The sequence below is a fragment of the Pituophis catenifer genome, unplaced genomic scaffold (assembly GCF_029215685.1).
Source record: "Pituophis catenifer annectens isolate HBS135680 unplaced genomic scaffold, rPitCat1.0.hap2 SCAF_3, whole genome shotgun sequence".
NCBI classification, from domain to species: Eukaryota; Metazoa; Chordata; class Lepidosauria; order Squamata; family Colubridae; genus Pituophis; species Pituophis catenifer.
Genome location: NW_027256883.1, coordinates 156,796,863 through 156,857,899, shown reverse-complemented (window position 1 = coordinate 156,857,899; position 61,037 = coordinate 156,796,863). Strand labels below are relative to the sequence as shown.

Here is a 61,037-nt window from a genome sequence, read left to right as displayed (position 1 = left end):
GGTGGGTGTGGCTTGGTGGGCGTGGCAGGGGAAGGATACTGCAAAATCCCCATTCCCCACTCTGGGACCAGCCAGAGGTGGTATTTGCCAGTTCTCCAAACTACTCAAAATTTCCCCTACCTGTTCTCCATAATCTGTCAGAACCTGCTAGATTTCACCCCTGAATTCTGGGAGTTGAATTCCATACATTTTCAAGTTGCCATGGTTGAGAAACAAGATAAGTAACCAGGACTATGAGTTGTTGTACTTATTGTACCAATTAGGAGTCTATTTGAGGTTTGATAGTTTTATTATTGTAAGAGACTGTAACTCTTCTCTGTGAGTATCTACTTGGTGTTGATCTTAACTCTATAGTGGTCAATCTATGGATCTTAGATCGCTGATGGCTCATGGAGGATGAGGAAAGGAAAGGAAAAATATCCCTTCAGTCTAGTTTTCATGAACTAAGGAAGAAAGTTTCATGGAAACTTGTCTGAAGGGATATTTTTCCTTGTATATCCTTATGCACCATCAGCGATCTAATATCCATAGATTGATCACTATAGATTTAGAATTAAGATGAACACTAAGTAGACACCCACAGAAAAAATGACTGTCAGAACTTAAAAGATTTTAACATGGAAATGCATGTACAATCTAAGTAGCAAATATTGCCAAATAATTTTTTAAATAAAACAGAAATAAACTGATATAAATATTAAAATTGATAAATATCAAAAAGTCAGCAGTTAAAATTAAACATATTAAAGGCAAAATACTACAAGAAAGTTTAGCATATGAAATATATGCTAAACTTTCTTGTAGTATAGTGGCCAGATAGATTTATCTCAAGAGGACATTTCACAGATGTGGGAACCAGAAGAGGGTTCTTAAAGTCATCATGCCAAGTGTATTAGCAGAATACACTCGAGAAGAATTTCCTAAAATAATAACCAGATTATGAGAAAAGGCACTCCTAAAGGCTGATAACAGGCATATGTTTCAGGGCTAGCACAAATAGTCAAAATATCAGGAGCACTATAAAAGTTTCGTATCTCTAAGCTGACCTCTCTGCAAAAAATGTTTTTCACTGCATTTCAATTCATAATATTGAGAGTAAAATAAATACAAAATAAAATTCTGCCTAAATTGGAGCCCTATCTGAGAAATCATTTTCAGAAAAAAGAATAGTACAAAAATAACATTGCTATCAGATGTCAGAAATATGTTTTCATTATAGTCATGTTTTGGATAGAATATTAATATTCATTAAGCAGGATTCTCTCTCTCTCGCCTTCCATTCCCCCCCCCCCATCTTCTGCATGTGACATATGGATTGTTTGAATTGTTTCTTTCTGCCTTCGAATCACTGCTGTGATTATTCAGAGTGGTGCGGTACATCTCAGCAATATGCTAATTCTAGATAGTGGTAAACATTTAATCAAAATTTGCATTGCATATATATTCATTCTTGCATTCAAATGCTTCATTGAATGTATACATTATTTTATATGTATTTCTGGGAAATTTATTTCAGACATGATATTGTGTCAAGTGAAATTTATTCTCTAGACGTTTATTTATGCTTGCAGGTTATACTTCTAAAATATAGGATGCCTGAGGATGTTTGCGAGCTCAGATAGGCCTTGGGCTTAAATTTGGAGGGTTTCAGTTTTGGAGGTTACAGTATATGCATGTTAACATTCTTAAAGTGGGAATCTCACTCGAGCAGTGAGGCAGATTTATTTACAGAAAATATATTAGAAGGAACACATAGTCTACCTCTTAGATAACTTTATCCTATCATGGGGAAAGTCAACACATGGGTTCTGTGTATTTGTCTCTGGGAAGGAAGGCAGAAGGAAATAACCTCAGTTAGCTATCTTTCAGACAAAGAGCAGACAGAGTAATAGACAATGAGATCAGTATTTCATGAGCTGCTGAAGAGTCAATGCCATTGGATTCATGCTCCAACACTAGGAGGACTAAGGATGGTTAATTATAAATATAACTCCATGGGAGCATAAAAATACAAAGATTGGCATATTCAGTAGTCATGGAAAGCTAACTAGTGGAAGGAGAGAAAAAGATAGGAAACCCTAATAGCAATCATCTGAACCTTTCAGCAAAGGATACTATAGCACAACACATTTGTAGATACTCCAAGAAAGATACTTTTCTGGTACCAAACAAAAATATGCATGGGATATACAAAGCCTAAAACTGCCCAATAAAGACTCGACATATTTAGTAACCACAAATACAAAGCTGACAAAGGGAGAAAAATTAATTAACTTGAAAGAAGGTATTGCTGCAGTGTATAGCAAGAACATTAAGGCAAAACATTTCATGCTATAATGTTGCTCTTGCTTTTGAACTTACTCCCATTTGCAAACTTGGATACCACCACTGCTCACTCCTGTTAAAAACAAGTGACCAGTACTAATAATAATCCTTAGGACTAGACACAGGGGTGTCAAACTGGCAGCCCACGGGCCAAATGCATCATGTACAGGCCATGTCCATCCCGGCTCTGCAAAGGCAAAAAACATTGTGATACGTAACAATATGTCATGACACAATCGAGTTTGACACCTATGTACTAGAGGCTTCAATTCATCTTGTTAGAGGATACATTGCTGAGCTTAAAACAGTGTAATTGAGTAGAATGTTCTGCTGAAAACAGTGAGATTTGCATAAAGTTGTTGCCTTGGATGCAGAATATCAGCTATCAATGCATATTAACAACATTGATTATAATTGAATAAAAGGTACGTGTATTAAGATACAGACGAGGACTGAAGAGTCTTGCTTCTATCTAAAGTATATTTTGAAGATAAGGAAGTAAGATTGAGAAAGAGAACAGTATCTTGCTTGAGCCTGAATGTGCTTCTCCTTTCCTCACTGTGAACTAAGGAAGAGCTTGTTTGAAGCATTTACTCAAATTAGTTCCTTTGGCCTAGCTAGGCTGAAACCCTGCTTATCTGACCATTGGCTTAGTAGCCGCTCTTCCTCCAGTCCTTCAATGTCATTCCCTTTTTCCCCTGGAAACACTGTGGGACACAATCCTTCTGTTATGAATTTGCAAGGAAAAAAACGTGTTTTGGCTTATTTTAGGAAATTAACAATATGGCTGTTTGTGCTTTGGGGAGAAAGAAGATTCAAGGGCAGCATCTTAAAGCAGCTTGATCTTGTCTGAGACTTACACAGCTGCTCCTTGTACCATCTGCAATGACCATAGACGGGTGTCTGTCGAAGTGTAAATCAGCCTCGTTTTCCCCCTGGTGCACCTAATTAGAGATGGATGGATCTTGTTTTCCATGCTGTATATTTTAAAGAAAGAAAAACCGAAATATATATATTCTAATAAGGATTTTATTATAAAAATAGAAAAACTAGCTAACTACATCTTTACCGGCAGCTTATCATGCAGACGAACAAAAAAAGTATAAATCAGGAAATTAGAAAAGAAAAAAAAATGTAGACATGCGCAGTAGCTCAAAGTGTCACAAGACTAGTCTTATCTCTGTTGCTATAGATACGGGATAAAGTTCTCTGACAGGCTACCGTAACGTTCAGAATGGACGCTCGGCTGACAAACACATAACGCAGTGACAACCCCTTCTTTGTCAGCTGAGCAGACATCAGGTATAGCCATCAGGTAAGGCACATCTTCTTACGCAGATATTCGTGCTGAGCTGTTGGAAGTGGTTTGTTGAGCATATCAGCAATCTGATCATGTGTAGGCACATATTGCAATTTTACAAAACCTTGTTTCACTAATTATTTGATATTTTTATAACGGATGTCAATGTGTCTGGACCTAGAACCCATAAAACGTAATTCAGAAATATAAACCACAGATTCATTGTCTTCCATCACGGTGATCGGTCGGATCAGGTATGTCCAGATATCTGTGACCAAAGCATCAAACCACATTAGAGAATTACATGCATCTCATACACAAGCATATTCAGCCTCAGTAGATGAACAAGAAACAAAATTCTGTTTTCGCACATGCCAGTAAACAGGACATCCATTTAAGAACATCATATAACCTGAGGTACTTTTACATGATTTCTTATCACTCGCCCATGTTCCCATGCCAGCAACACTATTAGCAGCCATTCAGAAACATTAGTCTGAATTTTTGAATTATAGATTTTAAAGTGGGGCTAACCTACTATCATTTTCACAAAAATAATTGCCAAGTTCTTTTTACTAAAAAGAAAACCAGAATCTTCTTTGTACTTTATTTCACATCTCCTTCAAAGCACACATTAATTTGTAGAGTGGGAACACTGCTTTTAGAAAATAATTATACCAATTTTCTAGCAAAAGAGCAACTCACCCAAAATTTCAGTGTGCTAGCACTGCATTACCTACTTATGTCATAAACTAATTTTCTACATGGTTTTTGCTAATATATTATTTCTAATTAACAACTTTGAAAAGAAGTTTCAAGTTTCTTCACTAACATAGGTATTAAAGGTGTATCACAGAAATAGTCTGGTTAACAATGTAGCTCAGTAAAAGCTGTTACTTTTCTTTGCATAAATGGAAAACAGGAAATGTCACTATCTGTAATGAAATCCTACAACCTTCTGCTTTTCTCGTTCTTGTAATATATCTAATTTTACAATTACTGAAATTCGGAACAAAAGAAGCTAAGTAGAAGTAGCTAAACTGATTTGGTACTTCCTTCCCTCTCTTTGTTCAGAGACGAACAGCCAGTGATAGTCTGTGGAATCTGTTACAATATTTTGTCAGATTTTTTCCTCTAATTAGTATCAGTGAAAGAAAATTATTTTGTAAAGGGTATGAGCATGAAATAAAATGCCCCTCTTATCCTAGTGTGACATGTTGATTTAGAAAATGCTAAAAGCAAGGCAATATGGTACCATCTTTTTGGGCAGGGGTCCCCAACCCTCGGGCCACGGACCTGTTAGGAACGGGACCTCACACCTGGAGGTTAGCAGTGGGCAAAGGAGTGGAACCAAAACCATCAACCCTCCACCGGATACAAAAATTGTCTTCCATGAAACTGTTCCTTGGTGCCAAAAAGGTTGGGGACAACTGTTTTAGGGCTATTCACAACCAAGGGAACTTCAGGATACAACTAAATTTCTATTCCAAATGTGCTTTTTCAAGAGGCAACTGGACATTCTTGTTTTCCTTTGGAGACGTTTCACTTCTCATCCCAGAAGCTTCTTCAGTTCTGTCAGAGCTGAAGAAGCTTCCTGGATGAGAAGCGAATCGTCTTCAAAGAAAAACAAGAAAGTCCAGTTGCTTCTTGAAAAAGCACCTTTGAGACAACCATGACCTGGATGACTGAGAATCTCCATAGACATTCAACTAACTCTCTAAAATAATAATCTGAAAGCTGAAGGACACTTTGCACAATTCTTATGTTATTCATTCAGGCACTTCATCCGTCTAGAAATGAAACTTCTTGGCAGAGATTCTGTTCTGTGTTCATAGCCTTAGGGCTATGTAGAACAATAAAGCTCCAATTTATATAGTGGATGAGTGAGAGAAAGATATCTAATTTGGATTCATGACTGGATTCAAGTTAAAGTTGGTACAAAGAGAGTATAAGTACACTGCACTTATTTCTAAGATATAAGATCTTTTTTTTATCAAAATCCATTGACCTAACACAGGAGTTAGTAAATGGATGGGCTAACCTAGGTCCCTCACACATTCAGTTTTCAATAGGATTTGCGCTTCTGTGAGAATCTAATACGTAATGATCAATGAAAATATGCTCAAAAAGGAAGCTGTGTAGAACTCTTGCATTTTCTGAAACAGTTTGTGCAATCTCTCTGTATGGATCAATACTGTGTCACACTGAGATGTTAGAAAACTGTTGCAATGGATGGAAAGCTCTGTGTTTCAAATCTTGCCTGCCAGAAAAACCCCAAGAGGGCATGAAAATTGATCATGCAGAAGCCTCTCCCATATTACACACTACAGGTTGAATGAAGTTCTATAATTAAAATTATGAAAAGGAATCTCAGAAACGTGTTAATCAAATAAAGTAAACACGTGGATTGCCTTCAGTTTTATAATGCTATATATTGACTAGTAAGATATCATTGATTGATTGATTGATTGATTTAATTCAATTTCTATAGCCACCCAAAGTTTAAAAAGCTAATATTTGGATATAATTTGCTCACCATGAGAACTGTGTAATACCGCTATTTTTTTAGATTTTTATAACTATATCCACAATTACTAGTTCATTTGAAAGGCTTTTTTTTTTTTTTTTTTGGTATTGAAACACAGGTAGTCTTGCTCACTGGTCATTCTAGTAATCAAAATCAAACATGCAGTCAAAAACGGGACTAAGATTAAATATTCAAAAAGGTGAATAGCTTCCAACTTTTAGGATGAACTGTCAACAGTAAATGAATTGACAGGACTTGGTAGAGCAGTTCTGAAGGTCTTGGAAAAGATAATCAGATGCTGGGATTAGAATCATGTAGGCAATGGTCTCTACCTTTGACATTCTGTGAAAGTGAAACTTGGAACTTGAACAAGCAGCACAGAAAACATCTTCACATTTGAACTTTAGTGTTAGAGAAAACTCCATAGATGTTATAAGCTGGATCTAGCCCAATAACTCAAAGACAGACTCCAATTCTTTTCTGTAGCTTTATTATTGATCTGTTGGTACTGGAGGTCACTGACCTTGTACCTTTCTCTTTCAGGTATACATCTGGAATCATCTGTGGACCATGTGGTCGGACCTTTTGTACCCAGGAGGAGGGGCTAAGAGGTAAGGAGTGGTTACAAGGATTATGGGATATGTGGTTAGTTAACCCTTGGAGGTCCGGGTGATCAGGGAGATATAGTAGTTAGGCATTTATCATGACAAAACCCCCTCTAAATGCCTAACTGGGTACCTGGGGCGGTGTTTGCATACATACAGAGAATACATAGGTACAGGCATGAATTACAAGCAAACACGCATTTTTGACATGAGGTAAGCATGTTGTTTATGTGGTAGGGGTTTAGTGAGAATATCTGCTGTTTGCTCCTCTGTGTCACAGTGTACTGCCCTAATGAAACCTATCTCTGAAAACTGCCTGACGTGTTTGTATTTAATGTCAATGTGCCTAGAACGCTGACCTATGGCATCGGCCCTAGAGATCTCTATCGCTGCCTTGTTGTCTTCGTGGATAACTATGGGATATGAGGGTTCAGCCCAGATGTCGCAGAGCAGGTCATCGAACCATACTAAATTGTTTGCGGCCTTTGATAGGCAAACAAATTCTGCTTCCGTAGTTGATGTGGCCACCAGTTTTTGCTTTCCAGTGTACCAATGGATGGGGCAATTGTTGAGTAGTAGCACGTAGCCTGAGGTGCTTTTTCTGCACTCTATGTCCCCAGCCCAGTCAGCGTCAGCATAGCAGGTCAGCTTTGGTTCCTCGGATGTTTCTGGTTCTAAGCAGAGTAGGGCATCCGCACTGAATTTTAAGTATCTAAGTAGTCTTTTGATGGCGTTCCAGTGTGTTACCGTGGGTTTGCTTACATGCCTGGACAGCAGATTGACGGCTAAGGCGATGTCGGGCCTGGTCCAGTTGGATATGTACAGCAGTGACCCTATCGTTGATCTATACAATTTGTTGTCTGTGAAGGGTTCAGATTCCTCATACATGGTCTTCAGGAACTCAGGTTGCATGGGGGTCTCACTGGGTTTTGCTTCGGACATGTTGCATTTGGACAGCAGCTCGATGATCTTTTCTCTCTGGGAGAGTCGGAAGCCCTTGTTGGTTTTTATCACTTGGACCCCTAGGTATCTGTCAATCTTTCCAAGTGACTTTAAGGAGAAGTGGCTACCCAGGTCAGTGGCGAACTTGTCACATCTGTCCTTGTGTTTGCTGATGTACAAGATGTCGTCCACGTAAACGAGCACACCTTCGAATGTGTTGTTTTCTCTCCTCGTAAAGAAGCATTTGTCGGCTGAGGTGGCTTCGAAGCCCATGGATCTGAGGGCCTTGGCCAGGCAGTCGTACCACCTTTTGCCTGACTGCTTGAGCCCGTACAGGCTTTTGTTCAGCAGCCAGGTTTGGTTCTCGCCTTTGTTGTACCCCGGTGGCGCTTTGACGTATATTTCTTTATCCAGCTCGGCGTGCAAGTACGCTGTTTGTACGTCGAATTGGAAGACCTCCAAGCCCAGGATGGTGGCCACCACCAGGGCGCTTTTGACGCTCTCCGCCCTGACGGTTGGCGAGTAGGTGTCTGTATAGTCTTCGGGGTATCTTTGGGCGAAACCCTGCGCGACTAGTCTTGCCTTGTATAGGACCTTGTTGTCCTCTAATGTCTTAACCCTGAACACCCATTTGGTTCCTATTGGTTTTTTGTCCTCTGGAACTTGGGCAGGTGAGTATACCTGGAGGTTCCTTAGGCTTTCCATCTCCTTCTCCATGGCAAGCATCCATTTTTCTTTCTCTTCCTGGGGGAGCCCGAGGATGTCTTCATATGAGCTGGGCGTGAAATGGGTGTTGTGGATGGTCATAACGTAGTCCTCTAACTTTTTTGGTAGCTTGTTTCTGGTTTCTCTGATTGGCCTGCTGGGGGTTGGCTCGGTTTCCTGCATGTTGTCTGCCTCTTTGTCCGTCAGGTCATCTATCTTCAGTGAAGGGTGCCCTTCTTTCCAACCTTTGACGCTCGCCTTGCGATGGTTGGCTTTGTGCCCTGTGACCTCTCTGACCTCCCTTTCCCCTTGGCCATGCTCGAACGTGACCCTATTGGCTGGGATGTCATTGGAGTGTACCCTCGACCAGTTTGCGTTTTCGTGGAAACTGGCTGATCTGGAAACCACAAAACGGTTATTGTTGTCGACAAATCTGTAGCCCTTTGTGCCCGGTTCGTAACCCACGAACCTCAACCTTTTTGATAATTTCTCCCCTTTTCTTCTTAGCTGTCTGGGAATGTGGACATCAGCTGGGGCGCCGAATATGTGTAAGTGTGCAATGTTGGGCTTTCTGTTGTATAGCATCTCGTATGGTGTCTTATTGATAGAGCTTGACCACAGTCTATTCAGGGTGTAATTAGCGTAGTGTAATGCCTCTGACCAGAAATGCTGCCCCATCCCAGCATCCTCCAGGGCGCATCTCATCATGGTTTGCAACATCCTGTTTTTTCTCTCTGAGACTCCATTTTGAAAGGGGGAGAAAGGTGAAGAGGTGTAATGCGCTATGCCCTGCTCCCTCAGCCACCTTGTGAATTCTTTGGCCATGAATTCTGAGCCCCTATCAGTCATTATCTGCCTTATTCTCATGTTATGTTGCATATCTACTCTTCTGTGGAATTCCTTAAACCTTTGGAACACTTCGTTTTTGTGTCTGAGGGAGTAGACATACCCATATCTGGTGTAGTCATCCACAATCGTGAGGAAGAATCGCTTCCTATGTCCTACAGAGGGTTTCATTGGCCCTACCAAGTCCATATGCACCAATTGGAAGGGGTATTCCGTGGTTCGTTTGGATCCCCTGGGGATGGCCTTAACCTTGATCTTAGAACGCTTACAAACTGAACACTCCAAGTAGTTTTCGCAGTTCTTTACTTTGAGACCCTCGGTACATTCCGTCATTTTCTTTACAATGGGGAAGCTTATGTGTCCCAGTCTCCTGTGGAGGAGGTGGGCGCAGTTATCATGCAATGGCTTGCCGATAGATACAGACTTGTTTGTCTTCTCATGGCTACATCCTGCCTCCTGCTGCACCCCCTCTGTTTCTGGATACTTATCTACCTTGTGGTTTGTGCTGGTATCAATGCCTTCTTCCTCCCTTGCGTTGGGTGTGAAGTAGGGAAGACCCTCGTGTATGGTTACCTTTCCTATCTCTTTCCCTTGCTTGATCAAGTGTGCCTTTCCATCTTTAAATTTTATCTCTATATTTGTGTCTCGTGTCAGCTTTGTGATGGCTAGCACATTGTGGGGAATCTCTGGTACGTACAGTACTCCTTTTAAGTCCCCTACCTGTGTGATGTGTACGTTTCCTTTCCCCACTACTTTGACCTTGCTTTGGTTTGCCACCTTTATTTCTGAGTCTATTTCTGTGAGTGAGTCTAGCAGCTCTGGGTTACAGGTAGTGTGACTTGTGGCCCCTGAATCCAGAAGCCATGAGTTTCTCTCTATCTTGTGTTTGTCATTTGGGTCATCGTGCCTGATCCCGTACATGGAGCCAGAGTTACTGTCCCTGGAGTGGTCTCTGCGCTCGTGGTGTTTCCTGGGGTTGGGTGACCACCCTCGCCCTCTTTCCTTTGGGTGCCTGCGTTCAGGTGACCTTCCCCCTCTACTGTCGTGCTGTCCCCTATCCCTATGGTTCCTGGGGCAATCCTTCTTTAAGTGGTTCCTTGATCCACAAGAATAACATTCTGAGGTATCCCTGGCCCTATCCTGGAAATCCACCCTCTTTGTGGGTCTAGGGTCCCCCTTGGCTAGTTGGCGTTCCCTCCTCAGAGTGTCCTCTGCAACGAGCTGACTGGTCAGTGCGCCTAGTGTGAGGTATTGCAAGCTGAGGCTATTTAGTTGGGTCATGAAGCTGTCCCAGCTGCTATCAAGAGAGTTTATGATTATGCTTATCATGCTCTCTTCAGTGATGATTTCCCCCCTCTGCATGAGTTCTGCCCTTGCAGCATTCATCTTTAAGATGTGCTCACTCATGGGGACCCCTGCCTTATGCTTGGTGGAGTGGAACTCCCTAGATAGTCTAGTGGTAGTGGCTCTGCTTTGGCTATAAAACAGGTTACATAGTTTTTGCATAATATCATAAACAGTTAGATTGTCCTCAATAGATGGATACATAGCAGATGGAATGGAGGTTAACAAGATGCAAAATGCCCTGTGATGAATGCAGTCAATTTCCAGTGACCAGGGCTTTTGGGGAGGTCTGTTAGCTAGGAACAGTGCATTCTCTCTCATGAGAGCAACTCTTAATTGTTGGCTCCATTCTATAATATTACCCCCATCTAACTGCAATTTTGGCAAATTGGTATAATTTGCCCCAGAAATATTAGTAAGGTTACTTACTGGGGGGAGCTGTCCATGGTCCAGAATGTGATTAAACTCACAATAAGGCTTTGGGATGTCTGTGGCCATTCTGTACTTGCTTGGATCTATGTAACTTGCTTCTCTTGTTACAGGCAGGTACTGGGCATGCGCGAAGCTCATTCCGCGCTGGAGTCCATCGGGTGAGGTTCCTGTTGCTGGAGCTCCCAGGCCTAGGCCTAGGCCTGTCGGTGGGAGGCTGGACCCGCCCCCGGTGGGTCCGAAGATTCCTCCTGAAGGTGGACACCACTGCTGGATGGCCGGATCCCCGGCGAAGAAGGGCAGAAGGCGAGGAGGCGACGCGGTCGCAAGTCGAGGACTTTCGCGGGTCGGCGGCGCGGCAGCAGCGGAGGTCGTAGGTTGAGGATTTCCTGCACCCAGCGGCTCGGCGGTAATGGCGGCGGCGGCGGCAGATCCTCCCTCGTGGTCGCTGGTCCTGGTCGCATGGACTGGCCTGATGGATGTCGTGGTGTTGGTGAGTAGCCGGTTCTTCTCTTCTCCCTCGGGCCTCGCGTTGTCGGTGTAGCGGGTGGTGAGTTCGAGTCCTGCGGTTGATTCTTCCTGCAGGTGGGCGGTCTTTTGTGCCGGTTGTTGGTGTGTGCGGTGTTTTTAGTTGGCTGTGACTCGGTTGCCTGGTCTTTGTTGGTTGTCCTGGCCTTCTTGTGCTTTCCAGCATTTTTCTTTGATTTATTGAGTGCCGCAGGAGGCTCGAAAGCGGAGCCTAGGGCAGCGGTGATGGTCTCGATTGCCTTTTGCAATTCGAGATCGGTAGGCGTTTTTCTTTTTATTATTGTGATCTTCTCGGCTTGTCGTTCGTTCAGAACTGCGATAGGAAATAATCACCAGTAACACAGAGAGAATCAGGGTTTACTTTGGCAATGATAAGCTTGCAGTCAAAAGTAAAGTACAAGTCGGTGTTTTGGTTCAAAGTCAGCGCTGGGTATAATCACACCACAGCGCTATTTAACAAAAACTCAGCCCCTTAAACATACATCCGGTGATTATCAATCAAGCACCCCCCACTCCCTTAACAGTAACAGCTGCGAGCAGCGAGGACAGCAGAATCGGAGAGGCCCAGCAACGTCATCAATCATTGCCCTGAATGCTGCTATCCAGGAACTGTTTGTGTGTTCGCTGCGGCTGCTTATCTCCACTCCTTCGTCTCCCACACCCCCCATCGATGGCGAGCTCCGGCAGGACTCGACAGGCGGCCCCCCCTACCAGGAGCTCACCTATAAATAGAAAGCATACAGATGTTAGTCACTGTTACGATCCTGCATTAGGTTTGTCTGGGTATTTCCGATGGAACCATTGTATCAATCGGGCAGCGTGAACATCGGGTGCTGCCACCCACGAGGCCTGTGTTACAGGGTATCCTTTCCACCGCACAAGATATTGTAACATCCCCCTTCGAACCCTGGAGTCCAATATTCGGTCTATCTCATATTGGTTGGTATGCACGGGACCCGGTGGAGTAGTTGAGGTACCTGGCCTTTCTATCGTCACCGGTTTCACCAAACTGCTATGGAATACGGGATGTATCCTACTGAACAGAGGGGGAAGTTTAAGAGCTACGGTTACAGGATTGATGACTTGTGTTATGGGAAATGGTCCTATATATTTAGGTCCTAATTTTTTACTGGGCAGTCAGAGTTTAAGGTATTTCGTAGATAAGTATACTTTGTCTCCTATCCGGAATGGTTTTGGATCAGCTCTTTTCTTGTCTGCATATTTTTTGTACTCGTCTGCTGCCTTTTGTAATGCTGTTTTTACACTTGGCCATACATTACTAATTTTATCGGCCCAACTGCGTGGCGTGTCACCGTCTGTCATAGGGGGATCTAACTCTGGAATGGCTGAAAACTCTCGGCCATATATTACTTGGAAAGGGGAGAACCCAGTACTGCGGTGGGGTATGTTGTTATATGCCACTTCGGCGAAAGGCAGGAGTCCTGACCAATTTGTCTGCTGGTATGAAACGTAGCATCTGATATATCTTTCGACCATGGCATTGGCCCGTTCAGCCGCCCCGTTAGTGCTCGGGTGGAATGCTGAACTTAACCCTTGAGAGGACCCAATTAAACGGACAAATCGTCTCCAAAACTTAGAGGTGAATTGAACACCGCGGTCGGATATAATCCTCTTAGGTGCTCCATGGAGACGATAGATATGTTGCAAAAAGAGTTCGGTTAATTGTCGCGCGGATGGTATGCTTTTACATGGCACAAAGTGGGCCTGTTTCGAAAACAGATCTACCACCGTCCAAATTACAGTGTGGCCATGGCTAGGGGGGAGATCGACTATGAAATCCATAGCGATCTCTTCCCAAGGCCTGCTAGGATTCGCGACTGTCTGTAATAGTCCTAACGGTCGTCCAGACCAGGGTTTGGCGGTTGCACAGGTTGTGCAACCTTTTACGTATGTTTCTATGTCCTTACGCATTCGTGGCCACCAGAATTGCCTCCTCACAAGGTGTAGAGTTTTTAAATACCCAAAATGGCCTGCTGATTTGGCATCATGGCACCTGCATAACACTACGTTCCGTAAACGTTCTGGAACATATATTCTATTCTCCCTCCACGCTATTCCATCATTATAGCTAACCATAGAGGGGTTTTGGATTACCCATTGATCCTGTTGTAAAGCTGTTTTAAACTCGGTACGTAAGTGACCATCTACTTCTGTAAGTCTTAATAGGGTTTGGGAAGGTGCAATTAGAGGTTCTATCACTTCCTCTCGCTTGCTATTATACTGTGGCATCCGGGACAGCGCATCAGCCAGGAAGTTTTTCCCAGCAGGAACATACCGCAACCGGAAAGAGAAACGCTGAAAATATTGTGCCCACCTTATCTGTTTGGGAGATAGTCGCCTGGGCGTTTGTAAGGCTTCTAAGTTTTTATGGTCCGTCCATACCTCAAAAGGATGAGACGCCCCCTCCAAGAGATGTCGCCATGTCATCAACGCCCAACGGACCGCGAATGCCTCTTTTTCCCAGATCGCCCATGCCCGCTCTGTCGTGGTTAACTTTTTAGACGTATAGGCACAAGGTTGTAACCCTCCCTGCTGTGTTCTTTGTAGGAGTACTGCTCCTACAGCCACGTCGCTAGCATCTGCTTGGACTACGAATGCCTGCGTTGGGTCTGGATGCTTGAGTACTGCTTCTTGAGCAAAGAGTGTTTTTAACTGCTCGAAAGCCATTTGACACGCTAACGACCACGTCAACGCTTGTCCCGGCTTTGGTTTAGCCGTGGCCGGTTTGGTCCGTAACAGATCCGTTAATGGTAGGGCTATTTCAGCAAATCTGGGAATGAACTGCCGATAGAAGTTTGCAAAGCCTAGAAAGCTCTGTAATTGCTTTCTGGTTCTAGGGGCCTGCCATTCAAGCACTGCCTGGACTTTTCTGGGATCCATCTCTACCCCGCTCTCTGATATTCTATAGCCTAGATAATCTATCCTCTTTTTGTGAAACTCACATTTGGATAGTTTCACGTACAGCTTAGCAGCTAATAATTTGTCTAAGACCTGTCGGACCAGAGATATATGTTCCTCTTCAGTTTGCGTGTAAATTAAGATGTCATCCAAATATACAAGGACACCCCTGTACAGATGTTCATGCAGCACTTCATTGATGAACTGCATGAACACCGCAGGGGCGCCCTGTAGTCCGAACGGCATGACCTGGAACTGATAGCTTCCCAAGGGACAATTGAATGTTGTTTTCCACTCATCCCCTGGTTTGATTCGTATCCTATAATACGCTTCGCGTAGGTCGAGTTTCGTAAAGATACGACCGGTGGCTAGGGCAGCTAACAGGTCCTTCATTAAGGGAAGTGGATAGAGGGGCTCCACACACACTGCATTGAGACCTCTGAAGTCAACGCATAAGCGTAAACCCCCGTCTTTCTTCCCACGAAACAGGACAGGGGCAGCCATCTTTGATCGACTAGGTGTGATAAAACCCCGGGCCAAGTTCTTGTCTATATATTTTCGTAATTCTTTTAGTTCGGGTTGTGTCATTGAATACATCCGGGGCTTGGGTAGCTTCGCCCCGGGTATTAACTCAATACTGCAATCCATAGGCCGGTGAGGGGGCAGGGTCTCACATTCCTCCTCACTAAAGACTCTGGCGAGATCCCTATACACATCAGGATACGTCGTGTCTACTGGTGGGCTCTCTGCTTCTATTCCCCCTGCTGGCTCCTTTTCCTCCTTGGTAGGGGGAGGTCCCAATGGTAATCGAAGTTTGCGAAAACCCCCTTCCCACCATATCGTAGGAGCCCACTTGTCCAACCATGCTAATCCTAAAATCACTGGTTCTAACATTTTCTCCACTATAATAAACCGAATAGTTTCGGTGTGCTCCCCAATATCGAGGTGCACCTTTTCTGTTATATGAGTCACTGGTGCCCCTCCCAGCAATGAACCATCCATTTGTTCAAAGGTAATAGGGGTTCTCAACCGCACAACCCGCAGCCCAAGTTCGTCAACTATCGCCCTACGAATTAAACAACGAGTACACCCTGAATCAATCAATGCCTCATATCGGCGTCCAGTGGTGGCCCGTGGGTTTCGGAGTACGACTGGTACCACAAAAGGTCGGATGGGGTCGCTCACCATCGGGTCATGTGGGTCCTCATCGTCGTCATCACTATCCCCAGCCACAATCGGGAACTTTTCCGCCACCACTTTCTTAGTATCTGTAGCCAGGGGATCCCTCTCCATACAGGATGTTCGAGTCATTTGGGACCGTTCGGATGTTGGTCGGCCTCTGCCTCTCAACACAGCTCTAGGAGGGGGGTTTTGGTCCAAGTTGCGGGGCATGGGATGAGGACAGTCGGCTGCTCGATGACCAAGGCGATTACATCTGAAGCAACGAAACGCAGGCCGCTGGATCCTTTCCCCCAAGCCGGAGCCAGCATTCGGTTTAGTCTCCTTGGGTGTTTGTGTGCGTTCTGCTGGTCGTTTTCCTTGACTTGCAACCCCTTCACCCCGTATACGGAATTCTCGGAGACCGACGTCCAATTCGATGGCTGCCTTGTACCACACACTCAACTTGGGGGGCAAGCCCCGGTACACGCAGGCTTGCCGTAAATCACGGTCTAGTCCTTTATGGAATTGGTGCACCAGAAGACGTTCTGGCCACCCCACCAACCAAGCCGCAATCTTTCGGAACTCCTGTACATATTCCTTTGCTGGTACGCCCCGTTGCTTAAGCGCAAACAAATCCCCTTCTGCAACCTGGGCGCTTGTTTCGTCTTCAAATCTGGCACGAAGAGCCTCCAGAAATCGTCCCAGGTCCACGAGTTCCCTTGCATGTTTAGCATGGAGGCCTGCCACCCACTCAGCCGCTTCTCCCGTCAGGACCCCCGTAACAGCAACCACCATAGCCCACTGGGAGGGATACCACTGTCCATATTGGTCCATATGGCTTATCACCTGGCTTAAGAAAATAGCCACTCGTTCAGGGTTTCCGTCAAAGGAAGTCTGCAGGGCAGGTGGTCCCCAAACGGCCTGCGGGACCCACAGCCCCGGCGGGGCCCCCGGAGGCCAAGGCATGGGGCCTGGGGTCCTCGCTGCTCCAGTCGCTCTCCTGTCCTGCCTAGGTTGGTCCCTCGTCGCCCCGCGACCCCCAACAGGTAAGCCCCCTGCCAATTGCATTGGTTGGGGCTCAGGACCGGCTCCAAGGTCTCCCGACGAGGCACCTTGGTCTTGTTCTGGAGGGGGTTGGTCCATGGATCGTCTAGAGGTCCGCTCCATCCTCAATTTAGGACTTGTGAGCCGGAATTGGGTCTCCGAAGCGGTCACCCCTGTATCCTGCCAAGAAGAACCTGGAGGCTCCAGCCCTGCAACCCAGGGCTGCCAGGATGGGGCGTCACGAAATCCAGATTCCCCAAAACGCTCACGTAGCGTATCCATGGTGCTGGGACCGGATGAGGCAGGATACCCCCAATCCCCTTCATCCTCCTCAGTCCATCGTCTTTCCCTCCAGCCCTGGAAAGATGCTCCCAAGCGAGGGGGTGTTGGCATCCGTGGCCCGAGGAGAACAGAGCTGTGCCACCAATCCCCCGTCCGAGCCTGTTGTCCTGGATAACTCTCCTCCTCCGGTCGGGGCGGGGCGCTCTTGGGTTGCTTGACTTTTGGTTTCACTGCCAACTGTTCCACACTCTCCTTCACCTCCTCTATCAGTGGTTCCTCCCCCTCCACATCTCCACCACACTCCTGCTCTTCCAAGGCCGTCCCTTCTGCCATATCCCCCTTTGCTGCAAAGCCACAGGGACTCCTCACCTCTTGCGAAAAGGAACCAAGCGCTGACTTTCTCTCGGCTTGTCGTTCGTTCAGAACTGCGATAGGAAATAATCACCAGTAACACAGAGAGAATCAGGGTTTACTTTGGCAATGATAAGCTTGCAGTCAAAAGTAAAGTACAAGTCGGTGTTTTGGTTCAAAGTCAGCGCTGGGTGTAATCACACCACAGCGCTATTTAACAAAAACTCAGCCCCTTAAACATACATCCGGTGATTATCAATCAAGCACCCCCCCACTCCCTTAACAGTAACAGCTGCGAGCAGCGAGGACAGCAGAATCGGAGAGGCCCAGCAACGTCATCAATCATTGCCCTGAATGCTGCTATCCAGGAACTGTTTGTGTGTTCGCTGTGGCTGCTTATCTCCACTCCTTCGTCTCCCACACCCCCCATCGATGGCGAGCTCCGGCAGGACTCGACAGATCTCTTCGTGGTCACTTTCAGAGCTGGGCTCTTCGTAGTCGCTTTCTGAGTCCCCCTCGTCTGTTTCGGGGTTCGGGCATTTTCGCGCCAAGGGATTCAAATCCTGGCTTCCCATTGGCTGGTGCTCGTCCCAAGATGGCCGCCGGGAAGGGGACGCGGAAATGGGTTCTGCCGGCTCAGGATCATCGGGTTGGGGTGGCTTACCCTTTTTTGCTGGCTTTTCTTTCTCGGTGGTCTTTGGGGCCTCAATCGCTGCTTCTTGTTGCTCAAAGAGGCTTTGAAGGTCCGCGATGAGGTTTTCTTTGTCGCTGCTTGCCTCCATCAGTTTCAGGATGGAGAGTTTGAATTTATTCATTTTCTGTGCTGTTTCTTCTTCCGGGGCGGTGATTTCCTTGGATGGCCCCTCTTCATCTGATTGTGAGTCCAGGCTGGAGTCCTGCTCGCTTCCAGCTTCTGTCTCCTCCATGGCTGTGGCTTTGGTTGCAAGCTTCTCAGCCATCTTCTTGGTAAGAGCTCTGGTCTGTGCTCTGTTTGCTTCTTCAGGGTAGGTGTTGGGTTCAGTCATTGTCTGGAGTTATGGGCAACCGACCTCTGCTACCATTTTGTTATAAGCTGGATCTAGCCCAATAACTCAAAGACAGACTCCAATTCTTTTCTGTAGCTTTATTATTGATCTGTTGGTACTGGAGGTCACTGACCTTGTACCTTTCTCTTTCAGGTATACATCTGGAATCATCTGTGGACCATGTGGTCGGACCTTTTGTACCCAGGAGGAGGGGCTAAGAGGTAAGGAGTGGTTACAAGGATTATGGGATATGTGGTTAGTTAACCCTTGGAGGTCCGGGTGATCAGGGAGATATAGTAGTTAGGCATTTATCATGACAATAGAATACTATGGATATCCCCAAAGACCCCCAAAATGGATGAATCATTGAACAAATCACACAGGGTTGAGCCTTATTTGCCAAGACGTAACTTCTGAGTCCCATTGCCTACTTGCCTAGATGCCCAGGAACGCTTACATCTGATGCAGTCCTTGTTGACAGGTGATGACCGATCCAATATAAAATTCTTTTGTTGTTTTCCCACTCTTGTGTAGTAAATGGATTAATGGATAGACTTGGTCTAGTTCCACGATGGTGAACCTATGGCACACATGCCGGAAGTGGCACGCAGTGCCATCTCCCCAGGCACGCAAGCCATCGCCCATTGCTCTTCCGGGTTCCAGAGCACTGGCCTGCTGGTTTTCATGCACGTGGGACCATCGGAAATCGAAAGCAGCCGCCTGGTGAACATGCATGTGCCGGGAAGATGATCTTCTGGTTTCAGGGGCGCACATGCACACTGGCCAGCAGAAACCGGAAGACCAGGTGGCCGGCATGCATGCACGCGCCAGAAACCGGAAAATCATCTTCCCGGCGCATGGAAGTACACCGGATGGCTGCTCTTCTGGTTTCTGGCACATGCATGTGCTCCGTCCAGCTGGTCTTCGCATACCCTTCTGTGCCAGAAACCGAAAGACCAACTGGCTGGTGTGCATGTGGATGCCGGAAATCAGAAGATCATGTTCCCGGCGGCTGCTCTTCTGGTTTCCAGCACACTCATGCTGCGCTCCCATTTCAGCACTCGGTGCCAAAAAAGTTCGCCAACACTGGTCTAATTCTTCTGAGATTTATCCGACATGAATGACCCTTCTGGTAGAATATGTCACTGCCAGCATAGCTCTCAACCTCATCAAAATATCACAAGAGGGTAACCACGGGCAGGATTATTGTTAATGTTGGTTGCACTGTCAGCCAGATATTTGGACTAGATTTGGCATTTTTATCCACCTATCGGGTCATTCCCAAGAACTTTGGGTAGAAAGATATCGGTGTTTGATGGTGTTAAAAGAATCATCGCAGGATGTAAGCTGTTCCAAGTAAAGCTGCCTTTTTGCCATTGTTATTTTGTCAGTGCTGATGGTGTTCAAGTGGAGCTCCAGAAGTTTTGGATTTGCGCCCAAGGAACCTATTACTATTGGTATTATTTTTGCTTTCTTTTGCCAAAGTTTTAGAATATCTTGGATGAGGATAGTATTTCTTACAGTTCAGTCTGCTTAATGTTTAATTCTTCAAGTCCACCTAAATATGAACATCATGTCATTTTAGGAGAAAAAATTATCTAAGCCAAGTGCAAAGTCTTTAATCTAATTGGCATAGAAAACAAAATAATTTTAGAGGAAGAACTAAGCCGCAGCATGGAAGACTAGTAACTCTAATTTAGGTACATCATAGTATGATACAATGTCCTAGTTATTATGGGAAGATGTCTGTGCTTTCTAAATGCTCATCTAATTATGCCTCATATCCCTGAAGTCTTTTGTCTACATATTTACTGAGCTCACTAACTACCAGGAAGAGAAATAATGGGCTGCTAAATCCATTTACGGTTAAAAAAAAAAAAAGAATGGCTCTAAAATAAGACCTGTAGGCAACATTAAAGCTCTATTCTTTCCATTTTCATTAGGTTCAGAGTATATTCTGATGTTGGTTACTAACAAGACATTATATACTTTTTCTTCCTGTAAAAAGGGAAAAAAAGATAACATATCTTAAAGAGCCAGTACGATGCAATGGTTAAGATGTTCAGACAGTCCACCTCTTTACTTTGTTCACAGGTAGTCCTCGACTTATGACCTCAATTGCGCCCAGAATTTCTGTTGTTAAGCGAGACGTTTGTTAAGTGAGTTTTGGCCCATTTTAGCACCTTTCTTGCCATAGTTGTTAAGTGAATTTCTGCAGTTGATAAGTTAGTAACACAGATGTTAAGTGAATCTGGCTTCCCCATTGACTTTGCTTGTCAGAAGGTCGCAAAAGGTGATCACATGACCCTGGGGCACAGTGAGTCATAAACATGAACCTGTTGCCAAGCATCTGAATTTTGATCACATGATCATGGGGATGCTACAAAGGCCGTATCTCGGTCTTTGCAGCATCCCATGAAAACCGGTCGTAAATCCCATTTTTCAGTGCAGTTGTAATTTTGAACAGTCACTAAATGAACTGTTGTAAATTGAGGACTACCTTATTTGCTTTGGTGTGACAGTTCCTACTAGAACAAAAAGACCACCAAATTCTTTGCTTCCAAATCCTGTGAAGATCAAAGAGCAGGAGCCACAGTGAGGCTAGAATCCCTGGAGACGGAGAACGGGTTGTATTTCAAAGAAACTTTTAGTTCCACAATAGCTTCAAATGTACTTCACCAGAGCAGAAATAAACCAGCTCAGCTTTTGAATAAAGTTGACACCATGGGATGTGGACGTTCACACAATTGATCACCCAGTATGACACAGATTAGTGTACAAACAAATATGTCAGTTAAGAGCAGGGAGTATCGGATTTATTTTCAGGCTGTGGAGCCTGCTGGTTATAAAAAAAACAATCAAATTGCTAGAATCCTTGATCAAAAGGCAAAATTCACGGGACAAAATTTAAGCTGCATTCAACCGAACCGCAGTCTCTTATGGACCTCATCAATTACTCATGGAACCCTAGGGTCCTTGCAAAACAGAGTTTGAAAAACCATGGGTTAGAAGATGGTGTAATAATTGCATGTTAGATAAACAGGTAAGACTTGCACAACTCAGAATGTTGGAAAGTTTTGTTACCTAGCATTAAGGCTTTGGCAGGGGATCCATAATAAGATTTTAAGATAAGATTGTTATATATCTTTATTGAAGTTTTTTCATTTTTATCATTTTTCCTTTTTATTTTGTTTGCGACCTGAAGGCTTAATAAATAAAGGGGATTGACTGAGATTCATTCCATATTTTTAATAAACGTGATAACGTGAACTTGTGTGTGTGCGCGCCATGGGTGGGTTCTAAATTTTTTTACTACTGGTTCTGTGGGCGTGGCTTATTTTGTGGGCATGGTTTGATGGTCAGATGACAATTCTTTAGGATTTAGCAGAGGTACTGGTCTACCAGGTTTTTAACTGCTTGCAGAGCTGTACCAGTCTACCCATTTGTTCTTGGAGCGTTCCGGTCTACCCGTTTGTTTTTGAAGGCACCAGTCTACCCATTTGTTTTTGGAGGCACCGGTCTACCCATTTGTTTTTGGAGTGCACAGGTCTACCCATTTGTTTTTCGAGCGCACTGGTCTACTACCACACTGCCTTTTAACACTGATCAGCTGTAGGGCAGCCCTTTGAAGCCCCGTGGCAAGGGTTTAAACAGTTTTTTTCCTTCTCTAGCCGATCAGCTGGGACTCGGGAGGCAGCGAATAGATTGGGGGCGGGGCCAAATAAAAGGTAAGAATAATGCGGGGGCAGGCGGCAGGGCCCAGCTCCCGAACAAAGAGAACCAGTTTGGTGATGTCATATCGTCACTGCTACCAGCTCGGCCGAACCGGGCCAAACCAGGAGGAACCCACCACTGGTGTGCGCGCGCTCACATCTTCAAATCAGGTTGACTCCTGTTGATTGCCTGAACTAGTCCCTGCAAGGTACTTGTCAAGGTTTTCTAACACTGGTTGCCATTGCTTGCTTTGTAGGGTTGAGAGAGTGACTGGCCCAAAGTCACGCAGTTGGCTTTGTGCCTAAGGCAGAATTAGATACTCTCCTGGTTTCTGTCCTGATACCTTAACCACTACACTAATCTGACTCTCCAAAGAATTTTAAAACAACATAAAATTGGCACTGAAGAATAGGAATTAAAATTGTACTTGAATATATTCAATGGACAAAAGGGCTGGGTGGAGAAAAGAATATAGAGTATATTTGTGCACAAATGTAAACCAGAAAAGGGAATGAAAATAACAAACCCATTGGCATTTTATTTATTTGTAGAAATTATTTTCTCTGTGGTCTTTCTTTTAACTTCTTTGCTTGAAGACAATATGAACCTGTATGTTTTTCATGCCACAGGTAAGTGTGATTATCCCTCAACTTGTGAAAGTTGTGGGGAAAAATGAGAAGGCAACATAAATTATAAATAACTGATGTAGAAAGTGAAAGAAAGTAGAAGAAAAGTAAAAGAAGAGAATAGAAACCAAAAAGAGCCCCCCCCTCCCTCGAAATAACCCAGTTTAAAACTATGGAAAGATCCTGGCTCAGATTCAATCTCGGGTATTTCAACACTTGAAATCTTGTTTGGGTTACTATCTGCAGTTTGCCAGCATTGAGAGGACTGAGCCTCATGGACCATTAATCTCACTTCCCAGCTCAATTTTTAATAGAATCTTAATGACTTATATAAAATAAATTCACTAGAATTCGTTAAGCAAAGGGTGTGTGTTTCATGGCCCATAACTATATTCTGTTAAGAAATTATTTGATAGTTTTATGGCATTCATTATGTTGCTGAGCTTGATATCAACATGATGGTGGTAGTTATATTTCTCCACCTAGTGCTGTTTGACTCACTGATACAAGTAACCTAAAATCAAATGCTATGCTGGTTATTTTAGTAGAATGCATCTATGCTTTTTTCAATATATACTAGATGTCAATATATGCAAGGCAATTGAAATTAGGAGAAATCTAAACCAAACGGCTGCTTAATGCTTCCTTGTTCCAAAAAATACTCTTATTTCCTTATTCAATTGTGCTTTACAGGAAAAAAAATAATTTTCTAATCAAATAATCTCAGTCCTACTATATTTTTCAAAATATTTATTTATTTATTTATTTATTTATCTATCACATTTCTCTACCATCCATCACACTTGCATCCCGTTGGGCAGTATCTCTGCCTTTCTATATTAAACTATTTTTAGTTATTTATTAGAAAGATTTATTCACATTTTTGAAGGATCGTCCATGCTTCCTTGAAATACAAGATAGAATTACAGAAAAATCTTTTGTTCTTTGACAGGTAATGCAGGATGGTGACATTCTTCCACTTGGAATATTCTCCTCGTTTTCCAGCCACTGTAGATGGGTTATCTGCAACTTCCGGAAGATGAATGCAAAATAAAACAATACAGGTGGCAAGAATCACAAGTGAAAGAAAGGAAAATAAAATTACTGAAGTCCATAGAAATTAATTTAAATTGTATTGGAAGCTTACTCAGAGACTGAAAGTTCCTCAGATTCATAGGGATTTGTCCATTGGAGCATCATCAGAACACCTTGTCCATATAAATGTTGATCTTGCGACCTTGTCTAAGTTATCTTTAATGGCAAATCCTTTCTGTCATTTCCTTCTGCAAGAAAATGAAGAGTGAAGAATGAATGAATGAATGAATGAATGAATGAATGAATGCATTCTATTTATTTGAAACAAAACCTGTGTCAACTTTTAGAAATATAGCCTTGTGTAGACAAATACAGTAATACTGTACATCTTAGTTGGGTAATATAAAGGAACAATAATGCAAGCTTTCAGTTGTCAGTTATGGATGAAGTCTTCCTTGTGTTAAAATAGTTGCACAGCCATTCCTTAAACAAAGTACATCCAAATTTTAACATCTCTGTTATGGCATTAACATCTACAAATTTATAATTTTTTCAACATTTGCATGTATTATGATTTATTTTTTCTTTTTACCAAATAAGAGATACTCTAGTGTTTTAGAATATTCAGAGCATATCAATATATTTTCATAACCAATGCTACCAGACAAATTAATTTAGAGCCAAGCATAGATTCCCAGGTTCCCTTCTTCTAATAATCATTCTCCAACGAAAGATTATTTTGCTGATAGAAAAATTCTTGTCTCCTACCCGCTCCAAGCCAAAATGTTGAGATCTAGCTCAATATTTTGATTATCATATGGAAGATGGGAGTCACCCAAACAAGTTCAGCATTGTTATGAGATTTGAGCCAAAAATATCTGACTCCCAAATCATCATCTACCAATTAAGATCAGCTTGACCAAAATTAAGCTAAATATATCAGTGCATATCTGATAAAAAAATTATCCGAGACTATTGATAACCATATTATTACTTTAAAAAATTAGATTCATGGGTAAATTGCTGTCATTTGTATTTAAATCAATTATTATTTCCCTGATAAATATCATTAATTTTTAGATTGATTTCAGCTTTAACTAATGAAAAAGGACTAAAAGATGAAAGGACTAAAATGCTGAAATGAGACATGGGCTGTAAAAAGAGGAAAAATTGGCAATGACTCTTTGAGTTGCCGTGGTGATAACCAAAAAGCTCAGACAAAGCTGATAAAAGCTTGTGTTGTGCTTAAAAATTCAATTTCTACTTTTTTACTATTTTTCTTTTGCTATCACAAAGAAACGAAGATATAAGAGAGAAATATATATAAGGAAAAAGGAGGATAAAATCTACATTGTGACAATAAGAAAGGTCATAGCTGTGGGAAACAGCAAATAAAGTTTCCATCACAGATGAATGAGGATGGCAGGAGCCTTTCCATGACGTTCAAATAGCATAAAGAATTTACAATTTGAAGAGGGAAGCTCATATAATGAACTGCATTATCTAATACAGAGGTGTCCAATCTTGGCAACTTTACGACTTCTGACTGGAGAATTCTGGGAGTTGAAGTTCACAAGTCTTAAAGTTGCCAAGGCTGGACTGCTCTGATCTAATAACTGACATGCAAACAAGTCACGTGAAATTATTTCAAATAAGTATAACGTTTTGGAGTTGCCATTGTGATTGCAATTACAATAGCCTATGTTTAAGCAGCTTATTATATCTATCTAAATAAAGGTCAGCCCTGAATTCTTTGTCATATATTGTACAATACCATAATAGCAGCAAGAGGAGCTTGCCAGTAAAGGAAAGAGGATTATCTAAAAATGTACTGTTTCAATGTTCAGTAGTGAGGAAATGCAGAGAGCTAGGTACAGCGCTCATCCCCTCAACAGGTCTAAAGTAATCCAATTTAACAATTGAACCTTCAGTGTGTTTGATTGATTGAACTAAATTGGAGAAATGGGTATTCACATATTTAAAGAGTAGATATATAAGTAACTAAAGGTGAGCCTGGGAATTCAGCTACTTCTGAGAAAAATTTTATGGTCATGTTAAAAATTCTATTTATTGCCACAAATAGAATTCCGTTTTCTTTTTTTCTTCTCTCCCTCTCCCTCTCCCTCTCCTTCCTTCCTTCCTTCCTTCCTTCCTTCCTTCCTCTGAATGTCCCTTTTATATCACACTGGGTTATTTTCTTCAATGTTACTTCTTGACATAAACAGTGACACATCTCTGTGTCAGACAACTTTGATTATGGGGGGAAACAATCCCCATAGCAACCTGTGTATTTCCAGGATTGCTGTATTTGTTGGCATTATTATTGTAACTAAAATCTGTTTTGCCCCAGTAAAACAAATTATTGCTTTCCTGGGAGATGCATCTCTAAAATTAGTCCTAGATGGAGAGAATTAAGTGATTCATTTTATACTACCAAGTGAAAAAGAGAGAAATTTCTGGAAGGATTCAGCAAATTATCCCAAAGCTGCACATGCAAAGAGTAAGGAAAAACAAACACCTCTGCAAAGATATGAACTTTCGCATAATGCTGGCAAACATATTGGATAAAGTGCCATATCTTGTTTGAGGTATGGAAGAAACATACTTAGCGCACCTGCGGATGTTTGAGGAGGTTTCTGTGTCTCAGCCCTTTTCCCATTTATAAAATAGAGTGGTTGCCTACTTCATTACTGAGTTCCATCTGTTTGATTTGCAAAAAAAGGAAGGAAGGAAGGGTATATGTGTTGTTACAAATAGCCAGTCTGCATTCACAATACTGTAACATCCCTGCCAGTCTAAAGACTGGACTTCATTTGCGTTTAACCATCCCTATTTGCTATTATTAGATTTCAATCTTTTAAAGAGAGATTCCCCTTTCTCCAGGGGAAAAAGAAGTTCCTGTGCCTGATACCCTCAGCATCTCTGAAAAATGACTGGCATTACACTAATAAATCAGAAGAGGTCCAGAATAAAAAGAAATAAGACTTTGCCTTGGGATTCAGTTGTCTCTAAGTTATAGGTAAAAACTTTAGAAAAATGTTGAATGAGGCTTTGTTTTAAGCTTCCTTTTCTCTTAGCCCTATTTTTCTGAGCAAGTAGGACATTCTGTATGATTTAAGACTGTTTTTCCGAAGATTTCTCTTCTTTCTATGAGCTTAAAATCTATATCCTTAAATATAGCAGACAACCACTGTTTTATGATCTATATTTTGAGTTCCTTTTTAAAAAATAACATTTGATTTTATTTATCTCATATGAAATGAATTTATCTTCCAGTGAAGGGAGGAAGAACTGAAACCTTTAACTACACATCTTTATGTTACAAAACCAGGAGGTTGTATTACAATGTCTCTTTGTTTTTTCCAGTTTTACCTGTAAACAAACAAAAAACAAACAAACAAGTATGTATAGACCCCTCACGTCCTGGACATAAACTGTTTCAACTTCTCCCCTCAAGATGCCACTACAGGCATTGCATGCCAAAACAGCTAGACTCAAAGATAGTTTCTTCCCCCAATGCCATCATTCTGCTAAACACCCCATTCCCACAGCACTACAGTATCTTATGCCTAATGATTTTTACGCATGTAATAGACTATATAACTATTATCCTTGTCATCTTTCATCTTTCCTACTACCTACTCCTATTGGTATATTATAATTTATCAATTGTTTGTATCTTATGATTTATGATTGTATTTTATGATTTATGATCTGTGATTTATCACTCAGTTGATTGTATGTACACTAAGAGTTTATATACTGGAGACAAGTTCATTGTGTGTCCAATCACACTTGGCCAAGAAAGAATTCTATTCTATTCTATTCTATTCTATTCTATTCTATTCTATTCTATTCTATTCTATTCTATTCTAAACTAAACTAAACTAAACTAAACTAAACTAAACTAAACTAAACTAAACTAAACGGAAAAACAAATTGTGGGAGTCTTATCTTTCACGGATTGGATAGATGAAGGACAGTAGTTGAGGTGTTCCATAGAAGATAGTTGGTGACAGCAGTAATTATCTCCTACCAGGCTAGCTAGGAGGTGAGGCCAGGATATATAGACCCAGAGGGCTTCTGAGAAAGAATGCTCAAAACTTATAGATATTTACTCTAGAATCCCAGCCATACTTCTACATGTGTTGGTTTGATTTGGTTAGCAGCCATCAAATTCTATTTTCAACCAGTAACTTATTGTCCTCACCTTACACCTGCAAAATTTACATCAAAACTCCCTTTTAAAGAAGTAAAAAAATACATGTGCACTGTTTACTTCTGTTTCAATTCTCAACTGAGAATTCTCTGGAAGACTACTGATAATATCCCAGAATGAATATGTGTTGATTCTTTCATTCATTGTAGCCCGATGAGTGTGAGAAAGTGACTAGAAGAGAGGTAAGAAATTTGGAATTTTTTTCCCCTTCAAGCACAAGAAAATGAAACCAAGCTATTTCAGAAATTGTTTTCACTACAGTGGACCCCTCTTCCCCAGTACATAAAAAATAGAAGGGAAAATTAGCATTCCTCACTTTCACAAGCCTCCAGCTACAGCATCATGTGAAGTGAAAAGAGAGGTCATCATTGGATCTTCATATCCTCCTGGACGTGCTACAATACCAGCCATAAAGTGATGCTCTCTAGTCTACATAAACTCCATATATAAGTTTATGTCAAACAATCAGAAAAGAAGGGTCTACTCTTGTTTCTAAATTACTATTCAAACCTGAAACCAATTCCCAAAGGAAACATTTACAGCACAATTCTACATTTACTTGGAAGGAAGTCCGGTGTATTCAACATGTTTCCTTCCTAAGAAGTAATTTAGTACAAAATCCGGACTGCCACCTAATTCTTCCAATTACTGGTGCAAGAAAAGAGGTCAAGAAGGGATGGTTAGAGAGAGAATGGGCAGATCCAAGTAGCTTTAATGCCTGTGTAATATAATAACTTAGCTGTACCCATTATACAAAATTGATTTTTCTTCCCCGCCTCCTTTACTTACACAGAATGGATTTTTTTTCCCCTGCTCTTTATTTTTTATTTTATTTATTTATTTTTAAATTTTGTTAGCTGCTATCTCACAACAAGGCAACTTTCAAACATGTAAAGCAGGAATGCTGCTTAGGAACTTTTTCGGTCGGTCACCAAGATCAGAGGTTTAGTCTTCTGAGTGTTCAGACTCCTGCTCGAGCCCATCCTCAGGGAACCTACCAAAGTGTGATTTTTTTCCCCCCCAATCCATATTTTTTCCACTATTTTCTCTTTTCTAAGAAAGTAAGAAGACGAACAGAGTTTGAGTGGAAGACATAGATTCGTCCCAATATTAGAGACTTCTGTCAGAAACAGAATTAATTTGGTGGCAATATCTGAATTTGCTTTTTTTTTGCTTATCTTTATAGGAGGATTCTTGTCAAAGCATTTAAGCTGATGTTAGCTGTAGGTATTTCAGTAACCTTGCACCCCATAATCTTAGAGAAGGAATGAGCTTTGCAACTGCATTATGGAAGTTGTGTTATTGTCAGTGTTATAGCAGATATCCACATAAGATCTTCAGGGTGAAGGCAAATGTCCCCCATTGAGATAAACCAGGCTAGAAACAGTTCAAAGATTACATGAACACTACTAATTCAAGTACGGTATACTAACTGAAGGGGGCATGGTGGCTCAGTGGTTAAAGACGCTGAGTTTGTCAGCTGACAGCCTGGGTTCAAGACCCGAGTGGCTTGCGATGGGGTGAACTCCTGTTAATTGCCCCAGCTCCTGCCCACCTAACCATTTGGAAACATGCAAATGGAAGTAGATAAATAGGTACCATTTCAGTGGGAAGGTAACAGTGTTCCATACGCCTTGGCCACATGACCATGGAAATGTCTTCAGACAACACTGGTACCCTTGGCTAAGAAATGGAGATGAGCATTGCCACCTAGAGTCAGAAACAACTGGACAGGGGAAATTTTAACCTTCATACTAACTGAAAGCCTCCCAGACTTTCTCTATGCCTAGTCTTAACACCGATCAAACTCAAGGCAGGATTATTTTGAGTTTCTTTCTCACACCTTCCCTTCCCCAGAGCTGAATTATCTTTTATTTCACCTTTGCTATTCCAAGGTTATTTAAGCATTCCTCTACAACAAGCAATGCACTGTGCATCACAATGTCGTGAGGCAAACTGTGTTCCTTGCATTCTTGTGTGTGATCACGTCGCAACTACAAAAAGGGCTGAGCTTGCGCAATGATGTCACGACACACATTTCATCATGTCGGCATTCCTGGGCTTAGGAATGGATGCCGATGGATATGTTGTTAATCACATTTCACTTTGAATCTGGGAACAAGCAGGAGGAATAACAGCCATGATGCAGCTGTGCATAGCACCAAAAGAACAAATTTATAAGTTTCAAGAATTGTTTAAAATCAATTGCTTGAACAATATGGTACAAAGAACAAGAAACAATTCCCATTTGGCCAGCCAACAATACTGAGCACAAGTTACTGCCACTTTACAAGGGTATTTGTGGAGAAACTTCCTCTTATTATCCCTTAAGGGAAACAGCAGGAAGGAGGGAAGTTATTACAGTTTTTTTTTCCCTTCTTCCCACCGTCATTGATTTCCTGTGTTTTAATTGCCTTTTAAAATCAGCAGTTATTCTGATATATGTGAAACACTGCATATATATCCTCATCTACAAAACTGCTCCCAAACAGCAAATAAGAAAAAAATAGATTTCAGGTGGAGTAAATCATTTTGATGCAGCCGGGTTCACACGTCTTGCTAAATTGAAAACCTAAAAAAAAAATCACATTACACCGTATTACAATCATATTGCACTACAACTTAGTGCAATAAATGAACCCAGTAATTCATAAATTACAGCTTTTGGTTTCTGCACTGAGTGAAGCTAACCAAAATTGGTTTAGTTCAACAAATGTTTTAAAATGTATGGTTAAGCATAAACATGGGAAGTTGCTGGGTTTCCTCTAAATAGAGGGATGTCACTCCCTTTAAATCTATTACCCCACAACGGGGTTGCTGTTGTGGGGATAAAATTAAAGAGGTTCCTTTGGAAGCTATCTTGAGCTTTTGGATGAAAAACACCATATAAATCTAATAATGAGGACCCGGATTGTGGGGGCAATAAGCTGACTTTGTATAAAAAAGAACACCGCTTGGGGGGGCCGAAAGCCCTACTAAGCAGGTATATACAAAAGGATGAAGGCTGTTGCTTAACGCATTGTAAGCCACCCTGAGTCTCCGGAGAAGGGCGGCATATAAATCGAACCAATTAATTAATTAATTAATTGAACCAATTAATTAATTAATTAATTAATTAATTAATTAACAAATAAAAAGTGAAGCTGTACTGCGCTGGAATCTTGATGTGGATAATTTACTCCTGTGACTCATAACACATGTATTACTTAAGGCACCTAGGAAGTACACAACTGGGAAGTTTTAGTGCAGGTGTTGAATTACCTATATGTAATTCTAAAGCAAAAATAAATGCATTAAGTCCCTGTTCTCCCAAAAAACAAAAAAATAGGAATACAGATGCTTTGGTGGTATTCAATCAGAGTTGCAGGTTGTTGTTGTGTAGATGAAATTTCTGCTCTTTGTGATCTCTTTGTTCTATTCTGGATCAGTTTGTCTTGTTCCATAAGTATGTTCTTATCCACCACCATCCCAAATGTCTCCCTAATTTACTTCCCTGTCTGTGCAACATAAAAACTATGTGCCTGTGCAGATTAACTGTGCATGACTTAATCGCTAGGAACCTGCAAAGCAATAAGCTAAAGGATCCCTGTGTTATTTCTGCACAAATGCTCCCTCCAGCATTCTTTCACCCAAAGGAAATCTTTACTGTTTAGAACAGGGCTGTCAAACTTGCGGTCCACGAGGCAGATGCATCATGTGCTGGCCACACCCACACCCACTTTAGCGAAGGGGGGGAAGTCACAATATGTCACATGATGACGCTGTGACAACGTGAGTTTGACACCCCTGGTTTAGAAGCAAGAAGGAAGATAGGATATTTCTTACCAGTGGTTCTAATTCCCTTTGATCAACCAAACTGAATTCATTGATGAAGTAGTAAAAGTGTTTGTAGCAAGTGTTGACATGAGCTTCAGCACCAATACCGATGATGCTGTCAAAGTGGTGGATATAAACATGGACGAAAACCCTGAAGAGGCGTGTGAGAATCTTTGTGCAGACCTGCTGGAAATTCTTGGGGAAAGGTACACCTGCAAAACAGACAAAAACAAAAACAAAACAAGATTCTCCTAGCATCTTGAAATCAAACAAATGTGGCCAAGGAAAAGCTTTGGAGAACTACTAGTTGTGGCATTCTATTTGGACCTCCGTCACAGTCAAAGTGCTAAAATTTCAGTAATGTCAGTGACACAGTGGATGCTTTGAGAAAGGTCTGCTTCTATTGTAGCAATTGTTTGGCTTGCCAGAATAAATCTGTTCCACATGCACCTTGACATCATAAACCTTACGACTGTCATACTGCAGCTATGTAAGAATATGAAGCTGATATAGAGATGAGTGTGCAATGGACTTTCGGGCAAACTCCAGGAGACAGTGGAGGACAGGGGGCCCCGATGTGTGACAGTCCCTGGGGTTGCAAAGAGACAGACACAACTTAGTGACTGAACAATTACAGTGTGTTGGACAGTTACCTCCCAATACTTCAAGAATAAATGAAGCCATCTTTTTATGCAATCAAAACTTTTGCCCATTTAGACCTATGATAGTGGTAATAGTGTCATGCAGAAGGATTTTGCCCACCTAGATTTAACGTTACCTGGAGATCACAGGGATTGGAGTTTACACTTCAAGGATCATCTTGTTTATGTCTTTCACTGCAGTAGTAGAGTTTATGAACGGTAGGGGTTAAAAATCATTAGAGTGTTTCATCTAGCACTAGAGAAATATTTTGAGAATAGCAGGATGGGGGGAATGGTTCACCGTAGAGAGTAAATTCTTATACCTGCAGAATAGGCTAGGAGATACTATTAGCATTTTATGGGTTTTGATGATATACAGTAGTTAAATCAATTAAATAGTTAAACACTTTCTTTCAAAATAGAGCTATGAAGCCTAAGATGCCCACCAGGTGATAGAATAGTTAGAACTTCCTGTATCTCTTTACTGCCATCTAGTGCTGCTCTGAATGTATACAGGTAGTCCTCGATTTACAACAGTTTAGTGACCGTTCAAAGTTACAACAACACTGAAAAAGTGATTTGTGACCCTTTTATGACTTGCAGCATCCACACAGTCACAGGATCAAAATCAGACACTTAGCCACTGACACATTTATGACGGTTGCAGTGTCCCAGGGTCATGGGATCCCCTCTTGCAACCTTCTGACAAGCAAAGTCAATGGGGAAGCTAGATTCATTTAACAACTGTGTTATTCATTTAACAAGTTAACAACAGTGGCAAGAAAGGTTGTAAAATGGGACAAAACTCACTTAACAGATGTCTCGCTTAACAACAGAAATTTTAGGCTCAATTGTAATCGTAATTTGAGGACTATCTGTACAATTTTAATCTGATAATTCTGTTTCTGAATACATTAAGAATGTCAACTGCCTTGTCAGTTGACATGCCCTCTTAAATGAAGACCATACACACAGTTGAGAGATGGTCTGGTATAATAGTGAAGGCATCGGACTAGAAATTGGGAGACCACGAGTTCTAGTCCTCCGTTATTGCATTATTAGAATATACCTAATTTACAAAGAAAGTGGTATCAGAAGCGTCAAGTGGTACAGGGGTGCTGTTCAGCAGGTTCTGACAGGTTCTGCAGAAATTTTGAGTAGTTCAGAGAACTGGCACATACCACCTCTGGCTGGCCCCACAGTGGGGTGGGAATGGAGATTTTGCAGTATCCTTCCCCTGGAGTGGGGTGGAAATGGAGATTTTGCAATATCCTTCCACGCCCACCAAGCCACACCACGCCCACCAAGCCACACCCACAGATCCAGAAGTAAAAAAAATTGAATTCCACCACTGAAATGGTAGCAATCCTGTTACTGGAGATTCCAGCAATACAGAGCCGATGATCTCACTCTGACCTTAACAAAGCCAGCAAGTCCACAGGACCCCTCACCCATATCACTGATAATCTCTTAGATTCAGAAGCCCAGTCACTTAATCCTAGGCAGAGGCATTTAATGAAGATCTATGACTCAACTTTGGCTCAAAGGCTCAACTTTGCAGATCTGGGAGGCTAACCTGGTGAGTGCTAACAGAAGAACAGTCTTTGCAGCTACTCTTTGATGAGGGGGAGATTCAGTGTGGCTTATTTAACTATACTGTCCCTGCAGACAGTGTTGAGAACAATTTATCAGAAATTCAGCTCTTCCCTGTGAATATCCTGCATTGCTGTTTTTGATCTTAGATTTATTTTGACCTCATTTATTGCTTCTCCAGTGACTTTGTTATTTGATTGGTAGCTTACTGGTTTCAATGTCTGTTTTTGACCATGAGTACAGTCTATCCTCAAAGGTACTGCAAAAACACTTTTCAAGAGCTGTTTTATTCCAGCTAATTGCAGTAAAACACTGAATTTCCTTATCTCTGGCCTGTGGCAGATTCAAGGCTTACTAACTTGCTTCCTGGCAGCCAGCTGTGCTGGCAGAGAATGCTGTATAACAGAACTCAAGAGACTCAGTTGTGTAACTTACAAGAAATTCTCAAATGTTATTGCCAGGTTATTTGGAGTTTAATTGCTGTCTAAGTTTGCAGATATGAAAATATCTTGTATTGTTGTACATGCAGCTATATTGCCCGCTTCTGGTAAATGATGATTTACTACCGTATTTTCCGGAGTATAAGATGTTCCAGCCTCCAGAGTATAAGACACACATTAGTTTTTGGGGAGGAAAACAAAAAAAAAAAATTGCCTCTACCTGCCAGCATCTATCGGTATTCATCTGGCTAGCATCCTTGCAGCAAACAGCCTGGTAAGCTTCAGTCCATTATTGCAGCCTGATTTAGCACGAACAGCTGATTGGTAGTTCGATCGGCCTCCTGGGATACCACCAATTAGCTGTACCAGGCTGCGGGGATCATCAGAGCCCATTACCACCTCCATGTGTCACGTTTTTGGCTCCGTGCATTGTGTTTTTGGCCTTTGTGTATCACATTTTTGGCTGGTTCCAGGCAGCAGGGATCGCTGCTACTGCCGCCGCTGATCCCTGCTGCTGGAACTGCCTGAAAATGTGATACACAGAGGCCAAAAACATAATGCACAGAGGTGGCGATCAGTGGCAATGTGCTGTGGGGATCCCCACAGCCGAAAATGCGACACACGGAGGCTGAAAATGGCCGAAGGGTGGGGGCCGGTGGGTGGGTGGGGCTTTGGCAACATTCAGTGTATAAGACGCACCGCAATTTTCACCCACTTTTAGGGGGAGGGAAAGTGCATCTTATACGCCAAAAAGTATGGTAATTAACCCAGTTTTCTAGTTTTCATGATATACAACCATATGTTAACCATATACCAATGTTGTTTTCACCGCAACTTAGGTTCAAATATATCGGCTAGTTTGGGACTCAGGATATCCATTGAATCCAATCAAGAAGGATTTTAAGACTATAGAAAACTTGAAAAGGCAAATCCTATATTCTCTGGCATATGAGATTAGTGTCAACAATAGGTTTTTTTTTTTCTCTTGAGAGTACAAATTTAAAACCCTGCTTTCTAAAAATGAAATGTAACATAGCTAGAAAGTTAAAAGTGCTAAAATGGCATGGGAGAGTTGTTAAGTACTTGTTTTGAAGCATTGTTTACACAAACAACTGAGCCACGTATTATCTTGGGAAAAGCCAAAACTATGTAGCCTTCCAGCAAATTTTAGCTTACATAAAAAATCCTGTACAGATGCTGCTCTGCACTGTCTTGGTTATAAAATTGTGGTTTGTGTGCAGCTTTCTAAAGACTTTACCTCATTGTATCTCCACTCCTGGGTTTGTAATTGAAAATATCCTTTTTTAAACACAAAAACAAGATAGCTACATATACCATAGACTTACAAATTCTACCAAGCTTTTGCCATATCTACTTTAGTTTTACAATAGTTTATAGTACCTGCTTGGATTTACAGGTTGCCATAGTGTAATAAAGTAACCAATGAAGCAGAGACAAAGAGACCATGGAATTCAAAAGCTAACTTTATGCAGCAGAGGTGGGTTTCAGCATATTCTGACCAGTTCTGGAGAACCGGTAGTAGAAATTTTGAGTAGTTCGGAGAACCGGTAAATACCACCTCTGACTGGCCTCGCCCCCATCTAGTCTCTGCCTCCCGAGTCCCAGCTTATCAGGAGGAAATGCAGTAACCTTCCCCTGAATTGGGAAAGGAATGGAGATTTTATAGTATCCTTCCCCTGCCATGCCCACCAAGCCACACCCACTGAACCGGTAGTAAAAAAAATTGAAACCCACCACTGGCAAGCAGTATCAAATTGACATGGTGTGTTTTAGATCAGGGGTCTCCAACCCTGGCAACTTTAAGACTTGTGGACTTCAACTCCCAGAGTTCCTCAGCCAGCTTTGCTGGGAGTTGAAGTCCACAAGTCTTAAAGTTGCCAAGATTGGAGACCCCTGTTTTAGATAGAGTGTTTTAAGATTTTGGCAGTGTAATTCAAACATGAATATTCAGGTTTTTAATTAAAAGCAAGCATGGGGATGGATTCTTTAGGAAAGCAATACAGGGAAAACAATCTTTTCCCCCTCTGCCCTTTCTGAACAGCTGCCAGCACCCTAAAAGGAGAGCTCCCATTAGCTTGCCTTATAGCTACCGTAAGTGAGGTTTGGGAGGGGTGGGATGGTTTGGCGTCAAGGCAATGGAAGAAAAAAGATCAGTGAAAATCACTGCTTCTTACATGTTACTCTTTTAATGAAAACCCTCTGCCCCTCTTTTAAAAACCCTAACGTGATGATTAAAGATACATTTCACACAGCTTTCTGCCTAACTACTCTCACAACTAAAAGATGAAACAAAGACAGACAAGCATGCAGACTAATGTGGCTTCTGAAATGCTTCCCACCTGTTTACCAGCACTGGTCATAAAATTCATCTGTATTCTGTGCAGAGAAGTACAGTACTGTCTTTGTATTATATGCACACTGGCAAGAGAGTGTGTGTATGCACATGCTCTGCTCAACTCTAGGTCACGTGCCTGAAAGAAATGGGGAATGCTTAGAATGGAGCAGTCATAAACACTGCTGAACTGCCTCTCCTAGAGCAGCGGTCACCAACTGGTGGTCTGTGGACCACTGGTGGTCCATGAGAAAATTTTGGTGGTCCTGCAGAAAAATTATTTGCATTTTTAATATTGCACTAAATCAGGGGTCCTCAAACTATGGCTCCTGGGACGGATACGTGCAATGAACGTTTGTGTTGCTGCAGAGAGTCTCCCCCTTCGGGGTCTTTTTGTGTGGGTCAGAGGGGGATAGAAATTCCGACTTGGGGTCTGCTTCAGCCTCTTGGTGCGGGGCTTTGGGTGAAGGCTGGAGGGAAGCGCCGCTGGTGGCAAAGATCCAGAGGGCCTTGTTCCAGTGGGACCATCTCAGCCCACTGAGCCTCCAGGCACCGGTACCTGGCCTTGCACTCCTGCAGGTCTTCTCTCTGCTTGGAAAGCCTATGCTCATAGTCCTCAATGAGGTGCTTCTGCTGAGCCTCCTTCTTGATCAGATCCAATTTGAACTGAGCCAGCTCAGTTCTCATGGTGGCTGCTTAGCTCCAACAACTGCTTCCCGTTGGGGCCCTAAGGAGACCGGGCGGGCAGCCGAGGAGTGGCCAGGAGCGGAGTGGCGAGTAGAGGCTGGTGAGGTGCCTCTCGACATAAGTGACATCAAGTTGGCCATGCCCACCCAGTCACATGACTACCTGGCCATGCCCACCCAGCCGGTCATTAAGCAGATCATATTAGTGGTCCACGGGATTTAAAATTATGAATTTAGTGGTCCCTGTGGTCCAAAAGGTTGGTGACCACTGCTGTTCTAGAGGGATGTATTGGGAATTTTTTTTCCTTCGGTGTTTTTCTATATAGCCTCAAGACAGATGTGGACTGTTTTCAAACTCAGTCTTTCACTTGCTGGCTTATCCTGCCATACCAAACTCACTTCATGCTCTTCAACCAACCTGCCTTCCACAGAACACCTGTATATTGCTTAGGGCAGAAGAATGGCTGAGAAGGTATCTGCAGACCCCTCACATCCTGGATATAAACTGTTTCAATTCCTGCCTCTCGAGATGGCACTGTAGGGCACTGGATGCCAAAACAACTAGACACAGGGATAGTTTTCCCCTCAGACCATCACTCTGGTGAACACCTAATTCTCACAGTGCTGTCTAATGTCTATGTGTATTTATCCATGTAGTATGGTTGTAGTATTATTTATCCTTCTTCTTTACTTGCCCCTCTTACTGGTATTATTATAATGACGATTATCATTATTCTGTTGCTTTGCATGTATACTGAGAACTTCTGCACCAGAGACAAATTCCTTGTGTGTCTAATTACACAATCAAATTGTCCAAATAATGTATTCAATTCAATTGCATGTTTGGAAAATTATCCTGATGGATAGGTAGAGTTCTGAGCTCCTTTATATAATTTATTAAAATTAGAATACTAAAAAACATGGAGCAACACTTTGTAAACAGAAAAATATTAAGTTAATATCCTGCTGAGTTCTGATTTTTTTCCTCAACTGCAACCAAATAACCCTGCATGGTTAGTCAAGTTTATTAAAGGAAAAATTATTTTTAGCTATTAGTTTTCCTACTGTGTTATATAGGGAAATCTGAAAAGCAATTTTGCTGTATATGGTAAAAGCAACAAACTAAGCTTTCATTAGGACATTCACAAACAAGAATAGCATTCTCTGATTGTCCAAAGGGAGATCACAACCTTCTCCCAATCAGGAAGCATGGTAGAAATCTGATAAGATAATGTTTGTTTCATGTAAACACTACAATATCTAAGGTCAGCTTACACAAACATGAAGCTTCTAATATATTGCAATTGAAACTAGGAAAAGCACATTAAACTTTTGAACTGTTTCAGGCTAGTTGCCCAAGAAAAACTATTAAACAAATGTTGCATAGTAGCTCCAGTCTCACTTTGGATACCATATATTTCCATGATCTTCCCATGTGTTTGGTAAGATGCTTTTCTGAGCAGCTTTCACTGAGAAAAAATATGAAGGAAAATGCTATGCTGCTGATCTCATTAAGCTTTCCTTTAAGCTTTGTATGGTACCATGATGACTGAAAAAATGAAAAACAGGAAAAGTTTTAAGAGCTGTGGCCTAGCCCTAATCCCAGTCCAATATTTCTCCAATGCCACAGAGTTTGCAATGCATTCTAAACAGAAGTTCTTCTGGCTAACTAGCTAGCAGTTGCTCAAGTGTGTAGCAATTTAACCACACACTGCTGAGAAGGCAATGGCAAACAAAACATAATTGATGGTGGTATTATTTCTGGATCCTAGGAAATTACAATATCTATTCACTGGCATACAAATAAAGTTTTACAGAAGCTCAATACCATGTCACTGACATTAGTTATTTTCCTACTAGTGACTTTTAGAGTCATCCCACCATTGTTGTTTCAAAATAACAGTAATGAGGAGTGGCTTTATTTTACTTCAAGAATGACTGGTTGATACTATTAAGACACTTTTGTCATTGATGGAAAAATGGTCATTATTTCCCAGCTTCTAGCTGTGAAAGTTCTTGAATGACAAATTAAACCTAATAATGGCAATTCTCTTCCCTCCTGGTGCTTTTTTAAAATGTGTTTCTTCCCCAATCATCTTTAAAAACAAAGAGTAGCAATTTGATTTGAAGAACAAAAGTATAATGATGAGAAGTGTGCCAAATCCTCCTTGGATTTATCAGTCACAATTTTCTCCTGAAGTTCTTTTTCCACAGCTAATTTTACTTGCAATATTAAAAGTGAATTGCAGTTCATGTACAGTATTCTTGACCTCCGAGACTACAAGCAGGATATTTTTATTGAGATTTTGCTTTGTTTTGTTCTTCAGTAAGAATCATGAGCTTTTAAGTTATTACAAGGTTTGGAATGTGGAAATGGATTGCCACAATCTCTCTCCAGCTTTGCTAAGTGGCAGAATATTCACAGAGAATAATACATGTCAAAGAAAGGCGTACTGCATTATTGTATTAAGCACTACCTGAAACAATACTAAAAAAAAGTCATTTTTGAGTCTAGTTTTATGACCAAGGAGCTCAAATGTATCAACGTTCAATTCTTGCTATCTGGAATCAGGAGCAATTATTTTGAAGTGAATTGAATGTCATATGACATTTTTTGTTTCATTTACAAATGGTTTTTGTTTTTTAATTTAAAGACTAGAAATATCTGCAAAGAATATCTGTGAACAAATATTATAATTGAATGAGTAGACATATAAATGGGACTCAATTTGATCATCATCAAAGACAAACTGTTGTCTGACTACAATCCTATGAATATATAGGGCAGAATGGTAAAATGGCATCTTGTAGAATTTCTAATTCTCATCACCACCTTGCCCAGTATCCAAGAACATTGATGGAGGAATGGGGGAAGGAACTAAATGCCAGTTATGACATCATAATGCAAACTCTGTCTCTTACATATTTATATGCAACACTGTGTGTCACAAGTAAGAAAGGGGGAAAGCTTGCATTAGGACTCACAATGCACATTTTGTCATTCTGATGTTATTATGGTAAGGAATGGATAAGTTCAAAGTGCTGTTTTTTTCCAGTATGGTATTGATTGATATATTAATGCATTATAAATGAGAAATAATAAGCACATATTACATAAAAGAATGTTAAGCGATTTGTCTCTCCAAGATAACATTTCTCTGATGCAGTCAAAAGAAACCTGTCAGTTGGATTTTTTAAGTTTCATCTATTATATTGTTAAGTCTGGGAAGAACGATTTGTTCAGAACAATAGTATATTGTCAAGGATTTTAAAATCCCACTAGACATAAAGTATTATTTGCCATTTTCCATAAATGAGCCTCAATCTGTGCCCTTAAACCAATGTATGGTGAGAAAGGCACAAAAACAGCTGCAAAGTTTTACGCAATATTAATTTTGAAAGGAGATGGGAGGGGAAGAGATAGAAATGACACAAGTAAGCATTTATGAAGCTGACCAGCTGTGAAAACAAGGAGGAACATGCTGTGTCAAAATGGTATTCCTTCACAATAGAAGAAAAATTCAATACTTATCCCTCACTCACTTCTTTTGGATTTGTGAAAGCGTTGTTTGCATTTTTTTATTTTTTATTTTTAAAAGCAGAACTGGCTGTCTGCAGTTAGTGCCAACCTGAGAAGAGACGCTGCTGCATTAAGAGTAATATTAATGATACGCTGCTGCAATGATTCAACTCTTTAAAAGAGGGACATTGCCTGAAAGCCTAGGAAAAAAAGATGCAGCTGCTTTAATAATCAGTTGAGAGCTGCTGCACTTGTGTGAGTCGGCTCATTAAAATAAGTCCTAAGGTCTTGAATGCATTGAAGAGGTTCTTATATAGTTAAAACAACAATTCCACATACTCATTCCTGTGAGTGGGGTGGCTAATTATTCACATTAAAAAAATTGAATCTGATTTTTTTCTTTGAGTAACAGTGAAGCAATCAGGTGGACTCAGAGACTGGCTACAGTCTTTTCCATCTAAGCTAGGGCAATCTTCCCTTTTCTCTTTTCTGGATATAAAAAGAGCCGTGGTTTAAGTGAGAAATTGCATGTCTCTCTCCCATTTGGTCAGCTGCCTCTTCTACTTGCAAAGGTTCTCTTTGCTCTCTGCAAGAGGGTTAGGAGAGGGATCCTTCTCTGCGGAGGAGAAGGATAGAGACTGAACCTGCTTCTCTCCCTTCTTCTATGCCTCATCCTATGAGGTTTTTTCAGTCAAGGGCAACAAAATGAGATTTCTGTCTCTTCCTGTTTCTCCTGGAGTGATGGTGGAGTCAAAGACAGAGGGTCACAACAGTGGTGGGATTCAAAATTTTTTACTTCTGGTTCTGTGGGCATGGTTTGGTGGGCATGGCCAGGGGTGTGTGACAGGCAGCACTTGGCCTCCTGCACCCCCCCGGGAGCAAAAATGGGTGGTGGGGGGAACACGCCCCGTTTTGGGCCTAGAAGGCCTCCCTGAAGCCTCCTGGGAGCGAAAATGGTGCGTGTGGGGATTCCTGGAAGGGGCGGGCTGGAAGGGGTGGGCCCAGCTAGCAAGTTAACTACTGGTTCACCCAAACCCACCTGAACCGGTTGAATTCTCACAACCCCCCTAGAAACTCATAGCTTTCTCTGAGGGACTCATGAGAGGTCTTTGGGAGAGGATATACCTGTCACCTAGTTCAGTCTTTCAAGTACTTCTGTTTCTTTAGTGAAGGATAGTCGATTAAGGCACCTGGCAGCATTACCAACATCCAACTTCTGTGGTATCTGGGCCATCCAACTCCCTCAAGGAAGAGTAGTAAATCTTCTGACAGTTATGAGAGGTATGACGCTTGTGTTAATGTGTCTTCCTGGGAGAGGTGGGGGTTGCACATTGCTGGAAATCAAAACCTGTTGGAATGATCCTCCAAGGTATCCCCTGACGGTGATTGGCTGGCCATTTTAACAAGGAAATTAAAGGTAAAGGTAAAGGTTCCCCTCACACATATGTGCTAATCGTTCCTGACTCTAGGAGGTGGTGCTCATCTCCATTTCAAAGTCGAAGAGCCAGCGCTGTCCGAAGACTTCTCCATAGTCTTGTGGCCGGCATGACTAAACACCAAAGGCGCATGAAACGCTGTTACCTTCCCATTAAAGGTGGTCCCTATTTTTCTACTTGCATTTTTTATGAGCTTTCAAACTGCTAGGTTGGCAGAAGCTGGGACAAGTAACGGGACCTCACCCAAGAAATTAAATAGAATTAAATAGGAAATTAAATAGAATTAAATAGGAAATTAAATAGGAAGCAAAACAAATGAAGTACCAAAAGGTGAAGATCTGTGACTGAGTCAGTCAGTTTTGGCATTGTTGATGAATGGTCATGCTTTATGGAAGGACTGGCATGGGGAAAGGAACTGCCCACCTCTCCCAGGAACTGATGCCAGGTTCTTTTCCAGTTGTGCCCTGAAGTGAGTATAAGGGATACTCACTTCAGAGTACTGTTAAAAGAACTTGGAGAACCACTGAAGCCAAAATAAACAATGTTCTACGCTACAAGGAGAAAGAGTTTGATCTAGAAGAATCAACTTTCCAGGGAGCAATCAAAGTTTACTTACCTATTCTAGTAGGAAAGATGTTCTCATTATTAATTAGTGTCTCAATCCAGTCCATCAGCATGCACATGTAATGAGGTGCCGAAAGCTTGGTAGGTCTCTTGAATCGATAATCATCCTGCCATCGATATTCATACTTCAGACCACCAGACATAATAGGACAGCTCTTCTCAGTGCAAAACTCAGATATGGTCCCATAAATGAGATTTATCCTGTTGAAGAAGTCCACGAGGTGCACTGCAATCCAGTCATTGATGTTCTCTCCTGGGGGCAACTGGACCACTGTCTTTAAGTCTAGTCCTGATTTGAGGGAAGCCTGGGCTTTCTTGTACAGCTCAAACCGTTGTGTGCCCGGCTCAAATTTCTTACGAGGGCGAAATGTTTTGTCTTTGTTAAAAACTTGCTTAAGGCACAGAGCCATTCTGATTTAGGATTAGCCAGGGTGGCAGTGATATATTTCAAAGGAAAAACTTTCAGGTAGAAAAAAAAGTAATTTTTGAAAAATAAATATATAGAGTTTTAATAGGCAATTCTTCTCCGATCTTTTTAAGAGTTCTTCTTATTAACTTAACTGTCCAGCAGAGGGAACAAACATCAGCAACATTTAAAGTGAAGTGTAGTATCCGTGCATATATTTAACAGGAAACGGAACTTTTTTCTTACTTCTTTCCTGGTTTTCATCAATGTGGAGAAAATGGTAGGCAGCACTGGTCTAACCTGAAATGAAACCCAAAAAAGTAACTAAGAAAGAAGGATTTGGTATGGTAACTTGTGAAAAGCAATGGACATGTACCTAAGAACATTTTTAAAAAGACCACTGTATTAGACTACAGGACAATTCTATCAAATATTTTGTTGCCATGCTGGCCAAGAAAATGCCTGGAGAAGCACATCTGTATGAATATCCACCAGAAAACCTCTTTACTTATACGGGATCGAGATTCGGGGGAAAAAAATCACAGAAGAAAGTAGTGACAAAACAAGTCCATGATGTTCCCTAGAAAAATCTGGATGTGTTCATAATTCACCAGAGCCAAGCTTAAGTGTGAAGACTGACCATATTCTTCTATTCACGTTTCCCAGAAAACTAAGCCTACAAGCTTCTGTTACTGGAACTTCATAGGTAAATCGTGTTGTGTGAAGAATATGAATGGTTGCATTGTTTCAGTGAAACCTACTTTTTCAAACACCTCCACAAAACCACTTCTGGCAAGGTAGACTGAAGTTGATGAAGATAGAGAGCCAAGTGCTCCAATGGAACATTTAGCTGGCTCCCATTGCTTTATTTCAGTGGAAATGTGAGCTCGGTGGAAGCATGGCCCCAAGAAGCACTTTGATGAAGCCCCAATTAAAACACTTCTCCTGCTCCTTTTAGTTGTTTTCCACAGTCCCCAGAATTGCTCAAGGGAACCAAAGAGTCCCTTTCCCGCCTCTCCACTCCCAATAGCAAAGCAATTTGTTCATTGCATCTCATCATTACTCTAAAGATGAGAACAAAATGAAAACAGAAAACAGAATGTATCTATTCAGCATTGCACAGAAGCTGTTTTAAAACAGAAGGTTAGATCAAAGTAGAACTCAAGGCATTTCTAAAAATAAGTCTACATTTCTGGTGGGAAGCAGAGAGGTTTCCTCAACAGCTGTAGTGCCTTTAACCCAAGAAGAAAACATTTTTGTTGCTTTGTCACTGGTTTGGCCATTCCCTTGACATCTCCTGGGAATGCAGATGTTTGGCAGTTCACATACTTTTGTGACTCAAATCACATTTACAAGCCTCTTGGGCTTCCAGCTGTAATTCAGCAATGTCTCTATGGAGAAAAGCAGTATATATTTAACTATCAGTCTTAAGCAGAAGTGCCAAGCACTGATCTTTCCCAAATGCCATTTTGTTTAAATGAACAGGGAGTTGAAAGAGGAAGATGTGATGCATTTGGAACAAAAAATCTACATCCAAATTGTGAGAGCACTGCAAAGTATCTGTCTACTTCACTTTTCAGCTTTTTGGTTAAGATCAAGGGTGGCATTTCCATATATCAATACTACAGATCAATCTACAAAATCTCCTCTGCGTAACAACGACAGCTACTGACTGGATCTCCAAACTCGACATTAAACTCTGAAATGCTATTTCTGTTTTCCTCTTAGGTTTTCTTACTGCTTTTTTAAAATTGTTTTAAATTGTTTTAACCTGTAAAAATGAAGTGTTTTAATATTGTGTGTGACCAGCCATACGCTAAATAAATAAATAAATAAATAAAATCTACAAAAGATGCCATCTTACGTGTGTGTGTGTGTGTGTGTGTGTGTGTGTGTGTGTGTATCCTTTTCCTCTTTAGACATGAACCTACCAGTCTCAGCAGGTGGAACATCTATACAACCTTGGCTAATCCAGAAAGCTAAGCAAGGTTGGCTTTGGTTACTCTATGGAATCTAGGAAGTCCAGGACTGTAGGCTAATATGACAAGATAATGACCAACCACTTCCATGTTGGGTACCTCATCCACCAAATAGCTTCTTTCATGATACAGAATAGAAGAAGGGTCAGCTGGTCTCATGCTTTCCTTCTTTATTCTGCAACTGTTAGATACATAAAAGGCCGAAAATGAAATAGCCAAAGTCTATTATCCATGCTAATAATCTATAATATTGTTTCCAGTTGCACTGGAAAATTATGCCCCTCTAGATATATAGATATTGAGACTGTAGATTGTTATTAAGTTCCCTGGTTTTTTAACCTCTTGCTTCTTGTTCATCTCTCTGCCTGTGTGTGTGTGTGTGTGTGTGTGTGTGTGTGTGTGTGTTTGATTTTGCCTGTCTTTTGTCCCATTAACTGTCTTTGATCTTTGCTGACATTTGATAAATAAACATCAAGCTACATTTTTGATAGCTGTACTGAGAGGCATGTGTGTTTGCTCTGATCTGAAAAGGATACAGGAATTGTCTGGGATTGTGGTGGGGCAAACCTAACTGGAAATTATTCATGGGTGTATCCATGAAAATCACTAGGAGTCACATTCAAGTTGAAAAAGATTTTCCTTTTTATATATGAAACCAATTCGCCTCTCAGTTGTTAGTTATTGTTGTGCCATTCTTCCTCCCAGGAAGCCTGACAGCTGCAATGGGATTCTTTTCTACTGCATATATTTATTTGGTTTGAAGTCTTGAAAGTGTTACATTCTTTGAAATCACAGTGGAAAAGGTCTGGTCCCAAGTGATTAGCAAAAACTACTGCTAACACAAATTGCTGATACAAAGTGAAATGAATCACTAGCCCTTCTGAAATATAAAACAATCTGCTCTAATCTGTCCAAGGGCAGATGATATTATTAGCATTAGCTTTTGACAGAATTAAGGCTGAGACAATTTGGTCATTATACCATTTTATCATACTAAAATTAAAAATTTGATATATATGTTTTATTTTTATATATTATCTAACAAGTGGCTTTATTAACATTATTGTAATTTCTTTGATTGTTGTAAGTTGCCCAGAGTCATTGAGAGTCGGATGGAATACAGCTTTAATAAGTTATTAATTTTATTAAACTGAGTTCCAATATAGGTAGACCTCGACTTGTGACCACAACGGAGATCAACTTTTCTACTGCTATGTAGTTGGTGAGTTGTGATGAGTTGTGCCTTGTTTCACAACCTTTCTTGCCACAGTTGTTAAGCGATTCACTGCAGTTCTTAAATTAGTAATCTTGTTATTAAGTGAATCTGGTTTCCTCGTTGACTTTGCTTGTCAGAAGGGCATAAAAGGTGATTACATGACCCCAGGACACTGCAACTGTCACAAATATGAGTCAGTTGCTAAGTGCCTGAAAAAGTCCCCTTTTTCAGTGATGTTGTAATCGGAACGGTTACTAAAAAAATAGTCATAAATTGAGGACTATGTGTATAGTTTCAGGAGTTGGCAGATTAGACAGACATTAGAAACATAGAGAAATTATCCAACTCCTGAATCTATATTGCAATTCAATTCACCACATCATACAGCAATTATATTACATTGCTGCTTCTCACTATCAACATGAGGAAGCAAGGGAGGAAGTGGTATTTTTCTGCTGAATCTGACATTTCTGCATGTTAGAGCAAAGTTTTATTATTTGGTTATTTCCTGTTAGGGAGGTTGCTTCATTATTATATCCTTAATTTAAATAGACTTCGTGGGGGGGGGAGTTTCTGAACATTTAGGCTACAAGCTATGCATAAAACTAGTAGGAAACACTTCCACTGTGCTTAGGACTATATCAGGCAGCTTATTTTTAGAATATCTCAATGATCAGTCTCTGAAAGGATCTTCAGCGCAGATGCAAATAACAGAAGTTTTATAAACAGCCATTAAATCAGCATTTAAATGAAAACACTGTAATTAAGTAATTAAAAGGAATCAAAAATAAAGAGGAAAACACCTACTGGCAGAAATTACCAGAATGATATCAAAATCGTGGGCACACTCCATGGTGTCCCTGGAAATAATCACCATTGGCAATTCTGCTGGTGACAAGTTGCTTATACGTGACAGCCAGTGAGTGAACTCGTGATTCCATTACCCTTTAGGCACGGAACAAATTCAAGACAATACATATACACACCCATTGTGCAAGTAAGTACAGAAAGATAAAATTTCAACAACAGAGCGGGGAGGAAGAGGGTAGGTGGCAAAGCCACAGTTCAACCCAGGGTCTCCTCCACTTTCTTCAATTGTGTCAGCTGTTTGTTTATTATTTAAAAATAACTATTCACAAGCAAGCAGTCCAACCAACATCCCATTTACCGTCCTAAATACATGCTGATTGCCAAATGACCAAATTCTGATCATGTGACCATGGGGGATACTATGATAAGTATCTGGCCATAAATCACTTTTTCCAGCACCCGTTGTAACTTTCAATGGTTACTAAATGAATGGTTGTAGGTCAAGGATCACCTGTACACATTTAATATAATTCTGAAAACTCTAGAAGGGGGAAGTTAGTACTGAGACTGCGGTTCATAAGATATTGTTTTTGTTTTTTTAAAAAAATGCTTTCAATTTTGTCCTTTTTAAAAAATTCTGTAGCCCTCCAAAAGTTGCCCCCCCCACATTGCATTTTGATGTGAGTGAAGATGAGTGATCCACATTCACTGTTCTTTTCTTGCTGTTTTTTTTAAGGAGCACAGAGCAGCTGCAGGTAACACACTTGAAGAAATGCAAAATTCCGCAGAGCTGTGAGAAGAACGAAAAAGGATGTTCCTTCCCTGGAATGTGCAAATGTAAGTGGAATCAGCATGGGCTTTGCACTGCCCAGGGTTGGGGTGTGGCAGTGACCTAGAGGTTGTCTGCACTCAAGCTCCGTAGCTAAAAAGAGAGTCATCTCCCCAGCTGCACAATAGATTGAGAACACAAAGGCTCTGATTCATTTCCTTTCCATAGTATTTATCCCTACAGTAGTTTCTTGATATGACAAATATCTGCTTCCTTGGCTGCGCTATTAATTCATATTTTCAGTTGATTACATAAATTCAATTCCAGAATTTATAATAAGTAAAAACTGTGGCATTTGCTTATATTTTATTTGATTTACATGGCTTTCAGGTGCTCCAATCATCTGATTCTGAGTGACAGAAAACTCCCCAAATCTGTAATTTGGGATGAAGCATAATTATTGTGAGTAATTGCTGACAAATAATACCAATGATTTTCAAGATTATGTTTATAAATACAGTTACAACTATAGGGTCTATCTTTGTTTGTACCTAACCATTATGTAAACATGCTTTGGCAATATATTTTTTCTGCTATGTTCCCATTAAGTTACCTTCATCTCATTGCCATCCTAAGAGTAATAGAGATTTAAGTCAATAGCTTAAGGCAGCCAACCTTGGCAAGTTTAAGACTGACTTAATTCCTCAGCCAGCTTTGCTGTTGATCAGGAGCCAACCACCATCTGGATATTTGAAGGCCTACAGAGACATCTTAGCTGCTTTTTGGCTGGAAATTTTCCCTGCCTTCTAAAGGCCATGAGAAAGTCACTTTTGGGGATCTGCTGGAGAGAGAAAGCTTCTAGCATTACTAGTCAAGAAATCTTATAGCTGATCTCTTTTTCTAGCAACATTTTATAACTGTGTGTAGAAGTATTAGGCAAATACTGAAGGCTTATGAGTAGACGTCAGTACTCTGTAGATTTTCCTCCCCAACTCAGGCACAAAATGTATGTTAAGCAAACATTTGTATAGTGTAGAATGGAGTCTGTGAGGAAAATGAAGGCTGCCAGTTTCACAAATCTTCTTTCTGGTTTCACTCAGCCTTTCTATACTCCAGACCATGAAGGCCAAACTGACAACAACCTAATGGCAATAGATGTAAGGCAGGAAGTAGCAGCTGGATTTTTGTCTAGCTTAATTGTGTTTTTTGCTGTGCAATATGAATGACCCTTCCTGTTGTGGTCCCGGTTTAGGTTGTTGGTGGAGATACCAAAGCTCCCCTGAAGCCTTCAGGGCCTTAGTTATAAAAATTAAACAAATGCATCTCATCCACTCACCCCAAACCTCCCCCAGGAGCTTCCTTTCATCCACTCATACCAAATCTCCCCCAGGGTCTCCCCTTCAGACACCATTCAGAATTTGCCATTGAAATGTAATTTGAATGTGGCAGATGGGAATCTAATATATTAATAGATATTTCATTTTTTTAGGTTGTGGAATTGTTAGCTTGTTTCAGCTCCACCTGTGCTCTTTTTCTGGACTTATCTAATTTCATAAATGCTCAAAAGCTATGGACATCCATGGGCCAAGACAGGATATGGAGGATATAATTATACATCTCTATAAATTTATAGAATTTGCCAAAACCCAAATTCTTTATGAATTAGAACAGGGGCATCAAACTCAAGGCCCAGCGGCCGGATGCGGCCTTCAAGGTGCTTAGATCTGACCCACAGTGTCAGCGTTCCGGAAACCCCCCCACAGCTCTGGACACGTGGAGCCACCCTGGAAACAGCGAAGGACCAGCCCGCAGTACCTCTGCCAATGAAAACAGAGCTTAGGAGTGCTGTGCGTGGCCCTCCTCAGCTCCATTTTCGCTGGCAGAGGGTTGCAGGAGGCCGTTGCAGCTGAAAAAGGAGCTCAGGAACCCATTTTCACTGGCAGAGCACTTGGGCCACCACTGGTTTCCCTGACATGAGTGACACTGAACTGGCCATGGCCCCTGGCCCTGGCCACTGGCCCCCCAAGGTCAAACATAACCCTGATGCAGCCCTCAATGATATCAAGTTTGACACCCCTAAATTAGAATGACCAACCCAGACAAAAAGATTCAAAGAAATGTGTGGGAGGAGTTTTGCTTATGTTCATATCTTCCTTTTTAAAAGTTAGGAAAAAAATTCTGCAAATATATCTTTCACTTTAGATATACCAAAGGATCAGAGCTCAGTTGCCACTAATAATCCCTCCTTGCTGAATATAGAATTCATTGCCATGTCTATACTGAAAAAATAGACTCTAGTGAGGAACAATTCACCAGCTCTAGAGTTCAAGTGTGGAGTTTCATGATTACTGTTCCCAAAGACCATCAAGCATCATGAACACAGATCTACTTCCAAACTTCAGAAGCTGATGCTGTAAAACAGATGTTTGGTTGTAAATATATGAATATGAATTAATAAACAGCAAAACAGAAATCAAGCAGTATTTTTTTTTAGATACACCTATTATACATATCAATTTGTGCTGCTAATACCAGAACTTGGTTGGAGGGTTTAATTTATGCATCACAATTCAAGACAATAAATGAAGTAGAATAGGGGTCCCCAACCCCCGGGCTGCAGTCCATTACCAGGCCAAGGCCTGTTCGGAAACAAGCCACGCAGGCGGTGGCTGTTGTGGTCTGCTAGCAGCCTGCAGAGCTGGCAGTGGAGTCGGACAGTGAGGAGGCTGGGGAGGACAATGGGCCAGTCCTGGAGTCGGGAAGGCCCGGACGAGGGCTCTGCGTCAGGGGTGGGTTCTAAAATTTTTTACTACCGGTTCTGTGGGTGTGGCTTATTTTGTGGGCATGGCTTGGTGGGGGGTAATGTGACTGGGTGGGCGTGGCCAACTTTTTTTTTTCTTTTAAAAGCATTTTTTCTACAACCGTAAGAGGTTGCAGAAAAAAATGTTTTTAAAAGCCTCTGATGATCAGGCTTTTAAAGGCATTTTTTTCCTACAACCACTTCAGCTGAAGAGGTTGTAGAAAAAATGCTTTTAAAAGCCTCTGACGATCCCAGCTGAGCCACTCGATCATCAGAAGCTTTTTTTTTTTTTTTTTTACTTTTAAAAGCATTTTTTCGGCCGAAGAGTTGTAGAAAAAATGCTTTTAAAAGTAAAAAAAAAAAAAAAAGCCTCTGATGAGGTGGGCGGGGTAAGCGAGTGGCAACCAGGCCAGGGACCGGTTCAGGGGCGTGGCCAGCCAATGTTATTACCAGTTCTCCGAACTACTACAAATTTTTACTACCAGTTCTTGAGAACCGGTGCGAACCGGGAGCAAACCACCACTGCTCTGTGTTGGAGGCAGAGATGGGGCCAGGGCCATCTGGGAGTGATGCATGGACTCTTGAGCCTCCAGAGGCGGATAGTAGAGAGGCAGAGGAACAGGAGGAACCTGTTCTTAGTGCATGCATGCGAAAAGCTGCCAGAAGGCAAGAGCAGCTAAAGCAAAAAGGATGACTTGGGAGTAAAGCCAGGAGATGATTGGCCCCTCCCAGAAGGCTTAAAAGAGCAGCAACTGCTCTTGGGGTCTCTGTAGGAAAGCAACGTTGCTACATTTGTTTCTTGTCAGCGTCTCTTGCTTCTGAACTTCGTGGGGTTTTGCCAAGAAAAGCCTTTGGCAGGGTGCCAAAGAAGACAAACGTTGGTGATAAGGCCGAAGGACTGTTTATGAAGAATTTGTTTTGGAATTAATTTGGACTAAGCTGAGAATGAACTAATTCTCAGCTGTTCTAATAAAATATGTTTGTTTAGGACTGATTGTGTCTGGTAATAACTACTTGGGCCTAGGTCACAACAGTGGCTGAGCATCTGCGCATGCGTGAATCTCCCCTCACATGAGTGGTGGCTGCTTGCCTTCATGCATGAAGCTCCTCTCGTGTGAGCAGCAGCCGTATTGAACTCATATGCAAAGCTCCCTTCACATGAGCGACAGGCACATGCTCCCACCGCTCACACAAATGGAGCTGCACATGTTCACATGCACCCACCTACCATTCACAAGTATCTCTAATACTGCCTTAAGCATGAAATTAGATGACTTTGGACCAGTCAGTGTTTCTCAGCCCTAAGAAGGAGGCAACGACAACCACTTCCAAAAAAAACCTTGCCATGAAAACTGTGGGAACTAGTCTAGGCAATCACCAGGAGTCAATACTGACTCAAAGCAGAGGTGGGTTTCAGCAGGTTCTGACCAGTTCTGGAGAACTGGTAGTGGAAATTTTGAATAGTTCAGAGAACCAATAAATACCACTTCTGACCGGCTCTGCCCCCATCTATTCTCTGCCTTCCGAGTCCCAGCTGATTGTGAGGAAATGGGGATTTTGCAGTAACCTTCCCCTGCCACGCCCACCAAGCCATGCCACGTCCACCAAGGCATGTCCACAGAACCGGTAGTAAAAATCTTTTAAACCCACCACTGACTCAAAGGCTCAAAAAAAACCAAAAAACCCACATAGATTTAACAGATATGGACTACAAAAATCCTGTCAACCTCTAACTTTTTGCTGTTAGCTAGTTGCGATCTGGATATTTGCAGTCTACACCTGGAAACCTATCATAATGCTGAAACAAATCTTTTGTCTGTTGATTGTATCCATTTACAATTTTTTTTTTCTGAAAGTGCTTGCTAAGCTGCTACCCTTTTGACCATGCTGCAGTTTGAATACAGAATTTGCTTTGGTGCATTTGCTTTCCAGAGATCACTTATTCAGCTCTAAATACAGTGGAAAATTCCACAGCTTGTTCTAAGAAAATGGCTGTCAGAGAAGAGGTCATTAGTTTCTCTAATGTGTAAGAGAGAAGGAGAGAGGGAAAGAGACAGGGAGAGAGAAAAGTTGGAGAAGAAAGAAAGCCAATTATATTTGCCTGGCAGGAAATGAATTCTGATAAATAAAAGCCAAAAGAGAATTAAACACTAAAGGAAAAAAAAAATCCAGAAAATTGTTTTTGCTAGTACAAACTATTTTGAAAGTCTAGTCAATCCTGAACCTCAAGGAGTATTACACAAGCCAATACAAGCCTAAAGCAATATTGAAATACAAGGTTAATTCTGTACTGTCTGACTTGCCAAACTTAGTCATACTTGGAGAAGAACTCGTGATTTCAATAGATTAGTTTTAAATACATTTGGCATCTAAATCTACATCTCTTTGGAAGGTTTTTCCTAGCTTCTCTCATTGGCGCATCACTGGAATAAGTGCATTGCCATTGATGGAATAGAATCTCTACCCTATTGATTCCAAGCTGCCAAATTTATATGTATATATATTTGAATTTACCTTGAAAAAAATAGTAGTCTGGGCTGATGGTTTTGATTTGGTCTTTTGTTTTTGTTTTTCACAGAATAGGATTTATGGTAAAGAAGTGTGACAAAAGTTTTAAACTGAATTAATAGCTCTGTATATTTTTTTAAAAATCTTACATTTGTAACTATTATCATTGCATTCTATTCTTATTTATTGTTGAAATGCTTGGTACAGAATATTGAGTGTACCTAATCCAATCATCTTGAAATGATTGAACTACAGCTTTCATTATTGGATAGAGGACAAGTTATATGATCTAACAATACTATACCAATCATTAAAGTTGGTGTGTAGTAATATCTGCCTGAATATCTCTGGTGATAAAAGAATTACGGTTGGTCTCGAATTTCCATCGTGTTGAAGCACTATTTGCATTTAGGTTACCATAAGCAATTAATGAAGGCTTGTTCACTTAGCCTATCAACATTGCACAATGAGACCAGCTGATAAAGCCCTACAGCACCTTATGTATGTGTTTCACTTGTAATACCTGACCCAAGCATTTGTTACCATAGCAGACTGAACAGACTGCTTTTAAATATCAATAGTAGTTTACAGTTTACAGTTTAGTTTACAGAGTCAGCATATTGCCCCCAACAATCCGGGTCCTCATTTTACCCACCTCGGAAGGATGGAAGGCTGAGTCAACCTTCAGCCTGGTGAGATTTGAACTGCCAAATTGCATGCAGCCAGCATTCAGCAGAAGTAGCCTGCAGTACTACACTCTAACCACTGCGACAGTGTGGGCCTGTTATGCTTCCTGCAAGTGACAAAAAAATAGGTGGATTATGGCATTAGAGCTATGGTGGTGCAGTGGTTAGAATGCAGTATTGCAGGCTAATTCTGCTGATTGCCGATTGCCAGCAGTTTGACAGTTCAATTCTCACCATACTCAAGGTTGACTCAGCCTTTCACCTTCCCAAGGTCGGTAAAATGAAGACCCAGATTGTTGGGGCCAATATGCTGACTTTGTAAAGCGCTTAGAGAGGGCTGTAAAGCATTGTGAAGCGGTATACAAGTCTAAGTGCTATTGCTGTTAACTTGTCCCTTAAGATCCTCGCACTCAGCATGAATATACAGTATCTGTTTAGAAGTCTCTGATCTTTTAGTTGAGTCTGGAATCTTGCATAGCTGTTTAACTGCTTCTACCCAGGATATCTTTTCATATGGAAAATGTATGAAGCTGCTAGATATGAACTGATCATTCTCCAGAACAGTTATCATCCAGATGGACTGGGAGATGAAAGTTTCAAACCAAATTCTTATTAGGAGTAAAAATGATATAATTTAATTAGTTTAGTTTTTTATTAAATGTACAAAATGCATGCAGAAGATTGTGCTACATATTTCATAACAATGGGCAACAAGCTCATGGATGCCTATAATAGATAATAAAAAATGTACAGTCTGACATGCTGTACCTCATTAGGATGATTGCAGAGAAGAAGGAATTGAGTAGTAACAAACTTTCTATGCTGAACACATACTGTGGAAATGACTAACAATATCTAATAGGTTCATCATAGATGTTCCCATGTGATATGAAATGACCCTGAAGAAACAGTTCTTTGGAAATACTGCTCCTACCCATAGCTACGGTCCCATGATTTAGTAGCACAAATTTATTTGTCCAAAGCTGGTGTTGAATAAGTGCATATTCATTTTAAAGGGCTTTGGATAGGGCTTAATTTTAAACAAGGTAGCACAAGAGCAGACATAGAGGGGAAAAAAATGATCTCTAGGAGAAAAAGATTCCATAATTGTGTCCAATGTCTATTAATCAGGGGTGCTATTCAGCAGGTTCTGACAGGTTCTGGAGAACCGGTAGCGGAAATTTTGAGTAGTTCGGAGAACCGGCAGATGCCACCTCTGACTGACCCCAGAATGGGGTGGGAATGGAGATTTTGCAATATCCTTCCCCCAGGAGTGGGGTGGGAATGGAGATTTTGCAGTATTGTTCCCCTGGAGTGGGGTGGGACTGGAGATTTTGCAGTATCCTTCCCCTGCCATGCCCACCAAGCCATACCACACCCACCAAGCCACGCCCACAGAACCGGTAGTAAAAAAATTTGAATTCCACCACTGCTATTAATCCATTGTTTATATAATTCTAAAGCAAGTTGTTTCAGAAAGTCAGACTATACACGAACATTTAGGTTAAACATAATCAAGTGTATACTGATTTGGAAGTGAGTGGAAGTTTAAGCACCTATAACTTTGTAGCTCATATAATTTTCTCAATCACTCTTCTTGAGCTAAGCATCCCCATTATTACATATTAAAGAGTCTGCCCTTTAGAAAATTATCACATGAAATCACTGTCATCTTAAATATACTCAATCTTAATTCTAACAGCTTTCCGAATGGAGGAACTCAGTAACCCTATTACTCCAAATCAGATTTCCATTCAAAAATCATGTGCCAAAGTTTACACTTATATTATTATGGATATTGATATTTCACATCCTAGCTGATGTTTCAGTTCTAGCTGAGCCTAAAGTACAATACCAAAAAGTTGTAGCTGGATGGAGCTAATGAGGTTCTCAAAAAGGACAGATAAGTTTAAAGATCAAAAGGCAGTTTATGGAATACTATATAGACATGTTAGAAACCAGGATTATTAGCAGTAGCAATAGCACTTAGAGCAGTGATGGATTCAACCAGTTTGTACCACTTTGGGAGAACCGGTTGTTAACTTTCTGAGCAGTTTGGCAAACTTCCAAAAGCGGTTTGGAAGAAATCATTAGGGCAGAGAACCGGTTGTTAAATTACTTGAATCCCACCACTCACTTAAACTCCTATACTGCTTCATAGTGCTTTACAGCCCTCTCTAACTGGTTAACAGAGTCAGCACATTACTTCCAACAATCTGGGTCCACATTTTATCGATCTTGGAAGGATGGAAGGCTGAGTCAATCTTGAGCCAGTCAGGATTGAACTGCTGGCAGCAGGGCTGGGTTCTACTTACCTTTACTACCGGTTCGCAAAGGGAATGCACACGCGCACGCTTCTGCACATGCGCAGATCGACAATTATGATGTCTGGATGTATGGGCGGAGCCTCCCGCCACTTTTACTACCTGTTTTATAGAACCAGACAGAACCAGGAGCAACCCACCACTGACTGGCAGTGAGCAGAGTCAGCCTGCAATACTGCATTCTAACCACTAAGCCACCACAGCTCTTTGTTGTCAAAAAGAAAACTATGGAATAGCGGTAGGACTAATCTTGGTATAAACTAGCTTTTGCAAATTCATATTCCTTTATCTTTTTATTATTTCATGACTTTAATTCTCATTGACTTGCTTTTTCTTACAAATTTTCTACACTTAGCATAACACTGCTTAGCCCAAAATGGATTTGTATAATGGGAATATATTTGTGCTATCAGATTCACTCAAAACCTGTGCCAAAGTTTTATATCACTTTGTTCCATAAAACCTGAACGTTGTTACTATTAAGGACTTTTCTCCCTTAATTTTCTATGTATGTATGTATGTATGTATGTATGTATGTATGTATGTAATTATGGTTGAACTACCATGGACATTGTGTATCTCACTCTGCCAGTGATGACTGGCATATTTGTGGATTATATTCTCTGTTGTATGTCTTTGGAAATGGGTGAGCTTTGGAATGGGAGGAATGATGGCTTCTCCAGAAGAATCCAAATGATAACTAATAGTATATCTCTAATAAATATCTAATAAATATCTCTCTTAGTTGGACTGAGTTTTCCACCTGCAATGATTACACAGTTATGGTGGAAAATGTGGAGGGAGCAGAGGCATAAAACGCCTCCCCTCTGTAGAGAATACAAATTCTTTGGCAATATAATCTCTGCATATATGTTCAGAAGAAAATCCCCTTATAGTAATAGAGTTTATTCCCAAATAAGCGGAGTTTGAATGTAATGGTACTGATACCACTAGTTTTTAGTGCTAGCAGTCAAGGGATTCTACTTTTATTCCAACTTTTCTTCCTTAACAGATTTGCTCCAGAAAGGGAAATATTTAAAGAAGGAAAGGAGAAAGATGAGCTGATCAAAATGAAAGAATGCACTGACTGCCTGGGACCACTGTTAAGGATAATTGCACAGTAAAAGCCTGACTGGAAACAATCTAAATCTTTAGGCTGACAGATTCTATAACAATATCAGCAAATTGAAAGGTTTCCCCAAATGCCTCCCCAGGGAATTGTAAATGGCATGTTCCCTTTACACATCCAGAAACACACATGGCATTATTCTAATTAAGCTATTCTCTGTATCAAACACAGAGATGCTCATTTTCAGTTTGCTCAGTTCTGTAATAATTCAGTCTATTTAGAAAGTTTATTAGATATGGTGCTTTTAGCTCTTTTGCCCTTTTTTGCCAAGGAGCAACCAAGGAGCACCTAACTGATCTGAAGTTATTATAACTGATCAGTCGTTTTTTTGTACTCCAAAACAGCTCCACTCAAAATTGCTAATCTGACCATAGGAGACTATTAGAACTTGGCACTGTAAAGATTTGAAAAAAAAATTAGTATAATCCAGTCACTTCTCTAAGAGTTTTTCTCTATCCCAAGGCAGAACTTGTCCAGATCCATAGCAGTTAGCTTATACAGTATTAACAGTTGTAAAGTTAAGAAATCTAGCCTGGTGTATATTTTAAGATGGACTGCAAAGCTGCAAATGTGCCACGGCTAAGCTATAAACAACATCAATTCAAGAGAAAGATCCACTGTAGGAGTTGGCTTGTCCTGCTTTGATCAAAGTTCTTTGTAAAACCAACAGTTTACAGAAAACACTCACCCACGACTCCACAGATGATCCAAAGAAAATGTCCTCCTCCTGTACGTTATTCCAGAAATGTCCAAAAGAAATTCCTGAAATTCCTGTAAAATTACTGGTGTGTTCAGAGCTCAGACACTTAGTATTTTCATTTACGAAATCCTTGTTGGGCTTTTCATTAAATACACTCTGCTTTCCTTTTTTCTTTTTGCCTCCCCCTAGGTGATGTCATATCCTGATTGTGTCTAGAGAACTACAGCTGTCCTTGCTGCAACACATCAGTTCTTTCACCCTCCCCCAGCTACGCCTCTTACACTCTTGTGCAGAAACCCCAATGCTAGAAAGATCCTTGGGAAGTGCTCTCCCTCCCTCCCCGTTCTTTTTCTCACACACAAACATAACATTCTCAACACCCAGTCTCAGCTTTTGTTTTGTTTCGTTTTTCTTGGCTCCAGATTAAAAGGAAGTTTAAGGCCACATTATGATGAAGATCAGCAAGGAAACTGAAATTCTGCTGCACCACACCACTTCCCACTCTTCATAACTCTGAGATAAAGAGATAGCTTTTCAGCTGCAAAGAGCCAGGAGGAAGTTTTCTCTACTTAGCAAACAAAAGCAGTTAATAAGAGAGCTCACACTCCCAACTTTTTTTTTTTTTTTCAATGTTGGGAGAGAAGAGGTTTGGCTAAAGAGTGCAAGAACAGGTAGGAAATGCATGTAAGAGAAAAGGCAGAAAATACAATAATTGCCAAGTCTTTATTTTGCAGGCTAACAATCTTTGTGCGCTCCTTGCTCACTTGGCTGATCTCAAACACATAGACTACATACACATAGGCAAGGTGGGGCAGGGCAGATCAGCTGACAAAGACATTAGTGGATCATGGTTTGTTAAATAGCAGATCTCCCGTGCTGGAGTGATGGCTTTGGAAAGTATCCAGTGATGTCAACGTTGACATTGTTCCTGAGAACTTTTAAAAATGGAAAGTTCTGGGTGAATTTAAGTTATTTTAATCCAGACAGCAATCATAGAGCTATCTTCTAAAAAAAAAATAAGCATCAATGAGTTTAATATGGATTCAGTGGGAATTGCTGTTAAAACTGCTTCCTAAAATTATCTTAATGTTTTTTCTGGTTCTACATACATGCATGTGTTGTTATTAAGAAACAACAGAGATTGTCCCAAAGAGAAGTCAGATTTAGGGTATATGTCAATATTATGTATGTCAGGGTTCCCCAACCTGATCCTTATTAGATAAATTGGGCAGCTCTTATCGTCCCTAAGTAGCATGCCATGCTGCCTATGGAAGACAAAGGTTTCCTACTAAATCTGAAGGATACTAGGATGGGTCTAGAATCTGAATAATTTGGTAGCCATTTATCCAGATCCTAAGACAGAATAGTGATCAGGAAATACTATATGGTGAACATTCATGTAAAACCTGTTCTGTCACTAAGTTACAGCCTTCCCACTGTGGGAAACGAAAAAATATATTACTCTAAAAATCATATCCTGGTTCAAAAAGGTTTAACATGTGATTACTACAACCTTAGATTTGCATCTGTGAAGGAAGATAATATTGGCCCTGGTCTATCCTACTTTGTATCTTCTTATAATATGTGTTACATGATGTGAGGTGGACATGCAGTGAATTTTTCGCCCTTCACCCAGCAAAATGCTGAAGGGAGAGCACCAATAGAGTAAATAGCATCATATAATAGCATCATATTCTAAAATATAAAAAGAGGGGTGTTTTTTTTAAAAAAATGCTAATATTTTCCTTAGGGCCATAGGGCTGTTACTTCCTTCCTCTCACGTATGCCATGAAACATCTACCAAAGAAAAGCGTATTGCTTCATCTTCTGATTAATGGAAAATATGCTTGTTGTAAAACAGAAAAATTATACATTTTTAAAAACCTACCTTTAATATCTGGAATAATGTCACTTTTACAATTCCTTCTTTGGGCAACTCCCCATTCCTAGTACAACTCTAACTCCTCAAAAACCCTCAGATTTTAGAGTTTTGGCTCTAATTCAGCATAACATCGAAATCTTTAGCATTTTAGGAAATTCCCCAGAAATCTACCTATGTACATTAAAATATTATTCCAAGATGATGAAAGTAGTTCACAAGATCGAATCACATGGGTCAGTAAAACTTCTTTTTTAAAAACATCACCACCAAAAGAAAGGGCTACTTGATACAAGAGGCGTGGTGGCACAGTGGTTAGAATGCAGTATTGCAGGCTAACTCTGCTCACATTGCCAGGAGTTCAATTCCTTCGATCCCAACTGACTCAAGGTTGACTCAGCCTTCCCTCCTTCCGGGATTGGTAAAATGAGGACCCAGATTGTTGGGGAGCAACAATGGTGATTGTGATTATTATGGTGATTCTTAGAGAGTGCTGTAAGGCACTGAAGTGGTATATAAGCAATGTATATCTAAGTGCAATTGCTACTGCTACTTAGCATAACTTTTGGTCAGAAGCACCAAGGTGCTTCTGTGTTGAAAGGATTAGCCGGTGATGACATTGTTGCCTGGGGAATGCCCAGTTGGGGGCTCCTTTCATGTGAGGAACAAGTCCAGAACAATGGTTGACAATGCTCCCCACTCTCCCTGTACAAGATCATCAAGGTTTTCCCCCCAAAAAATGACTCCATTGACCCTATAGTCTTAACCCATTGTTTGAGAGCTCTTGTTTAATGT

At 41.2% G+C, this 61,037-nt stretch overlaps 1 protein-coding gene across 2 annotated transcripts; it reads right to left on the bottom strand.

Moving 5' to 3' along the window:
- Nucleotides 1-23,457: 23,457 nt before the first annotated feature.
- On the bottom strand, nt 23,458-58,414 carry MOB3C (MOB kinase activator 3C). 2 transcript variants are annotated; one of them, XM_070939580.1, is made up of 4 exons: nt 54,180-54,234; nt 43,029-43,742; nt 31,753-31,955; nt 23,458-23,956 (listed from the first exon to the last, which is right to left on the bottom strand). In XM_070939580.1, exons 2-4 carry the CDS (start codon nt 43,444-43,446, stop codon nt 23,927-23,929), a joined length of 651 nt encoding a protein of 216 aa, XP_070795681.1. In that variant the 5' UTR covers nt 43,447-43,742; nt 54,180-54,234; the 3' UTR covers nt 23,458-23,926. The 2 variants fall into 2 exon arrangements, with proteins under 2 accessions (XP_070795681.1, XP_070795680.1); XM_070939579.1 differs by lacking the exons at nt 23,458-23,956; nt 54,180-54,234 and adding exons at nt 26,347-26,409; nt 58,352-58,414.
- Nucleotides 58,415-61,037: the final 2,623 nt, after the last annotated feature.

Coding starts and splice junctions, on each gene's coding strand:
- MOB3C (XM_070939579.1), bottom strand. CDS start 43,446: ATGGCTCTGTGCCTTAAGCAAGTTTTTAACAAAGACAAAACATTTCGC. Junction 31,956..43,028: donor CATCTTTCCTACTAGAATAG/GTAAGTAAACTT, acceptor TCTGTTTTGCAG/GTGTACCTTTCCCCAAGAAT. Junction 26,410..31,752: donor AAAGGGAATTAGAACCACTG/GTAAGAAATATC, acceptor CAAATCAAACAG/ATGGAACTCAGTAATGAAGT.